Below are 64,009 nucleotides of genomic sequence, written 5' to 3'. Positions count from 1 at the left end.
CAAACATGTTCTAAAAGCTTGGATTTTACCAGAACTCAGAAAACTGCCTTTCCATGAGCTCAGCGAGCAGCAGAGGGCGCTGGGACAAACGGATTTCTTTTAAACTCCAGCCAACAATACGGATTTGCTGGGAGATGGATACTGAGAGAGACAGACTTTCATTTATAGAGATCCATGCTAGATTAAAAAGGCAGGGCAGGATTTAAAGCCCATTTCTGAAACAGGGCCTTGATTAGGGGCAGACAACATTAAAAGAAAAAAAAATAAATAATTCTGGAAAAGCACGTGAGATAAAGGTAGCATAACTTACTGAATTAAATTTTTTTTTTTCGAGTTCTCAACAAAGTAGACATCCTGTTATTGTAGGTTCTCTTCCTCCCAGGGCTATGAACAGATATTTCATTGGGATAATTAGGATATTCAACCTAGTCTGTATTCTCACTATTCTATAGTGAGTAATACTCATGGTATTGAGCATGGGGTATAGAAGATTTATTCTGATTTTAAGGTAGAGTTTGAAACACCGAAAGGCCAGTTAATCAAAAATCAATGTAAATAAGAACCTGCAACTTTATCCTTAAGGATGAAAGATTCATATCAGCCTCATTTGTAGCAGAGGAAATATTTGGGTGCTTGTAATTCCCAAATATGGACCTGGATCTCTTGGAGCAAGTGCAAAGTGGAACACAAAGATGCTCTGAGGATTGGAGCAGACAGGTTGAGAGAAGGCTCCAGGGAGACTTTAAAGCCCCTTCCAGTACCTAAAGGAGCTCCAGGAGAGCTGGAGAAGGACTCAAGACAAGGGACTGGAGGGACAGGACAAGACAGAATGGCTTTAAATTGAAAGAGAGGAGAATTAGAATGGATACTGGGAAGAAATCCTTCCCTGTAAGGGTAGGAAGGCCCTGGCACAGGTTGCCCAGAGAAGATGTGGCTACTCCTGGATTTCTGTAAATGTCCAAGACCAGGCTGGACGGGGCTTGGAGCAGCCTGGGATAGTGGAAGGTGTGGCAGGGCGGTTGGAACGGGACACCTTGCAGCTCCGTTCCGAGCCGGGCCGTTCTGCGGGCAGCGAGTCCCCATCAGAGGGCGCCGCCGCTCCGCTCAACGCGCTCCGAGCGCCGCGGCTTCCTCCGCCCTGGGCACGGCCACGGAGAAAGCCATCCTCAACAATAATGATAAAAATATATTCCTTTGCCGTCGTACCTGCCAGGCTGAGGCTGCAGCGCCCAGCTGAAAAAAACACCCGATGTTTTCCGCGGAAAATATTGGAAAAGCGCGGCGCAAACTGCCGGGAAAGGGCTGGTTTTCCCCCTTTGTTTTTTTTTTTACTTTTGAAAGTATGGGTTGTGGTGGTCAGTTTTAGGTATGTGTGCCGCCTTTTGGACTCGGGGTTCATTGCACGTGTTGTGAGGGATAAATCGTTGCAAGTGTTGCTGCGTGGAATTGGTGAATTAAACTGGAGGCAGCTGCCGGGGTGGGGGTGCAAAACAAGCGCAAAAATAAAATGTGGAGAACCTTACTTTTGCAAATGAACGCTTGTTCGTTTGTCATGTTTTGCAAATGGAAGACAAATGTAATAGTAGCGGGGTTTAAAAGTCAGAATTTGCTGTCTATACCAATGTGTTAGCAAGGAGACAGTGGACGTCAAGTCTATTTTAGGGTCTTCTTTTTTTCACTCCCCTCCTCTCCCCTCCCCCAGCTCGCAGAACGTATTTAATTCAGAGTGCCACGGAATGGTGAAGCATTAGCCGTCACGAAGCTCATTCACTCTGCCCTGTGCCAGCCTTCATGACTCAAAGACTTCCACAAAAGTGATGGCAAACTGTCCCTTTATGAGCTTGGTATTTTTCTAAGAGGGTCATTCAGATCTATAGGTGCGTAAGGGTGGCTCCGTGGGTATCTCCGCACACCCCCATGCAAACAGCTGACATCCTTTCTCCTTTTTCAGCATTTTTTCACCCTATTGCCTCAGTTGAAATGATCAGTCCAACCCACTCAAAGATGTGCCCTTTTTCTGCTCCTTCTCAGTGCAGCACTGGCTGTGCTGAGAACAAAACCTCCTATCTGCTTTAATAACTTCTAGCCAGACCGTTGTCCAGCTCCTGCTGTAATATCTGGCCGCTATTTGCTTCTTGCCTTTTGTGGGTTGAGGCTTCAGGAGAAGATGCACACTGCGAAATGGGGAGGGTGGTGTAGAGGCTGAGGGGGGAAAGGATGAATTTATGCTTTCTGCCTTAATTTGAGGCTAAAGCGAACAGAAAAAGCAAAGCCCACCCTTCCCACCAGCCAACCACACACCAGCAAATGTGTCTCCTGATGAAGTTCTCCTCGTTTCCGAGATTACATATATATATATATATATATAAAAGCATCTTTACCTGTAGGACCTTTGAAAGTACAAAGGACACTGTGCACTTTCCCATAGGATCCCGTGCAGAATAACAAAGATTTGTAGGAACCTTACAGGTAGAGCTTGAAATTTCCAGAGACAGGACCTTGAATTTAGAAACACCTTCTTTCTCTCTGTCTCTCTGTCTCTGTGCATCATTTTTTCCCCATCTTTTTTTCCCCTCCTGGTGCACCAGCCCACTGCAAAGCTCGATTGTTTCCTCTCAAAGGCAGAGATGGGCTCTGCTGCCTGTGTCGGCTCTTTGCCGCGCAACGTGTTAAAAAAATCGGACAATGCGAAGGAAGGTTTGCCTGGGGGGGAAAAAAAATAAAGGTTAAAACTGGTCTAACTCCTCCTCTCCCCTTCCAAACCGAGGGCTACCCGTGAAATGCGCACATCCAACTCTATTTTTAATCGTTTTCTGAAAGTAGTAAACGCTATTCAAATGTGTGCATAGAAGGGTTTGCAAAACTCCTGGTTTTTTCCATTTATTTTTTCCCATATTAAGTATTTCTAAGTTATAAAATATACAGTCCAAGCTTGAAGTCTAAGGCTTTCCAGTGGAAATCATTGATCTAAATTTGCTCCTTTTAGATTTGCTTGAACGTGCTTTGATGAGACGCTGTTTTGGTGTTTAACTGCATATGAGAGGATAATTTCTGGACATGTAAATAAAAGCATATTGCATGTGGGGAAAAGCACCATATCTTGTTGTAAATGATGAATCACTTAGTGCAGAGGCAACTTATCCTTTATTTTATCTTAAGGAGGATTGAAAAATATTAATTTCATTTCATCTATCTATCTATCTATCTATCTATCTATCTATCTATCTATCTATTAATGCATCCCTCCAACCATCTATTAAAATAGCAGATATGTTCACTGCATAATGTGTGTTTTTAATCCCTCTATACCAAGATATATATGTGTAAATGTATAACTAGATTCACATATATGCATTTAAATACACTCCCATATAAACTAACCAGGTTAGCATGCACATGTGCATATGTAACATGCAGTCTCCATGTGCCCACATGTGGAAGAATATATATAATTTACATATCTAAATGTGGCAACTAATATGTCTATACACGGGGAAAAGTTGCCTGTTCAGAGATATACATGTGTATGGGTGCCTGCATGTGTAAATCTGTGATGGTGCAGCTCTGTGTATGTATATATTTTATATGCCTGCACGTAAGTCTCTATATGTGTGTATATGTCTATATCTAGTCACATATATGTCTGTAGCTATATGTAACTATGTAACAGAGAATGTTTTTTACTATCCGATTGAGGTAGGCTTCTGCAGCCTATTGTTTCAGACAACAGATATAAGTTGCGATGGAAGAGGAACGTCGGATTTGGTGTCTGTCCCCCATTTCCAATTATAGATGGATCATTACAGACAGAGAAGTACTGAGAATCCAGACATCTGCTCTTCACATGAATGCACTCACCTCCTAGAGAACAGCCTGCCATCATGCTCTGGAAACTGGTTGAAAATGTCAAGTATGAAGATATCTACGAGGTGAGTATATAATATGCATATGAGTAAGAGAGTATATGTATATTTAAATATACATCTAGCATATAGATACAGGCATGGCTATATAATACATATATAGCTCTATATATGCATCCAGGCAGAAATAGAGATATACACTAGCACACAGGAATATAGAGATGGGAAACAGAAAGTAGATGCTTAAATGCTTATTTATTTGCATATTTGTATTCAGCATGCCAAGTCCTAAACTTTTTATTTTTTTTTTCACGGAAAAGCTGTTTGATGAGATTTAAAACATCAAAGAAATGATCTGGGGATTGGAATGAGGCAACTTAAAAGCAAGAGTTTGATTGTTTAGACCTCCAATTATATATAATTCGATTAAATATGGACAAACGTTGAGGAAAATTTTTAAAAGAGAGAAAAAAAGAAAAGAAACACAATCCGGTATTCAGGGACTGGATGCATTTCTTTCTTTTATTTTTTATTTTACAATTCCAAGCTCAGATCAACCCGAATATGGATTTTTTTTAATTATTGTTTTTTTTCTTGTTTTCACAACCGGATACTTTTTTTATGACTTTTTAATACCTCTACACCAACAGATAAGATGTGCGTGTGTACATATACTGGCATTAATTAAGCGGCACATGCATTCTTGTGCGTGTGTGAGTTCACGCACCCGAACCGGTGCAGTCAGAGGCAGCTCCGCATAGTCCGCGGACACGAAAAGTTGGGAGCTTTATCCAGACCTTATTTTCGAGGTCAAAAAGAAAACCAAGGGGAGAGGGGGAAAAAAAAAAATCACAGCTCAAACACTGTGAAACCTTTCTTAATTTTGCACGGTTTCCTGAGCCGGATCTTTCCCAAACGGGCTCCGCGAGCGTATTCCTTGTAAGTTAAACCGGCGTGCGGGATTTTCTCAGAAACGAGGGGGGAAGAAGAAAAAAAAAAAAAGAAAAAAACCTGAAAGGATAAGTGAGGATGGCGCTCCACAAAATACTTTAATTTTTTTCTGTTGTTTTTATTTTGTAATTGAGTGGGAGGCGTTTGCGCGGCGATCACGGGGGGATATTTTCAGAAGGGCGCAATCCGTCACCTCCAGCGCGGAGCTGCTCCGAGGGGAGGCGGCCGGGCAGGGACGGGGGACAGAGGACAAGGAAGGGACCGGGGACAGGACAAGGGCCGGGGATGTACTGAGCGCTGAGCAGGGACCGGGGACGGAGCAGGGATCGGCCGGGGACGTGGCAGGGTCTGGGAAGGGACTGGGGATCGAGCAGGGATCAGCGACGGAGCAGGGAGCGGGGACTGAACAGAGGCCGGGAAAGGACCGGGCACTGAGCAGGGACTGGAGACAGGGCAGGAACCGGACAGGAGCCGGGGTGGGACCGGGCGAGAACCGGGCAGGGGCTGGGTAGCAAGGAGAGAAGGGACACAGAGCGAGGGGTAGCTGCGGGGCAGGGGCCGGGGGTCGGGCAGCGGACTGGGAAGAGAACGGGCAGGGCTGGGGATCGGGAAGCGGCCGGAGCCCCCCGGGGAAGCGCCGTCGGGGCCGCCCCGTCCCCAGCCCCGCAGCCCCCCCATCCAGGAGAGCCTTGGCACTTACAGAGGGGAAACTCCCGGGAAAGGCGCAGAAAGAGACCGAGGGAAGGTACAGCTGCGGCTGCTCCCGGCCGGAGGAAGGACGGGATGGAGGGAAGCGGGGAGGGGACCCGCCGGCCGCACGGGAGAAATGTCTCACTCCTAAAAGCTGCCGTCAGGCTAACGATCATGGGCAAAAGCCAGCATTTGCAGAAGCAGCAGAGAATGAACGCTCACACGTGTGTGTGTGTGTGCGTGTGTGTGTGTGTGTGTGTGCGCGTGTCCCCGCGTGTCCCCAGCCCGCTAAGCCCTCGCTGCTTTTCCCTGCCCATCTCCCGGCACAGCCCGGCCATTGTCTCTGCCCGCAGCAGCAGGCGACAAAACATCTCCCGTGCCTGCTGCCGAGGGATGAGGGCTTTTTTTCCACCCTGCTTTTGATGGGGGGGTTTAAGGCGCTGGGGGTTTACGGACACCCACGTTTGTAGGTTGCCGTGGGAGAGAAGAGTTGGGGGAGCGTTGGGTGGGATTTGGCCGCGGGCAGGCTGTATCCTAACTTGGGGATGCGCTCCAGGGCATTTTGTAACGTGTAGCCCCGCCAAAAAAAAAAAAAATTGTCTTTTATTTATTTTTTTTTAAGACCTGAAACCCTCTAGATTTATGTTAAAAAATATTTCTCTCTCTTCTTCCCAATGCATAATTAACAACACCATGGTAGAGGAGTCTCAGCCACTTAAGCTGAATCTGTTCTTAAAACAAAAGTGTGTGTGTGTGTGCGTGTGCGTGCAGGGGGGGCAGCTCTGGGAAGTGTGAGTCTATTTAGGAAGGAACGTAAGTTGAACTTTAACAGAAATGGCAGACAGTCCAGTTGAACGGGTTCCTGCAACATCAAAAAGGTTTTATATCGCCCCTGGCTTTGCCTCAAAACTATAAATTTACTATCCTTTAAAATTCACTCCATGCATTTCACATTTGGGTGCAAATAGGGAGAGCTATATACGTATATATATATTTTTCATATCAGGTGGTAGAAAGATGATTCAGACCAAAAAAAAAAAAAAAAAAAAGTGGAGCCCAACAATGCAGATTCAAGTATTTATTTCGCTATTGTGAACAAATATTATCTGTAACACGCACCAGAAATGCTTAATCTTCACTGTAAATAGACATATGTTACAGTGACTGCACGTTTCTTCTTCCATTCCTTAAAAAAAAACTACCAAAAAAAAAAAGAAAATAAAAAAGAAAAGCCTCTTTTTCTCCATTATTTGCTTAAAAACCCCAACACCAAACTGCAAGAACAAAAGCACCAAAGGCAATCAATTCCTCATATTAGGAACGTATCATTAAATATATATTAAAACGAAAAGGAAATATACTTTTCTCCTCTTCTTCTTCTTCTTCTTCTTCTTCTTCTTCTTCTTCTTCTTCTGCACCTCAAGCATTGCTTCATCTCGCTTCCTTGCTCCAGCTCAGCAGTCTCTGCTTTCCGCATCTTCCTCCGCTCGAGTTAATTGAAGTTCTGCCTCTTCCTCGCGAAACTTTTTCCCCCCTCTCCCTCTCCCCAAACTCTGCCTCTGCCAGCCCCCCTCGTCTGATTACATCTAGTAATTCTCCACTGAATGAACGTCATTTACAATAGTAGGGGAGCTCTCGAGCTGGCTGCCAGCTTCACGCTCCATTTGGTCCTGCATTCTCCCTTTAAAGTAGTCGTGTAATATTAATAGTCATGAATATCAATTATTATGAGGCGGTGTAGAGAAGGAAAGGGAGGAAGGGGTAGCGGAGCAGTCTGAGCCTAGCCTTGGGTTGAAGAGGATTGTATTTTGGGAGCTCAAAGGCAAAAAAAAAAAAAAAAGAAAAAAGAAAAAAACCAACCAAAAAACCAAAACCAACAAAAACCAAAAAAAAAAAAAAAAAAAAAGAAAAAAAAAAGAGGAGAAAAACCCCGAGAGGGAGGGGTAAATCATATATGTAGATAGAGGTTTCCAGGCTCGGTTTTGGGGGCACTGGTCTTTTTTTTTTTCTTTTTCTTTTTTTTTTTTTTAAACCTTTTTTTTTTGATGGATAGACTTCGAAATATCTCAAGCTGTTCTCCTGTGTCCAACACGTCCCTTTGCAGATCTCCTTGATATTTTTCCCTCCAATTGTTAGTATTATCACCATTATTTTATTTTTAGCTATTACAAGACTTTTTTTATTTCCAGATGTTAGTCCACACCTATTCCGCCATGGTGAGTTTGGATCCATGTTGTACTAGAATTGCATGTTCTCTCTCTCTCTCTCTCGATCTGTTGTGTCTCTCTCTCCCTCTCTCTGTCTTTTTAAACGCCTTTGGCTTGGTAATTTAGCACAATAATTGGAGGAGGCTTGCAGCTGCTTCTCCCTTTTTGCATTGTGTGTTCCCGATTTGAGCTAGGGGAGTCTGGGGGGGAGAGCAGGGGGAAAAAGAACTTTTTTTCCTTGTTGTTTTTCTTTTTTTTTTTTTTTAAGCCATGTGTGCCATTGCTTGTGGGGGTTTGAACTACACTTTGTGGAATAGATATTTTTCTTGTTTACTTTAACCTCGCAGCTTCAGTGCGTTGGAGTTGGGCAAAACTCCTCTCCCACCTTTTTTCTGAAGCCTCTACACACTCCCCCCACCCCCTGTCCCCCCCACACACCCCAAAGACTTTTCATTACAATTAACCCCCACCCCGTTCTCCGGAATATAATATTGGAAAAGGAAACAAAAGACACTGGAAGTTGCTGCAGAAATCATAGCGCCTGGATGTTCAATACCGATGATTCATTTTTATTTTATTTTATTTTATTTTTAAATTATTTTTAAGGGGTAGACTCCCTTTAAGCAAAGATTCCCTGTGATTTTTATTTTGGCTTTTTGTTTTTTTTTTTTTTTTTCTTTTTTTTCTTTTTTTTTTTTTCATTTTCCCAAGTTCTTCTTCGCACAACTTCTCACTTTGGAGTCTTCCGAGAAGTGCAACTTTCTTTTTGGGCTTTTCCACATGAAAATGGGTTGGTGATTTTGAGTTACAGGACTTGAGCAGAGGGAATAAACAGATTTTGGGAAACTTCAGGCAGGAGAAGGGGTGGGTTGTCTGGATAGACGGGTGGTTTGGTGCTCTTAATTTTTAAATGTTTTCTTTTTTCCCCTTTGGTTTGATTTGAGGGGGCTGTGGATTGGGAATTATACTACTGGTCTGAAATTGCAGATCGTACGTGTATTTGGAGCACTAGTCCTACATTTTTAATTATGACATTTAGCAATTCTCCCTCACACCCCCTCCCCTTCCCCCTCCTTGATAGTTCCTGGGAATAGACACAACGTGGGTGCAAAACATTGGAACATTTCTAATAAGTGGAGGGAGAAGGGGGCACGTCTGAATCCCACTTTCCAGCTGTTTACATCCTATTTTATTTTATTTAACTCCGGGGTGGGTTTGTGCTCCTTTTGACATTTCGTGGAGGTTTTGTTGCTGTTTTTTTGTTTGGGCTTTTTTCTTTTTTTCTAAAAACGCTCCTCTTTTTTTTTGTTGTTGTTGTTTGTATGTCGTTCCGCTTGTAGGACCGGCATGATGGAGTGCCCAGCCACAGTTCCAGGCTGTCCCAGCTGGGATCCGTCTCGCAGGGACCCTACTCCAGCGCTCCTCCGCTCTCTCACACCCCATCCTCGGATTTCCAGCCGCCTTATTTCCCACCCCCCTACCAGCCTCTTCCTTACCACCAAAGCCAGGACCCTTACTCCCATGTCAATGACCCCTACTCCCTAAACCCCCTGCATCAGCCCCAGCAGCACCCCTGGGGACAGAGGCAGAGGCAAGAGGTGGGATCAGAAACCGGGTCACTGCTGCCACAGCCTCGGGCCGCCCTGCCCCAGCTCTCGGGACTGGACCCCAGGCGGGACTACCACTCAGTTCGGAGGCCAGATGTCCTCCTGCACTCAGCTCACCATGGCCTTGACTCCGGCATGGGGGACAGCCTTTCTCTGCACGGCATCGGACACCCAGGCATGGAGGAGGTGCAGGTAAGGCATCGCTTTCCTTTCTCCCGGGCAGTGCAGCTGGAGGCCCCGTCCCCGGGCTAGGAATGGTCACTGAGGGATTCCCAGCAATATTGCTGTGGGTTGACATTCTTTTTCCACACCGGTTTTGTGACTGTGGTACTCCCCCTCCCTCTTCCTTTATTTTTCTATTTTATTCTCTTTTAAAAATTTATTTCCTCTGCTTTATAAACCCTCCCCTACATGGCAAAGCAGCAAAGTGCAGGGGGAAGGCAGACATGCTGCTCTAAATATTCCACGTGTTTCAAAAGCTGGCAGAGTTCAAGCTTGGCTTTTCAAATTCCAGTTATTTCCCATGCAATCTCATCTTCCACTCCCCTCCGCCCTCCCCCTCCTCCCCCCCAGCCAATTTCCTGCCGTTCAGAGATTTTGATGAAACTGTCGAATTACTACATTTTTCATCCGGGAGGGAGGGAAATTATAAACAAAACCCAAATCAAAAGCAATAACTGGTGATCAGGAACAAGTCCCTTGCCCGTCCCCCAACCCCCTCATTTGTTAAGTGCGCTTGGTAAGGTAGCGCTGATTTTAAATAGTTTCATTCCCTCTTTTGGATAACAAAGGAGTTTCGCCGAGCTCAAAGCACAGTATTTCCCAGCTTTCTTCCATCCCACGCGAAACTCATCATCACGTGTTATTCCCTAAAAACAGAGGGACCCTTAACAGCTTCGCTGCTGGGGCGGTCTGCACCGTGCTGGAGCAGGGCATGGACAGCCCGTGGGGACCCCCGAGGCGGGGGTTGGAGCCTCCAGGGTCCAAGTCCTGCCTCAGGCTTTCCTAATTGAGATTTTGGGGTTCCCCTACTTGCGTTTTTATCTTTTTTTTTTCCCCAAAAAATTTTCTTTATCATATATCATATATCATATCTGTATATGCGTTTAGTCTTGGGATAGATAAAGGTATTGACCACTGAATGAAACAACGACTTAAAAGTTACAGAAAGGGAAAAAGAAAGGGGGAAAGAGGAGCTGGGAAGATTAAAAATAGCCGTGAAAAAGGATGCTGCTGAACATGAGAGGAATGAGCGCAGGGAAACGGAGCGGATGCATTGCTTTGGCTCGAGGCTTGTCTTAGGGCTGCCCGGGAAAATCCCCGAGCTTTGCTGGGGCGAAATGTTTTAGAAAAAGAAAGGTTTTGCTGTTTGGGTTTGCTCCTGCCTCCGAGCTCAGTGACCGTCAGGTCGCTGCTTTCTGCGGGTTTCCGAGGTGGCTTTGAGACCTGGGGCAGCCCCTGGGCGCCGGGGGTGCGATGCGCAGGTCTCGTCTCGCATTCCTGGCTCAGACAAAGTGGTTTGCAAGTCAAGGCGAGTTTTACCTCTGTGAATGCAGAAAGCAGATCGCTCTCCTCCTTTCTCTCTGCAGCCGATAGGCGTTAGGTACTGCGTGTGCCCGGGTATTTACACTTTCCCCAAAGAATAGCCGGCAATTGTTGTGCTTTTGTGAGAGAGTAAAACAGAGGAGAGGGAGGGAAAGAAAAGAGATAAAAAGAGAAGAGAAAGATAAAACGCAGAAAGGAGAGGGGAAAAGAAGAGATAGAGACGGAAAGCAGGGGAAAAGATAGGGAAAGAAGGAGAGAAAAACATAGAGAAGGGATAGAAGAAATAATAGGAAAAAGGGAGCTCAAATAAAGCAGTTTCCCAATAAAACATCCCTTCTGCGGGAAAGGGCACTGCACTGGCAGAAAGTGCCTCCCCCCGGTGCTCTGGGAGCATCGGGGCCACCCGCGACCTGCTGGCCGGGGCTGGCGGGGCCAGGGTGGATGCCATGGGGTGGGGACAGGATGGGACAGGCGAGGCTGGGACCTGCAGGGCTGGGGTTCTGCGTTTGGGGTACTGAGAGACCAGGAAATTAAACAGGCCCTTCATTTCTGAAAGTTTGTTCCCAGGTTGGGGGAGGAGGGGAAGAGGGAAAGGAGGGTATCCCAAGGAGAAACACGTGAAGGAAGAGGTGTCCAACTGCAAGTTAACGCAGGCAGGAGGGAAAGCAGCCCAAAACTCGCTGCTGCCACTCAGCATTTTCTATTCTTGTCCCTCCACTAGTGACAGATGAAGTTGGGCAGTTTTCCATCTTGATATTTAACATGGGTTTATTCTAGATTACAGGAGCCTTTTCTAGCAACAGGAATTTTTATTCAGGAGGTGTATACTCGTTATCCACCACCACTAGATATAATTTTGAGGAAGGGTTTCAAATACTGGGTTTTTTTTCCTTATTTCAATTGTCCAAAAAGTTGAACGGATATCTAGATGTACAGATGGATAAAGATGTTTCTCTTTGCTGTAGCTTATGCATGTCTGATCAAATATGTGCCATGAGAATGGGCTGGGCTGAGGAGAAGGAGACAGAGAAAGGAGAGTGCGTGACAGAAAGAAACAGTGGTTATTTTATAAACACCAAATCCAGTCCATGTGTGAGCCATTGTCCAGGGCTAGAATTAAGTGATTGTAACACGATAGCGCTCTGTTATTGTAAACAGGACACACTGTATTGCTATTGCTGCCCCTCTCGAGAGGAATTTTCAATCCGCGATTTACAACCTTCAGACAGGGAACAGAGAAGCCAACACCTACTTATTGAACAAAAAATTTGCATCATCTAATAGGGGCTCTGAAAAAAAAATCCACCGTAGCACTCCCAGATATTTTTCCCACCGGCTGGGTTAAAGTAGGATTACAGTAATAAAGGATTCGATGAAGGAAAAATTGAGGGGGAAAGTCAGACTCTTTGAAGGAAAATACAGAGCTCAGTTTTAAGGTTTTCACCCAGATGTATCCACAGAAGTTGAATAAGGTGGTTATAGGTAGCACTTAGGAAGCTTCACTCTATCAGATTATTGGAGGAGGGAAGGGAGGGGAATCTTCCTCTCCGGAATTTCCAAGTATATCTGGAAACTCATCACCTTTCCCCTCCCTGCACACACACCTCCGCTGCTCCTCCTCCTCCTCACTCACGCTGCTACTACGTACTAGCTAGAGACACGGAAAGTTAAGTTGCACCAAAACACCCAAGTCTCTTATAAAGTAACCCCTGGTATCACTTTTAACTAAAGAAGTCTAGTAATTAAAAGTCTGAGTTGTTTTTCCACGTTTCCGCATGCAGTCCTAATTAAATCTTTACGATCCTCTCTGTGACTATTAACTGCCAGCATGCTGAGCGAATATCCTGTACAAAAACCCAGCAGGAGGGCGTAATTAGATAGAAAATCAGACAGGAGTCTTCTCATTAACTACAACAACTAACCCACGTTGCTGATGGAGCGAGCTGAGTGCACGCACACGCATAAAGGGTGCGCGCAACCATCGACTCCAGAGATAAGGTGAGATAAGGAAGAAAGATGGGGAAAAAAAAGAAAGAAAAAGGGAAGGTGATGTTTCACGTTTGCCTCCGTTTCTGTGCCACTTCAGCAGGCTGCAGGATTTGCTCATCATCCCTCCTTGGGAGCTGCTCAGGGAAAGGAGGGAAGACTTTGTAATTTTATTTTGTGCCCTTTAGGTATGTAGCCTATTGATTATGAGAGAGAGAGAGACACAGCCATGCCCAAACACAGCACATAAGGCACCGCTCCGTGTGTGAGCTCGTTTGGGGGTGGATTCAAGGAAAATGAAGGGAAAGCTCTCATAGAAAATATTGTTCCATCGTATTTTGGGGAGATGCAATTTTCTCCAAAACCGCATTCCATCTGGAATGTCTCCGCTGAGCACAGAGACGGAGATAAGGGCCGGATCCGAATAAGCTCAGCTTCTCGGCATAACAAAGATAAAGTTAAAATCACGGTGAAGTAAATCATTGCTTTGCTGGAAAGGTGCTTTGCTTATCAAGGAAAAACGTGACAACTCCCCAAATGTACAATAACACTGAAAAGCCCAAACTCTTTAGTAATAGTAGTGAGAAAAATAAAATAGTAGAGCCAAGAAACCCAAAGGTCCCTCTTTACCTCAGAATTTCCCCTAAAACGGAACCTGTCAGAATTCTGCTATAAATTGTTCTTAGGACACCTCTTCTTTTTCGGACATGGCTTTACTGTGCTGAATGCAGATTCAGCAGTAATTTTGGTTTGTTTGGGGGGGTGGGGGGGGATTGTATGTCCCACTTTCGTTTTGAGAAATGAAACCCAACATTTGCTGTGTCCTCTGTGCCCGTCTTTGTTCTCTTCCCTGCTAAAGAAGTTAATGCCATAATAACAGGTGTGCTCCTCGGCAGGCTGGAAAGAAAGGGGGGAAAAAGGGGGAAACAAGGCTTTGAAATTCGGAGACTTTTTTTTTCCTAGGCAATCAATTTGATGGTTCATACTTTTGATGATGTGTATTCCTGCTCCTCCCTCCCCGTCTCCACTAATTCAGGACATGGAAGCAACCTCGGGAGCTGTAAATCTCTTTCTGCTCGTCCCTTGTATGATGTGGGCGTTGCACTGCGCTCCGAAAGGCTCAGGCTTTAATTAAAAGTCCATAATGTAAACTATGATATATAAAAAGTAAATGGCCCTTGAATTAGTAAGATGTAGCAGGGTTAAACAAGCAAACAAACAAACAAAAAAAAAAAAAAAAGAAAAAGGAGGAGGGGGAGGAAAGGGGAGGGAGCATTTAGGTTGTCCTTAATCGTGTTCATTTATGTCATGCAATAGATCTTGCAGATGTTGCCAAATTGCCACATTTTCAAAGGAAGAAATATAAAGCTTTATGGAATGCAAAGAAGTCTATGTGATATCTATGTTGTATAAGATAACAAAACCAGTATTGCACCCCATATGCTTCACACCTCTTTTTGTTTTATTAGAAGACTATATAATTTGTAAGAATTTAATTTCCTTGTCGATTGGGGGAAATAATAATAACAAAAACAACAATAATAATGATAATAATAATAATAACAACAATAAAAAAGTCCCTCCTCCCCTAGTGAATTAATAAAAATGGAAATAACAGGGACTCCAGTTTGGAATGACATGATTTATGTACGCGATTCTTTAATATCCAGTCAATTTGAATAGTGATGTTTTTATATCCACAGTCAGTTGAAGATGCCAATAACAGCGGTATGAACTTATTGGACCAGTCTGTCATTAAAAAAGGTATGGATTATTCCAACAAGCTAGACAAACTTTTACTGTGTAGCGATATCTTCATGATATATTTTGACTTTGGGGCAATGAATTTCTCCGGGAAGCAGGCACCCACGGCAGCACGATGAATAGTTGATTGGATCAGCAAGATAGAGTGAAGGGATAAGACATGAGAAAGGAAAAGTTTATATCCCCGCCTCCCCCGCCCTTCAAAGGGTTTAATTACACGAACGCTCTCTAATGGGGCACCCCGTGCTCCAGTGCAGTTTCCACCGCCCCCCTTCCCTCCCCTTCTCCCCCCGATGCTCTTCGGTGGGGACCCCTTGGCTTTTAATGGGGGAAAGGGTTGATTCCCTTCGGGGTTTAAATGCAATTCCCAGGCGAATCAAACGCGGAGAGGAGAGAGAGAGAGATGCCCATGGAAAGGCAGACTCAGCCCCCTTCCCGCTCCCTCCAAGATTCCCCCCTTCCCCCAAGATTCCCCCCTTCCCCGTGCCCATTTTTTACATCTTTCTACATATGCGCCCATGATTTAGTGCAACTGCAGAATCACCCCATACTGTTAAAGCGAATGTGATATTAACAAATGTTTGCAGTCTCTTGTACAGCTGTAAGCAAAATAATTAACTAATTAAACTAATTAAATGTAATTACAATAACTCATTTTGGGCGTATTGCAGCTGCTTAATTTTTTTACATTTCTCTGACAGTCACTCGAAGATGCTTGGCGATTAGTGTTGTGTTATGCTGATAGACATTAAACAGATCACGCGCTGCAAATGGAGGGAAAGCTATCTTTAATTATCTAAGGAGTTTCTATTTCTAGATTCAATTTTAAGTACCAGAGATGAGGTTTAAAAACGCTGTCCCTTATGCTTACTATCAACGGCACTTATCTCCAAGACCTTGTTATTTGTTAAATGCTCACAAATAGTTTAACAGCGACGATTTTCTAGGATGTAAAGCAAAATAACAGGGAGGGTGTTTATCCAAAATATGTTGAAGGCAGCATGAGGTCTCTCCGTGTATTTATTGTTTGTTTTGTTGTTGGTTGTTTGGGTTTTTTTCTTTTTTTTTTTCTTTTTTTTTTTTTTTAATTTAAATATCCGTGGTCTCTCTTTCACACACAAGATCAAGGTCTGGTTATTTGAGCGAGAACTAATGAAAACTTGAAGACCATTTGACAGCACCATTTATGACTATTGGTTGAAAGGTTGAAGGGTTTTGGATTTTTTTTTTTTTTTTTTTTTAAGAAATAGAAAGTTACTTAACTTTAAAAAGAAAGAAAAAAAAAGGTTGTATGTTTCTGCTGTTTTGGTTCAGTTTGAATGTTTGGGGTTTATACTCAAGGTCTGTAACCTGATGGTTTCTGGTTGTATTTTAACTTTTTTTTTTTCCTCACTCTCCTCCCTCTTCCCCACCCCCACTTGACACCTCATACACTCCCTCTTGGGTGCATTTGATTAATTGGCACTTGATTTGTGGTCGAGAGACTCCTTTTTAGGGTTGTTCCATTATGATCTTTCGCAGAATACACAATCCAAAATACTATTTTTTTTTAATATATGTATTTTTATTTTATTTTATTTTTCCTTTAACACCCAGCACGCCCGCGTCTCTCCCTCCTTCAGCTGACGAGGACAGCGGAGACATTCCATGTGCGTGCTGGGTGGTGCAATTAGACAGCGAGTGGCACTAGAATGTGAATGCCTGCAATTATTACGTATTAGGTAGAGGTTTTTATGTGCATTAGGCATATATTTAGGTGTGCTTCGTGTGTGTGGGCATTGCAGCGGCCCCAGACGGAGCAGCTGCTGCCTGGAGAGACCCAGTCCCATCTAGGTGGGATTACTTGTGCCTATTTGCAGCCAGAAGAGATACTCTGAGTTAACACATGATGAACAGGAGACACATGCTCTTTGGAAATAAGGTTACTAAGAAAGAGCCTGAAATGCATTTGCAACTCTTTAAAAGTCACTGTAAGCAACATTTTCTTCCTTAGAAGTAAGGCTGAGCTGCAATAAACTTTCCAGCATAAAGGAATATTGTAATTTTTTCCATTCCTTTTTTAAATTTTTTTTTTCTAACAGTGAGTTTTCTGGGTGCAGAGGAAGAGAAATGGTAATAAATAGCAGGTCACATTTTTGGCAGTCAATATTTAATCAGGACGAGGGAAGGAGCATTCAGTATCAATTTCTCTTTGTTCCCTGCAGTTTGTAGCTGTGAGGGTGTACTTTGAAACAAGAACAAGTTATTTAAACTCTGTGAGTCGTTCTTGCAGGCAGATGGCACAGATAGATACACAGACACACAGGTACTGACAGATTTTTGTGCAGTGGAACACTCCTGTGACTCATATTCTGTAGACGAGGGTTGCAGGGGGTCTGCTCCACCCAATCCTAGTTCAGTGCTTAAAATTCTTTCATTGCAAAGTGGTGGGAAAAGTAGGATGGGGACTTGAAGCCTAAACTTAATTATATCACCCAGACTGTGTCTGTTCCTTTATGGCCTCTGAGGCCTGCAGAGGGAATTATCTCTCTATTCAAAAGCTTTGCCAAAATATTAAGGAAATTATATAGGGATTCATACACGGCTATTGATTTATCTCACTATGCAAAAGGTTTGCCAAAATATTAAGGAAATTATATAGGGATTCATACACGGCTATTGATTTATCTCACGTATCGATCCCACACAACAGCTTACATATACCCAGGCTCTTGTTATGTTTGCTATCCCAGCTTACTTGACATTTCTGAAGTAATTTAGTTAAGAGGAAATGAGTTGTTCCCAGTAGAGAGAGCAAACGAGTGGAGTGAAGGTAGCCAGCGTGATAAATGGCTCTTTCATTTGGAGATCTCCAGAGCTCGTTTAAGGCTAATTTTCTGTATTAGCCCCCTTTGAGCTATTAATGCAATAGGCAGGGACCGTGGCCCCTTGTCTCTTAGCTGCCCCATTAGAGCGAGCATTAAGGTACCAAGCCTGAACTCCACCGTGGTGGTGGTGGCGCTGAAATAATGAAAGGTGCTTTTTAAACTCCCCTAATCTAAACTGGCAGAGGGTGGTTAATACGATTTGAAGGGGGCTGGTCAATGAACAATCAATAAACTAATAATGAGAAGGATGCGGTACATTAACAGTCTAAAAATCCAACGAGACATTAAAAAATCATCTTTAACTCCCACTTCCATTAAGATTTGGGTGGTGGAAGTGGGAGGGAGGGAGCCAGATAAATCATCAAGATGATAATAATCACCAAGAACATTAATATTAGATTCAACTCAGCTTTCAGAGCTTACCGGCTGCATGTTTTTAGGCCTTTGCCTCTATTTTTGCTGAAATGAAGAGAAGGTTTGCCATGTGTCAGGAATAAAAGATCGGGTCCCCTTGTCAAATGTTCATCTGAAATTTCCTTGGCACTCTCTGTGGTGAAATAAGTTGTCTTCCTGCAAAACCTTATATGGCCTGAGTCCCAAGTTAATTTTTTGTGACTCTGGGGCAGAGTCAGTGACCTTAAAATTATTCTGATGTATTTATTTACTTTCAGCTGTTTCTGACGATCGTCTGCACACTCACATCTGATTTAGCATGAAAGGCCATTTTAACTTGAAGACCTTAACTCATGGTCTTGCAAACACGCTCCGCTGTTCCTCCTATTTTAAGGAAACACATGAAAGAAGGTGTCTTAACCTTTTGTTTTTAGCTGTTAATAATCCAGCACGAGTTTCCTCCCCACCCCTCGGAACAGCTGATCAATGATTAACCGAGAACCACTCTGGCCTCAGCTTTTCAGGTGATGGATCTGGGGCTCAAGAGATGGTGCTTCAATGCCACTCGGTTTCGTGCTTATTCCCGGGTTACCCACTGAACCTGAGGATCCCCTTTAATTAAATGCAAAACAGCTTCGAGGGAATGCATTCCACCTTGAAATTCAGTCCCAGCTTTAGGTGAACGGGGACTGCGGTGGGGGAGAGAGGCAGGAGGAGAGGAGGGGACGAAGGGGACAGAAGGAAAAGAGAGATGAACGCGCACTTTTTGTGTTTGTTCCTTAAAATTAAGATAAGACCCCGGTCTCTTCAGTTTCAGCGTCTAAGACGCTGCTCCCGGACGTTTTAGGCTTGGCTACTGAGTCAGCCCGAATCACCACTTACAGCAAAGTCCTGTCCTTAGCATGGACAAAGAACTTCTTACTCATTTAAAGCCCAGGCAGAGTAAAAATTTTGGAGGTAGTTTGATAGTTTATTAGTAATTAAGTTACCCAGGACGTTTTTTTTAGTAAGAAATACGATAAATACTTCTTCTGGTTGATAATTTAACTGACTGTTCGACTACGATATTATTCAGCTGGGTTACTGCAATGATAGCCATAGTTTAAGCCCTTATTGAACAGCTGCTTGCAGGACATAAATCTATTATTTCTTTAGTTTTACTGTCGCCAAAACAGCTTTTTTTCACCCTATCTCCACTTGCGCGTTCACATTTGTGCGCATTTTCACACGTTTGGGGCGAGCAGCCCAAAAGAAATCCACCACCAAAAAAAAAAAAAAAAAAAGGAAAGAAAAAGCCTAAGACTTAATGTATGCACAGAAAATTGTAAACATGTAAAGAACTGAAAGCTTCACGCTGAGTTTCGCCATGCTCCATTTCCCCACCATTTCCTGCTGTCGTTCTAAAGCGATCTCACTCATCTAGAGATCCCGTTTGCAGGAACAGTATGCTTATAATTACTAACAAATCAAGCGGCTACTGTTGCTCTCCCGGTTTATTGATAAGCTGAAGAGAAATGGAAGGGGGAGAAATGACAAAGAGGCTGGATGTAACCACAGGAGGAGAGAAAGAAAAAAAAAAAGAGGGAAGAAAAAGAGATGAAGGGATGGAAAAGAAGGGGGGAAAGGAGACAAAGGAGGTAAATAAGGAAAAATAAAAGAAGGGAGAAAGCAGAGATTTTGAAATGGGCAATTATGTATTTGTGAGTGCTCACACACACGCAGCAAGCAGAGTTTGGGAGTGAAAGAAAATCGAACAGTTTCTGCTGGGGATGACAAGAACTAAATGGGATAAAGTGAAAGCAGGAGCGGTGGGGACGCTGCGTGGGTACGTGTGCGTTATCCTGTGTCATTTCAGCAGTTGTGGCAGTCCCTGACCAACTGGGGAAGTTGACATTGGCTAAAAATACACTCTGCATTCGGGTTTATTTACATACGCGCAGGGATTTGACACATGCAGCTGCACTCACGGACGTGGAGATCTCCTCACCCACAAAAGCTCCACGTTCTGTTATCTCTGCTGATGTCTGGGCTGTGTCTGAAAAGCTCCAGCCATGATAAACATATAGATATGATATAGATAGAGATAATTCATTCCATGGCAAACACTTTTTTGAGGCAGCATTAGGTAATTTACAGAAGATACAGAGCCTAGATAGAATAGATCTCTCTGAAGCTATGAAATTGCAATAGATATGCTTACACCGCCTGGCAAGCCTCTCAAATGGGTTCAGAGCTCTCAGGCTCCAGCTGATGGGTTTGTTCATACCATCCTTTTCAGGGAAACACTGCCAGGAAAAGAAGCCGAGGAGCTCTCAGCATAGCAGGGAAGGGAGCCAGCCTGCTTCCCAAAAGCAATTTGCGAGGGGGGAAAAAAACCACCGAGCACGTGAAAATCCATAATTCAAAGGTTAACTAATGTAATGAGTGCTCCAAAAGGCCAAAGCGAGCGGGGTGAGGTACATTTAAGCATTGCACGGGTCCTTCTCTCTTTAGTGAGTTTGGACTAAGATCAGATGTTCGTGGAATTGCTGCCTCTTGTTTAATTTCTCAGTTCACTGGACAGTGACCTGATAAACTGGTCACTAAATATAGCCACGGTAAAGGTGTACTCGAACCACAGAGCCCGTGTGTTTGTCTCAAGAAAAAAAATGTCAGTCGTGAAAAGCTGTCTGGGCACTGCTTTAATACAACTTTTTTTTTTTTTTTAATTTCTATTTTTTTCTACCTGATGCTTCACTCAGACAGATCATTGTGCATGAAATAAGAGATATATTTATGTATAATGAGGGGAAAAATACAAATACAATTTTTTGGTCTGCTGGCACTGCCTCTGATATACAGACGAGTCTTTTCCTATAGAATCAATGGCAAAAAAATTTCCTAATAATAGCAATGAAAGCAGGAGCAGGCCTCTAACTCTTTTATAACTATTTCTGAGCCATTCTCAAACTATTTGAAACGGCCTTTATGAGCTGCATAAAGTGCCTAACTAAAAATAATAGAGAAATAGGAATCCATTTCACTTTCCAATTCCCTGAAGTCAAGCCACTCAAAATAATTTGTTTATACTGGAGACTATACACAAGGCATACGAAGCAATATGTATATCTAAAATCGACATGCCTTTTGGTTTTTAGCTGTTATAGGGCTTTTATTGTGGGGGTCTGGTCTGGCAGTAGGAAATGATCTGCAATAAAAACAGTGAAACACGGTTGTGTCTATTCCATGCACTGAGGTTATAAAATTGGCAATTGCCCAGTAGTTAGCACTTGGTAATATATTAGGATACCCGATCTTATTGTTTAGCAGCTCCAGACGACTTAAATATCCGCTCAACCCTAATGGTTTGATTCTCCAGATATGTTGCAAATAAACAGGGCTTTTATGACTTAACTGACATGTATTATAACTACCTAAATAGCTGGCATATGTGCATAATAGAACCTTATTATTTGCCGAATTGGTTTTGCAATTGATTGAGTGGAAACGGGAGATTGTGGAGCAGTATCTGCTTGAAGAGGGTGTGTAATCAATTAGTCTTCTCCTCTGAAACATGCCCGCTGGACTGCCAGGGCTCTCCCACCAGCGAAAGTCCCAATTTCAGCGTATATTTTCTATAAGGAAACGCGTGTTGCCGCGGATCCGAGAGGAAGCTGCAGTAGCAGCTGTCAGCTCTTATTAACTCCTGCATAAAACATACCTTAAGTATGGTTTGTTATCAATTACTTGCAGAAATGAAACAACTGGGAAAATGCAGCGAGGCTCCCTATAAATTAAAGTGATTGGGTGATTGATTAGAGCACCTGCTGTAAATCATAACAGTTACACACAATTATGAGGGAGTTATTTAAGTTCATTTGTAAACAAAATTCATGTCACGGGGGAATTGCTCTCAGTTTTAGTTCAACCAATTTTTTGTTGTTTATTTCTGAGTGTGTCTGGTTGCTATTATAGGAATTTGTTCCTTATAATCCCTTGGTTACTCTTAAAATAGCCTCACTGGTTTCTCAGAGAAAAGAAATACTTATTTTTATCTTGGAGAGAACAACATGGTTTTATTTTGCTTAGTTTCACTTTGTCATTCTCCTTTTACTTTTCCCTATAACTACCTTTAAATATGTGTTGCAGTAACTAAATCAGTTTTATTTAGGGGCAGGAGAGTTCCTTCTAATTCACGGACAGCACAATATGATCAGAGTGGAGAGCACCATGGTTAGACCAGATATTTTTTTTCCTGGTGTTCATTTTTCTGAAGGAAAAGACTCATTTTATTTCATAAACCAGACTTAATAAAAACACAAAGCAATAACAGAGCTGTCTTCTCATTGCTGTATCCTCCAGCCTTGATACTTATTTAAGACAGCAACTCCCTTTGTGTAGTGAATTTATTCCTGGCTCAGCTTAGCAGTAATGGAAACATTAGCCAAAAAAAAGTAAATTTTCCTCTTTTTTTCCCCTCCAGAAAGGCGCTGTCCGTTGTACAAAAGGCATCGGGGGGCTCTGGGTGAGACACAGGCTCAAACCCGAAAGTTGCCAGGTGCTTGCCAATATGTATTTTATTTCCCAATGATCAAACCCTGCATAGAGGCTGTACTGTACCACCCTTCTCTCCATCCATCATTCATGGAGCACTTTCCTAGAGGTTGGGGGAGCAGCACCCTTTAGGTTGCTGGAGGTAGCCAGAGATTCAAAACTCCCTTTCATTTTGCTGTTCTGTGCATGTCAGAGAGACTGTGGTTATCCTGTGCTCCTTCGTGGCTTGATGGTTTCTCTCTCCCCTCCTCCCCTTTTCTTTCTCCAGTTCCGGTTCCTCCAAAATCTGTTACTTCTTTGATGATGAATAAAGATGGCTTCCTGGGTGGAATTTCAGTCAATACCGGAGAGGTGTTTTGCTCTGTACCTGGCCGCTTGTCTTTGCTTAGCTCAACTTCAAAGTATAAAGTAACTGTGGGAGAAGTTCAGAGACGCCTTTCCCCTCCAGAGTGTCTGAACGCATCCCTCCTAGGAGGAGTACTTAGAAGGTAAGAGGCTGGGGCAAGAGTGTGAATGTGTCTGGGCCTCCATGCATGCACCAGAAACCCTTGGTCAACAGTACAGATGATTCCAAATGTGCATTGATCCTACTGTCAAAGCCTGTGTGTATAATGCTGGTGATAAGGCAAAAATATGCTGTGTTCAAACACTGGGATGAATATATGGAGAGTATAGAAATTTTTGGCCTTGTTTAGCCACGAATGAAGGAACTGAGACAGAAATATTTTCTCCTTGTCCAAGCACACACTTTCTATCTTTTCTCCTCCTCACACTTCTCTCTCAGAAAGTGGACCAAAAAAATAAAATGTCCTGATGGGCGTGTTTCAGGCTGGACTGCAAGTATTTCAGGACCTGATGTATTTCTAGGGATTTCCTAGATAAACCCTTGCCCTATGTGGCAGTAACGATCAGGCAATTATGTCAATTATGACATGTGGTGTCATACAAGAAATTGGCAGGGATCTGATAAGCCAACTGTAAGGTAGGCAAGTACCTGACTAAAGAAAAGCCACCAACAGGTAGCTCTGAAAGCCAGAAACTTTGTGCTTCACACAGAGAAAGTTGCTGCAGCTCACAGCTGCAGGTCTCTAGGCCTTTGCTGCTTAATATTTGTGCAAATCACCCATTAATGTCCTGATGGGTTTTGATGAAGACCTCAAAATAGTTGGCAGTGCTGGTACTGGAGAAAGTGGGGAGCAAGGAATAACCCTGAGGTTCGGTTTCCACTCCATCTAACCAGTGTGAGACTGGGCTTTTAAGTAGAAGCAGCAAGAGTTTAAGCTCTGAGGCCATTAGCTGGAAAGGCTAGCAGGGAGAAAGGGCTTTTTCTTCTTGGCAGGGCCTGAGGGACTGTGAATTGTCAGCTCGGCTTGTCTGTGAGAAAGGTGAGCTCAGGCTCTGTCTCCAGTCACAACAGGGGAGAAGCCACGAGGTTACAATATGAGCTACCAGTTCACACACTCAGGCTGAGAGGGTACAGGATTTCATTTTCTGTGTGTGAGGTAGACACCAGACTGGAATACAAGCCATAACTTTTAGACAGGGAAAGATGCATGCAAACTGGCAATGAATAAATTTCAGATCATGTTTAAAAATTGCTGATTGTAGAGGAGGAAATGTCTTGAAAACTCCTAAAGCAGCAGCTGAGATATGTTTGCTCTAAGGTGCTTTATTTTAAAGCACCTTAGAGACAACATATCTCAGTTTGGGGTTACCCCCGCAAAAAAATTCTGTGGTGACGTCAAGGGCTCTGGTTCCGTGTCTGGAGATGAGGGGGAAAGTTCTGCTACATCTGGTGAGACCCAACTATCCACGTGAGAATCAGGGTCTCCTAAAATAGCTGCTGTTCCATGTGAATGTCTGTAATCATTGTTCAGCTGCCAGGGAGAGCAGCAGAGATTTTTACTTACAGATGCTAACCTGCCTGCTCCTTCTGTACAGCTACAAATGGAGCAGGGAGAACATCTGAGAGATGCTCTGTAGAAAATATAATTACCAAGGTAAAGAAGCATTATTATTGGACTTCAGCAGATTTCTGGACGTGGCCCAAGCCATAATTATTGGCTGCTGCTGGCTTCAGTTCCTATCTTGAATCTAAATTTTAAACAAGATTTTGGTTCAGAGCAGATGAGACGTAGAAAGCTGCTCTCTTGCAATTCTGCCATCCAGCCCTATTTACTTCGATATAAAATAGTGGGAAGCCAGTCTGGCTTCTCTGCAGTTCCTGATTTCCTTTCTCTAAGTGGGACTTCTAATTCTTAAACAAATTTTAAGTAAGAATTAGGAGAGAGTTGGGATAGACTTTGTTCTTAGGTGCCAAAACTCTCCCTAACTTCGCAGGTGGCAAGATTTCATCCCTGGGGGTTTACATATGTATGGGCGTTCGAACAATAGCTCTGAATTTCTCATTCACCCTTTTATTGCCCTTATCAGTAACCTCCGACAGATATTCCAATCTTCCCTCAGGCAATCCATTCCCTCTTTATAACGCACCCAGCCTCAGGTGAGCTCTTCCTCTCAGCATCGCCTCCTCGCACGAGAAAACACTCACAGGCTGGAAACAGCTTAATAAATATTTCCCTCTTTTTCAATTTATCCACAGGCGCACACACACTCCGAACTTTTCAGATTTTTTTTTTAATCCCCTTGTTTTATTCTGGCTCTTTCCTGGAATAACAGGGAATTTAATCCTCCTCCACCTTCCTGCCCATCCCTTTACTACATCTTAATACAAGCTGGTATCATACCCACTTGCTCTCTAGATCAGAATCTTTCTATTAATTATTGCTGTTTAGCGTTGTTTGATTTCCCTGGATAAAATCGGAGGTAAAGTGGGTTCATCCCCACTTCCACCTCTTGGGTGAAATTAAGAAAATCCCAGCAAACCCGAGCAGAAATCAACACCCCCAGAGTCCTTAACGCCGAGTGAAAACCCTCCCAGGCTTCGCTGACTGCACAGACTAAACGTTTCTTCCAGGAACACTGCGGGGTTAATCACGATGTTAATTTCTTTGCAATTCTAGAGCCAAATCGAAAAACGGGGGGAGATCTTTGCGAGAAAGGCTAGAAAAAATCGGTTTGAATTTACCAGCCGGCAGGCGTAAGGCCGCAAATGTCACTTTACTCACCTCCCTGGTGGAAGGTAAGTCGAGGGTCGCAGCTCCCTTCACACCTCTGCCATGAGCTCCTGTCTGACATTCACAAAAAAACCCCAACAACAACAACAAAAAACCCCCCAAAAATGAAACAACTCCTCCCAAACAAAAAAACCCCAAAACACAAAAAACCACCAACTTTCTCGATCAGGTGGGAAAACCTTGTAGAGGTTAAAATCAGGGTGGGTTAGGAGGAACGCCGTCACGGTTGAGGATCCCATTCCCAAAAATGAAGTCACTGGCTGGAGGATCGCTGATTCCTCTTGGTGGCCAGAGAGAGGGAGTGTGTCTGTGTGTGTACGTGTGGATATGTGCGTGTACATTTGTGTGCATCTGTAACTCTGCCGGGCAGTCCCATTCCTCATCCTATTAATTTCCAGTCTGTGATCTCCGACTCCAGGTCTGTTCCATCCTCCGGATAATTCGCTTTCTGAGCTGATTTATGGCCACTACAAGATGCTCAGTGAGGAAAAAATAATACAAAGTTACTTTCCCCCCTCCCTTATTTTTGGTAAGAAAGCAGAGCAATTTAAGGGTAGCAGAGCTCGGTTTCCCTTAAGGTGGATGGAGCTGTACAAAGAGACCAGCTACTCCTGAGGAAGGAGGGAGGGAAGGGCAGACTGAAGTTTCAAGTAATTTCAACTCAGCTAAAGACATTTTGGTGCCCAGCGTGTTTCTTTGATTTGTTGTTACTGTATCGACAAGGAAAAGTTAGAAACACTAATAAGTTTAAGGTTATGTGCGTGTTTGTGCTAAGAGAAGTTGGACTTTCTCCAAAAATAACCTAACCGGAATAGTATGGATGCAATTATGAATTATATATATCTGCATTACACACACACACCGAGAGGCGTGTAAATAATCCACTTATCTCTTCTGCCTATAAAACGAGCACAAATATTTGCGCTAGATATTAACTTTTTCACTCTTTGGATTGAGTTATGTGAGCGACAAGACCTTGCCGCTTGCAGAGCTGGAGGAAGGCTCCCAAAAAGACGGGGGCTGAGGGGTGGGAGCTCCTCCTCCACCCGCAGGTGGGTGATGCTGAGAGTGCAAGGCTCAGTGCGGGTTACGGATGTAGCTGTAGAAGGTGTGAAGCATTTCGGGGGGCACAGGTGCCCCTGAGCGCCCCGTTAGTGCAGCTTCACCCCCGAGGTGTGTGTGGAACACCTTGCGCTCTGCTCGCAGCAGCTCCAGCCCCTCCCCGACGCTGGTGTGAGCTTCCAAAGCCGGTGAGGTTGTGTAGTGATGCTAAAATCTGTGCCAAGTGTGCAGTAAGGTGTACGTTCCCCTCCTCTCCCATGATTCCCTTACAAATCAACAGTTTGCCTCCAGAGAGTTTCATCCTTTTAGAAGAAGCTGCACCTGGTGGAGTTTTATCTCCTTTTTTTTCTTTTTCTTTTTTTTTTTTCCCCCTTCCTTGCCAGCCGCCAGGTTTAGCATAGCTGCTCCTGCATCGCCAGGAACAGGAACGCTCCGGTCGGTCCCGGCCCGCGGTGCCCGAAGGCTGCCTGGGGGGACCGTGTCCAGCTCGGGAACCCCCCCTCCAGGCTCTGCCGGGTGCCCTCGCCTTCATTAACCGGTTTGATGATTAGCGAGAGCCATTGGAGAGCAGGAGATGACGTTGGAAAGCAGCTCCTGATGGTTAAAAATAACGCCGTCCTGGAGTTATTAGACATACCTGCTTGCTGGAAATCTTCCCCCTCGTCCCTCGGGCGATGCTTTAAAGGGTTTAACGTTTTATTCTAGAGGGGCTGAGCTATAATCTGGTGGAATCCCTCTAGAGTCTGAGGGGTTTTTGCCCCCCCTCCTCTTTTCCTCCATTCTGCAGCTACTGTCTTCTTCTTGTGGCATGAAGTACATCAGTAGGAGTTGGATGACACAAACCTCTGTAGGCAAGAAACCTGAAACCAGGCAGGCAGGAAAAGTGAATTAGAATTAGAGTCAGAATAATAATTATTTTGTTCACAGAAAGTGTTGCCATTAGCTGTATCTTTCTACCCGGCAGACAAGAGCTCTTATTGCAGGATGGTCAGTTAAAAATGCAGATTTTTAAATTGCCATCGGGCTAAATGCAGTTATCTCCATAATTTTACAGATGTGTCGATAACTGTGATAATGATGCAAGTGCCCTGTGTGTGAATAAATTGCTTCTATAACGTCTCACAAAGAATTAATATTAATATTAATAATATATCCACATCTGTAAAATTTTGGACAATGATCTGAGTATTGAAACAAGAATGTTTCTCTGCTCTTTAGAGAAGTTTGGGTCCTTAGTTTTCAAGGATTTGACCGGTTTCCTCTTGCATTTTTCCTTGGTCCAGTTAATTTTAAAGTTTTGTGTGTGTGTGTGTGGTGGGTGTGTGTGTGAGCTCTTCCCCCAGCTCTGCGCAAGCAGCTGATGGGTGCAGACCCACACCAGTGCAAAGACAAATCTCATCAGCTCAAAAATCCGTCCCATAGACTTCTGTCCCCAAAGTAGGGCTGGTGGGGGGAAAACACACAACTGGAACCTGTCCCTGAGGTGGAAGGGATGATGAGAGGTTTCCAAGGCTCAGAGGGGCTGCTGTCCCCCCGGGGAGCCGTGGGCTCCGCCCGGTGTCCCGGCGGGTCGGAGCCAGCCCAGCCCGGGGCCGGCGGTGCCCGGAGGTGTAAATTCCCGTCTCGTTCCCTCCAGGTGAGGCCGTTCATTTAGCTCGGGATTTTGGGTACATCTGTGAAACGGAGTTCCCAGCCAAAGCTGTTTCTGAGTACCTGAACAGACAGCACACGGATCCCAGCGACCTCCACTCCAGGAAAAACATGCTGCTTGCCACAAAGTAAGTGCCCAGTTAACTCATGTCCTTCTGCCCTTCTCGGGGAAAATCCGCCCTGCCCTCAAACCCTTCCTCTGAGCCTGTTTGGAAAGCAGACGGAATTTCCAGGCTCTAAATTCCAACAGCCCCGCGGGGAGGAAGGATGCTCAAATCGCCCAAAGGACCTCTGCACCCCTGTGCAGTGGGGATCCTGCCAACAGACCCTGCCCCTATAGAGATTACAGGTGGTGCTCCCCTAGCTGTTGTACATCACTTTCAAGCCGTCCCCAGTTAAATAATTTTTATGTAAAGTGGACCAAAAATTTATAATTTGCTTTCACAGTATGTTTCTCTGTCCCTGCTGCTTGCACACACCTGTCTGTCTGCTACCAAATTGCAATGCCTTTCCCATATGATTTAATTAAAAACATATATTAAAAATTTAAAAATAAAAAAGGAAAAAAGAAGAAGAAATAAAAGCCCACCACCACGCACTGCTAATGATTCTCGATTTGCCTCCCCCAACCCTTGGGACTTCCTCGGTGGGTGTTCTGTATGTGATGATTTACACCAGGCTGTGCCTCCCAGGCTACTCACTGGGTGCTTCATGGTTTGCTCGGGTACTTGGCAGTGGGCGCTGAGTGTTCACACATCTTTGCCTGTCAGGAATGAAAAGGGGGCAAAAAAAAAAAAAGGAAATAAAAGAAAATCCCACCAGCCCAAACAGCTCTCGTTTATTTCATGCTCTGGGACGTGGCTTGCCTCCGATGACAGTGTAATTTAAAGAAATATATGGAGGGTTGAAAAATCATTTGCTCAAATTTGTCCAGATGTTTCTTAGACGTGATTGGAATTTGATTGCCCTTTTCCGCAGGGTCAGAAGATATTAATGTCCCAGAACTTTAATTGCTCGCAGACCCTGCTTTGCTCTTTGAAGATGTAAAATGTTGGACTCATTACTGTTTGTTCTCCAAATTCAAAGTTTCCTCTCTTGCACTTTCTTAATGGATAATACACATAGAAGTAGACCTTTATCTTTCCTCACCCTCTGAAACCTTTAACCCACTGGGAATTTCAGAGAATTTCAGAGGATGAGAGCTGAATGTCTTTTTTAAGGGCTTTTTTTTTTTTTTTCTTTTAATTCTGGTCTATTTTATCTCCAGTCCCTGGGTAGGCACCTGTCTTAAAAAAACCTGATTCCTTTGGGTATCCTTAAAGAAGCTATTCCTGTGGGAACCCCTCCAGCCTCCAGGGTTTCTGCATTGCCCAGGCACCTGTTGACTTGAAGGTCTTTTGGACCAGAGTAATTCAAAATAAAATGTTTGTGTGTGAATTCATTAGAAAAATCAAATCAGGTTTTTCAAAGGTGCAGACAAACAGCCAAGAGCCAGATGTCAACTCTGATGTGGTAATTGGGGTGTCATGCCCCCAAATAAAATGGGAAGTTCTTGCTTGGCTTCCCATGCCGTGAATAAGCCAGCATGGAGTCCCAAAATCCTGATTTTTCTCAGTAAGGTGGCCCAGCCTGAGCAGTCTCAGAGGCTCTGTTTTATCCCTTCCCTTCACCAGGTCCCTGTGCCCCCCAATAGCTCTCAGTGCATGGCTGTGCTTTCCTTCAGGAAGAGTATTTCTGGGAGCTGCCTTGAGCCAGGGTCAGGCCTCCAGGAGGATGGCTGCTTGGCAGATCCAGGGCACGTTTCCCTTTCAGCCTGGTGGTTTCTGAAGCCATCAGGCAGGGCTGGGTTCCCACAGTGCTTCAGAACCACCCCTGTGGCTGCTGGAGAGATTTTAATCTCCAGAACTGGTGTAATCCCCTGAAGAGCATCATTCTGAGCAGGGAGCTGCTGGCTCGCCCTGGCTGGTCCCCAAGAACCACTTGGGGAAAGGATGGTGGCAAAAGGGTCCCATTTAGTGTTTTGGGATCAATTTTAGCCTGAACCTGCCCCCTGGTTGTCACAGAATTGTTGGATGAGCCTAACAACAGCTTTTCTCTCCCTCTCTTTGCCTTTCTCTCTTCCCTGCAGGCAACTTTGTAAAGAATTTACAGATCTCTTGGCCCAGGACAGAACGCCCATTGGGAACAGCCGGCCCACCCCTATTTTGGAACCGGGCATTCAGAGCTGCTTGACTCACTTCAGCCTCATCACCCACGGCTTTGGGGCCCCCGCTATCTGCGCTGCCCTCACTGCCCTCCAAAACTACCTGACTGAAGCTCTCAAAGGCATGGACAAGATGTTCTTGAACAACAACACTGCTAACAGGCACACATCTGGCGAAGGACCAGGTAGTAAAACTGGAGACAAGGAAGAGAAACACAGAAAATGAGAGAGAGAGAGAAAGAGAGAGAGAGAGAGAGGAAAAAATTAGAATGAAAGAAAGGAAAAGAAAAAAAAAGTTAAATAAATAAAAGGAGAAGAGAGAGAGATAATCTTTTAAAACAAAACCATCTTAATTTTAGCTTTAAAAATACTGGATTGGGCTTTGGAAGAATTCTATTAGGTAGGACAAAATAATAATAATAATAAAATAAAACTAATAATAATAAAAGAAAGACAATAATTTAAGATCAGAGGAGCACAATGGCGCAAGACCAGTGGTTCAGAGTCTCTTGCCAGGAACATGTGAAGACAACCAACAGGATTTTTTTCCCCACTTCTGTTCTTTCACATTTTTTAAATAATGATTGGGGGGGAGGGGAATATAATAATTAATAATAATAATAATAATAAAAGAAAGAAATGAATAACTTATTGGAAGAAATCGGAGAAACATTTTTGGTGTCAGTGCTTTGATTTCTTGAGCTGCATGGTCTGTCTTGCTGTTATTTTTCTTTTTTTTTTTCTTTTATGCTTTTTGTTTCGAACAACGTCCTGTCTCCACCTAGACTAAAACAACCTTCCAGAGTGTTCCTTTCTGAGCAGCCCCATGGCCTCATTCCCCTCAGCTCTTCCCACCTCATCTCACCACCCTGGTTCTGTCTAGACTAGGAAAGGAGGGGATCTCCCAGACCCCTCACCAAGCCATCAACTCCAGCTGCGTTCACAGCAGCGAGAACTTAACTTTAGGTGCCACCAGAAGGGACGCTCGGGGTCGCCGTGGCTCAGTTGAATCTGCCAGCTCTGTTTTTTAAGGACTGTTTTGTGGGTTTTTTTCCTGGTCTAGACAGACTCTCTGTTTAGATTGGCAGCGTTTACAGGTGTGTCTGGGTGCGTGTGTGCCTCTGCGTGTGCATCTGTGTATGTGCACACCCCACTCCCTAGGGGGGCGCGGGTATCCCCTGTGTGTTTGTGGATATATATGTATATATGTGCATATATACATATATATATACATATAGAAAATATGTGTGCCTAGCCACGCATATCAATGCATGCAAACATACCTTTGTAATTTAGTAATTTTGTCTTTGATGGTGAAATGCCTTGTCTATAATGGGTTGCAAAATTTTGGAAGTAAGGTCTGGTACAATGTCAGAGCTATCTGATTTCTTAATTTTCTGAGATCTCCTCTTTTTCTCTAGGGAGTTTTATATTCCTAACTATGCCAATGTTTCAGTCCTTAATTTCCTTGACTAGTGTGTGTGAGAGAGCTCTTCCCCCATTTTTAAAGAACTGTTAACAACAACAAAAAATGAGTGATATGAGTATGTAATTCTTTCTCAGGAGTATGCACTATTTTATTTTCTTCTGTTTCCTAAAGCTTTGCCCGCTTGGCTTATGAGCTTCTTCAAAGAGGACTAGAGATCCCTACACAATATATCAGGTACAGAGAAAAAAAATCCACAATTCTGATATTCTGATACTTTTTATTTTTTGCTTTTTTTGCTTTTTCAAATCAAAGCCAGTTGTTACTGAATTCTGTAGGTGCACTTCTTTAAAGAAGCTCAAAGGGAATAATTTGAAAGATAAAAATATGAGTTGAAATTGAGGTGTACTGTTGCAAAGAGAATAAGAGCTGTGTTGAATGTTACGGCACTTGCTTGGCACTAGGGTTTTGTACCCAGGGAGGAAAGAGTTGCCACGTGAGCTGGCTCCTCGTGATGGGAGTGGGGAGGGTTTGCCAGGGAATATCCTGATTTCTGAGCTCAGTCTGAGGAAATCTGTTTCTCTTAGAAAGCTTTTTTTTTTTTTTAATGTCTTGTGACTCTTGCTTTGGAACAAGTCGGTGTGGTGAGGGGGGCAAAAACTTCTTAACTCCAATGTTTTTCTTGGTGGTTTGGTGTCTGACAGGATGTCTTATGCATATGATTTGGGTGGTGGGGGTGAAGGGGAAGTCTTATTTCTTTCCTCTCTCTTTTTTTTTTCATTTTCCACATACATTTCTCTGTGTTCTGTGGTAAAAATAACGCTGAAGTGTAAGGATATGAATTTCAGTTTGGATTCTGCCGTGTCGGGTAATTGCATGTGTTTCTCAGTGGGGTAGGGCTCTTGCACTAACACAACTTTTTACTGATGTCAGAACTGGGTGTGGGTAAATCTCCTGGAGTCTCTGGCAAAATTCCAGTGGGGTCAGGCCTCCCCATAGGATCCCTGTGAAAGCTGCAGGACTCAGTCCCACCATCCCAAGCAGGCACACCTGAACTCAAAACAAGAGAGAGAGAGAGATATATAAACCTTAGCCTTCCTTTCATTTTGAGACCTTCCAAAGGTGATAGTGAGGGAGAAACCATTCTGCAGAGCTCTCAACATCCCTTGATGAACTGTCCTCAAAACAAAAGAGCAAACGATCCTCTTGTGCCCTTTAGTGCCCTTGGCTCTCTGAGACATGGTTACAGCTGAGGGCCTGCTCTGCTTTTCAAATCTTCACGCAGACAAATCTTCAAGCAGTTCTCTGCTTGTGATTTGGGCATGCATGGCAATAGAAATCCAGGGATCATCCAGCCCCTCCCAAGCTGCTCCTCACTCATGTACCTTTGGTTCTTCTGGGGCACTGGGGGCTCTCCTATGGGGAAACTGAGGCAGGCAGCTTTCTCCATGGATTATTGGGATGAGTTGGAGGCAGTTATAGACCCTGGCAAGTCCCTGCCAGTGGGTTTGGTTGTCGCAGGGATTGTCATATCCCTATGGATGTCACCAGAGGAGGTGTGGTGGTCAAACCATGGGTCCCCCACCAGCAGGCTGGGGACCTTCAGGTTGAAAATCAACATCCAGGCAACCTCCAGGCCTCTAAATCTTACCCTTTGCCAACCACCCCAAAGTTCATCAGGAGCAATCCAGGCTCCAGTGTAGGGCATGGCCCAGCAGTGATGCAAGGGAAAGGGAAAGAGGGGATCTGGGGAGGAACAAATGGCCCCACGTGGAAGCACAGTTCCCTTCTCTTCCCGATGGGAATATCCTGTTTATTGGAGCAGAGCACCAAGTGTTGGATGTTGCCTTGCCTTCCCCCTGCAAATAGGATTTGTGAGGAGCTTGTGGGTTCAGCCCTTCAGTATCACCCAGCCCAGTGGGGCCTTTGGGTGTGGGGAGACCCCAAATTAGCTCTCAGTCTTCCACATCCCCAGCTGTATGTGCAGGGACATGGGAACCTGTCCCTGCTGCCCCAGAGCTTCCAGCTGGAGGCTTTGAGGCCATGTTGGGAATGGTCTTTCCTTTTTTTTTGGGGAAATGTAGGGGATTCTCCTTTTAACTGCAGAGGACAGTGTCCCACCACCACTGTGGGTTAATGGGGAGAGGGAACCCTTGGAACTTCTTGGGGAAAGGTGTGAGGGCCTGATCCTGCTGCTGCTGCTGAAATCTTCCCTAGACACAGGTTTGGTCACCTGGACCACGACCTAAACCTTGAGCAGGTTGAGGGAAGAGTTTCAGTCTGTCCCTTGTGCCTTCTGCCTGGAGGAGACAAGCTACAGATGCCAGACTGTGCAGTGCTCAGGCAAAATAAGGCCAAATTCCCACTGATTGCAGTGGGATGTTCTCCCCTCATTTGCTCCCCAAAATGTGGAGACAAAATTTATGAGGTTTATGACTTAAAATGCAATCAGGCAGGAAACAGGAGAGGAGCACATCTCTCTGTCCTTCCCCCCAACCTAGTGCTGGTCCCACAGGGAATTATCCCTTGCTTGGTGGCTCCTATCAGTGCTCAGTACAGAGATCCCCCCAAACTAAACTCAGCCTCCCTCTGGAAGGTATTTTCCTTCTCCCCTCCACTTTCCCAGCCCGACTACTTCTGTTGGCAGGGAACCTCAGACGTTTATCTGATAATTGAGTTATTAAAAGATTTGGTTTCCTCGGAATCATGAATCAATAAACAGGAGGATTAACAAGGCAGCTTTGCTTTGTAACTCAAGGGAAAAGTTTGAGGAGAGACCATGAAAAGTTTGTTTTCAAACCAAACAGGTGGGTTGCTGTAAATTTTATTTCATTCTTAGTCTCGCTTTTTTTTTTTTTTTTTTTTTTTTTTTTTTTTTTTTTTTTTTTTTTTTTTTTTTTTTTTTTTTTTTTTTTTTTTTTTTTTTTTTTTTTTTTTTTTTTTTTTTTTTTTTTTTTTTTTTTTTTTTTTTAATAGCAATTCTTTATATGCCATTGGAAAGACCTTTACTTTCATATGCTCCCTGACTTTTTTTTTTCCTGGTTGTTATTCACACACGATGTGATGGAAACAAGAAGCCAATTTCATGGGAATCCTTTTACAACCCGATGGTTTCTTTAAAATCGGGTTGTGTCTTGTCCCACCTAATAGAAATTCTCTGTGAGAAGCTGTTTAAAGTCCCTTTGCATCCCAGACCAATCTCTCCCCAAATCCCCAAATTTGCATTTGGGGCTGGGAGGGAGCGAGGGAAGGATGGTTTTAAGACCTTTAGCTGTGCCCGAAGGGCTTATTCCCTTCTCCTGCTCCTCTCTTTCTGACCGGTTTATCACACAGACCTGTCCGGCTCTGTTTTAATACATTTCTCGGAGAATTTGGTGCTTGTTTCAGCTGCCGTAGGCATTTACCAGATCGACCCAGACAACCTCCCCCTCCCCTCCGGCTTCCCTGTGTGAGAGAGACCGTAGGCTTTTTACAAATAGTATATTTTCTTACACAAAGGGAAAAAAAGTAAAAGAAAACATCCCCAAACACACTGGCAAATGCCTGAACATTTTGAGAGAGACGAAACACTGTGTGCCAGCAAGAAATAAAGGAAAAAAAAAAGACCCAAACAAACGCAAAGCTATGAAAAAGCAAATGAGAAACTGGAAAGACAAAAGAAAAAAATAATAAAATTTCTCCTTTTATGCCCCAAACGATCCCTTTCACCTCCTCTTCTTGAAAAATCTGACCGTGCAGTGAAAAATATCAGTTTATCGACTCTTCCTGAGAAGAAGTGCGGAGAGGCATTCAGTATTGAGTTTGTATATATTTATTTATGCTTAATTTAACGGGAATGTGTAAATATGGCGAGCAAGTAGTTTTTGGGTTATTTATCTGTGACTCTATACCTCTGTGAATGGGTGGGGGAATTTAAAAACGAAAAGTATAAAAAAAAAACAAACAAAAAAGAAAGAAAAAATAAAACCAACAAAAAAAAAAATCCCGCTTGACTAGATAGTATCCTATCTGAATCTTTTCTGTTCTTTATAGACAAGCTGTTATGGTAATGGGTAGAAATTGGTTTCTTGTCCAGTGATGACCTGATTTACATAAATAATAAGAATAAGAATAAAAAAAAAAGAGATTGTTGTGTTTTGTTGTATTTTCCTCTTCAGTTTTTTTGAATGTTGGTGCTGCTTTGATTCTGCAGACGGATTTACTTATAACGCCAAGAAGTCTTTATTTTCCCAGTCTAGGCTTTGGGGAAATTCAGGACATGTCTCTACATTAAAAAAAAAAAAAAAAAAAAAAAAAAAAAGACAATAAATAATGCTTCTCAGAAATGTTGGTATTTTATTTCTGTCTGACTCAAAAGTGTCCATATTTTTCCCACTCTTACCTCTTCATTCTAAGCAGACTTAAAATAAACCTCATGTCATGTTAACGTGAGCTTTTGTTTCATTTTGCTTTAACCAGATGAATTCGGAGTAAATATTTTTCTTTCTAAAGTATGAGCCATTAAAGGAAAATTTTATGTAAGCCTGCAACTCAGCAAACTTTTTTTTTCCCCTCCCACCGCTGTGCCATTGTAACTGTACATTTCGCTTATGCATACCTGGATGTCTGTAAATTGGTGTATATTTATATAGAGAGAGATCGGGAGTGATGTTTGTATTCACAGCGTGGGTTTATTTTCTACCTTTGGGTGTACATTTGCAGCGCCAGCAATTAGCAAAAGGAAATATTCAAACGAAAACTTCTTTCTCCCCCTTCCCCCTTCCCTTCCCCTCCGTTCCCAAATCGGATTTATTTAGGTTTGTAATCGCCGCAGAGCCGAGGGGGGATCCGGATCCCCAGGGCGAACCCGGAGCCACTCCGGAGTGACTCTGGGTTTACCCTGCGGCTGGGAAAAGGAGGAGAGGGAGCAGATTAGGGCCTCAGGTTTTTTTAATTAATTGTTTTTTGACTGATCTTATAGAAAACACTTTTTTTTTTTTTAAATTTATTTTTTTTTCCTGGAAAGGATTGTCAGTTTAACCCTCCGCACAGTCACCCTGAAAACAAACACACACGTGTGCTCGAACGGAGCCCTGAGGGTGGGAAACCGGTTTAAAGGCTCGCTTTTACTGCGGTGAACTATTTCAGTTAAATACCGGGTCTGAAGGCTCGTCTGGGTTGGGGTTTATCTGTTGGTTTTCAGAGAGCGGCCGGTGGTTGGAGAGGGCAGACAGAGAGGTGCAGGAGCCCTGACAGGCGGTGGATAGGTTTTTGCAACTTAATATTTCTCTCGGAGGGGATGGGGGAATAGCAAAAATTAAACCCATCCCCACCTCCATCTCCCAAACTACCTCCCTTCTCCCTCTCCTTCCAGCTTGGACTACGGGAGCCGGCTCAGCTGATCGCCCATGGTGTCCAAAATAAATCATCATCTTCATCATAATAAAAATAAAAAAAAAAAAAACAAAACCAAACAACATTGCAAACGACGACCCCAAAGTGTGTTCTATGGGAAAGCTTTCGAGGCTCGGCTGCCTCGGCTTCAGCCAGGCTTGGACCCAGCCGTGACCTACTTTCTCTCCGTGGTGTGATGGCAAAAACGCCCGGAGCAAGTTTGTGGGGCCCGGGATGGAGGAGGCGGGCGGGCGGGTGGATGGAGGGACGGGGACAGCAGCGCCCGGGGTCCGAGCACGGGGGAAACCGGGTGGGGGAGAAAGAGCAAAGGGAATCCCCCCGCTTTCCCTTTCCTAATTTTTACCTGGACTTTGCAGGGCGGGGAGCGGGGACCCCCAAACCTCCCCTCCTCAGTCCCTCCGAGCCAGCTGCGGGCAGGTGGGGGGGGTAAGGATGCCGGTGGGCTGGGAATGCCGGCGGCACTGGAGCCGATTCCCTAAAGCCGGGCTGCATGCCACGCTTTTTTAGTTTGTTTTGTTTGCTTTTGTTTCAATCGCAACGATGGTATTATTTTTAGTAGGGCACATGTTTTGCATGAAACCTTCCAAAAGAGCCCTCGCCGTTCCCAGCGGAGTCTGGGGGAGGTTGTTTGGAGGGAGAGCGGGGGGATTGGGAAGTTTCTCTGTTGTTCGGGAACTGTGCAACAGTTATGTAAAAAGGGGTTAAAAAACCCCAAAAAAACAACACAAAAAACCCCCCAAAAAAAAAAATCCAAAACAAAAACCTCAAACCAAAACAAAAACAAATGCACTGAGAAAAGCTCTCCCATAGCTCAGCAGAAGCCCCCGCTTGTGAAAACCAAGGGTTCCTTTAAAACGGGACCCGACGGAACGAGGAAGGGCTCACCCCGAGTTTCCCAGGCTCCCGGTGACTGTGTCAAGGTTGCAAATTCAAAGCACATCTCTGTGTCTGTTTATAACAAAGTGCATTTGGCTGCTTCGGGCGGCAGTGGTGTGTCCTGCCTCCTCCCGGGCCGTGCAGCCAGCTCGGACACTGGAACACTGGGCTCTGGAAACGTGGTGTCAGGAAATCAGGAATACTCCTGCTGACCTCGCTATATTTTGCCAGAGATCTTCAACAAGACAAGATCAGATTGATGTCTCTTTTTCTCTCTTTCTCTCTTTCTTTCTTTCTCTCTTTCTCCCTCTCTTTCTCTCTCTTCCTACCTATCCATCTATGCCCTGATCTTCCTCCTGGCATCTTCCCCAGCTAAGGATAAACCCAGGAATAGCCAGAGTAACCCCAGCAAGCCCGGCCATACACCAGCTCAGCACCACCTCCCCTCCCCAGGGCGCTGGGTTCTCATCTGCTTTCCCAGCCATGACCAGCAGGGATCTTCCCTCTCTCCTGCCTTGTCCCGTTCTCTTCCTTTAAACTCCAGGTAGTTTTAGTTTCCATTACAAAACTTCAACGTGATTTATATAGTTATAAACATCAGTTTTTTTCTTTCATCCCTTTGGGGTGAACTCCTTTGTTTCCTTTGGCTTTTTTTTTTTTCCCTGCCTTTTCCCTCCCTACCTGCACGGTATGGCCCACATTTATACGAGACCTCATAAATAACATCTGGTGTCCCTATGATGGAACTAGTCAAATGTCTTAAATAATCCCCAGGACCAATATATCCACCGAATTCCTTCGTTTTCTCTGTCTGTCTCGTAAACAGGCATCCACACATATTTTTCCCCTGCAGCTGGAAGCGTATCTGTGTCTGTGCACAGCTGTACCAGGACTTTGTGTTACATTTTGTGTCACAACTTCGCGTAGCTCCAGAGTCGGTTCCGCTACCGGCTTTTAGGAGTTAAGGGAAAAACAAAAATGCGCCTTGTCTTCGCCTTCGGAATTTAACCCTTGCAGGAGAGCCCAGCCGGTGCAAGGGGCCGGTCCTCCCCGGAGCTCTCCCCTCAGGGCTGGGCTCTGCTGCTTTCCGCACATCCCGCTGTCCCAGCGGAGGAAGGGCTGCCCCGATCACCCTTCCAGCAAAATCTCCCCTCTGCCTGAGAACGCATCCTGGGGCAGGGAGGGGTAAATCTCTGGGGGTTTACGAGTTAAGAGTGTCTCTATACTCTCTGCTTTATATGAAGAAGAAAAAAACCCAGAATCTCACGCAACTACGAAATGACCGCAATTACTTGGAGCCTCCTCCAAACAACATTTTTTTTTTTTTTAAAGTGTGTGTGTGTGTGTTTGCGCATGTATTTCTCACCCGAATTTTCAGAATCTTTTTACCCTCTCTGGCCCTGAATGGAGCAAACGTATAAAAATTCCCCAATCAAAATAACCCCCAAACCACCCAAATCTAACATTTGCAAAGTGTTTTTTAATACAAAGGCGAACACTGGACCTCCACGGTTCACCAGCGTGGGGGAGTGCTGTGGGGGTCATTATTAGTCCTGTTAAGTACACAGCCAAATCTCATGTATCTCCTGACAGCGTGAGAGGAGGATTTTTCCTCAGGTCCAGAGGAACACTTCCTTTAAAACAAAAACCTCTGTCTCCTTCCAGGTGATAAATCCGTGCACACTGAGATTTACTAAGAGCATTCTCTACGATTGCAACTATATCCATAGTTTTACTCGTTTAAAACACCAATGTGAATGAAATGCATGTGGGCATTTATTTTCCTTGTAAAAATCCGTTCAAAGTACGAGGGAAGATTTTTTTGCCTCATGAAATCAGCACTGACAATAGTTTATCTTCGTGCACAAAGCATCACCTGGCAGTCTTTTTGCTCATGCGAAACTCCCAGCAACTTAATCGAAAGCTGCAGTTTTGTCAAAAAGCTGTGACCAACGATTGGGGTGAGATTAGCTCCGGACACCCCTAAACTCTGTTTTATTCCAGTGCAGAGTGGAACCTGTTTTGGTTGAGCAAAAGGGAGCCTGATTCCAGCTCTGTATAGAAAATCACAGTATAATAACTGGTAACGATGGGAAAAGGGCGGGGGGTGGTGGTGGAAGAAATGCAAACGGGGCTAGAAAACATTTTTTTTTGGGTAGATGGTTTTCACGGAAATAGTCTGGAGTAAAAAAAAAAAAGCATTTTGAATTGGAGAGGAGGAAGGAACGCAGCGAAATAGTAGAAAACGAAAAGTTCCGGATTTTGATATTAAGATGAGAGGGTGAATGTGAGAGGTGGTTCCTCTCGAGAAATGAAGTAAACACCGGCTCTAACCTGCCCCAGAGCCGCCTGCTCATCCCTGCGCTCACACAACGCCGGTGAATGGAGACTGAGAGTCTGAAGGAGGCTGTGGTTAAACCCCTCCAATCCTGATTTCCCGAGGCTTTGCCATCGCAGCCGGAGCCTGGAGGCTTTTCCTTGCGCCCGGCAGCTGCCGGGGGAGGACGGGGCGATGGCCGAGGCAGAGCAGGGACCTCCTTCTCCTTACGCTTCACGGGTTTCTCTAAACTTTAACTTAGGAGTGACACGAGACCAGCGAAAGTAGCTGAGCCCTGACCTGAAAACTCGAATATTGGAAAGAGATGGGTTTTCCACTCCCTTCTTTTATTTTAGTATGTGCATACAGTTTTCCCTCACCCTCCTTGCGCTGGCTGAGTAGTTTGGGCTTGTTTGGAAAGTTTGGGAAGAATAAACATTAAAAAAAAAAAAAAAAAAGGCAAGTTGGTTACAGAGAGTTTCCCGTCTGGATAAAAGGTGATAATTGCAGTGGTTTTCTCGCTGATGTGGAGCAATACCAGCACCCCAAATAAACACGCTGGGCTGGGGTACAGTGCCGCGTGTGCGAGTCAAGGAGGGCTTTTTCTCCTTCTCCAGCGGTAAAAATCGTGCCTGTGCGTTTGTGCACGGACATGTGCTTGTGTAACTGACCCCCGGGAAATATTTCACAGCTACTTATTTCTTCCGATGCAGAAAATGAAGGGTACGGGGTTATTAAAATGAAGGGTTCAGGATTGTTTCCTCCTTTCCGCACTTGCCTTTTCCATCTCTCTGTCTCTGTGCCCCATCCCGTGCAGGCAGAGCCTTTCACAGGCTCTTTTATTTGCCCAAAACACCTGACACACGGCTCCGGAAGGCTCTTTCTGCAGTCTGGGCTCCAAGCCCTGCCGGGAGGGATGGCCCCGCTCTGAAACACGCTCGGACGGGGCTGATGGAAAGCGAGAATTAACAAAGATGGGGAAAGGGGGAAATTTGGGCTAACCCCAGTGATATTGGTTATCCTGACTAGGAAATAATAATAATAATGATGATGATGATGCCACCACATATATAATAATAATAATAAAAAAAGCCAGGAGAAGAAGGAGGAAGACCTAAGAGAGATCCTTTTCCCAGCCTCATCACCACCTCCTTCAGCCCTGCACCTCTCTCCCCTTTCTGGGGGGGGGTCTGCACAACCCCAAAGCGGCCCCTTCTCCCCTCCATGCGGGATGATAAGGAGATTGCTCTGCCCGCTCTGCTTCCCCGACTTCCCCCCTTCCCCTCGCCCCCTTCCCAACATCCTGTCAAGCAATAGGCTGTAAAATAGTTATCCAGCCCAGCACGCAGGCAAGTGCCGTTTGAGAGTAATTTCTGCCCCGAGCACTTGGCCGGGGGCAAAGCAAGCGTGCTCTCTAACTGATCAACCTGGATATTTTATTATTCATTAATTTACTGTTTAACCAAATCCCACTCATTATCAGAGGCAACGCTTGGCAGAGCCCAGCGAACAGTAGCAGTTGGTGTCAGGCGTGGAGAATTGGCCCATTTGATCCTGGGCTGTTTTATTATTCAACACCACTGACTGAGAAAAAGGCCCATGAATAATAAAGAGCCAAAGCGTGTTTGAACTGAGAAGCATGACACAGCCTTACAAAACAGCAGTTAGGAAATTAAAGGCGAGGTGGCCCAGGCTTTGCATTTTTTATTCTCACTGTGGGCACAGGCATTGGGATTCCACATTTTTGTTGCTCCTGTGTTTATTGTTGTCGCTGTTACTATTTTCCCACAAGCTGTTTGAGAGGTGTGAACTCAAAATGTGGATTGGGATCTTTTTTATTGCAAAGTTGCTCTCTCTGCTCTATCCTGATAGTAGTTTTTGTTTTAATAATGGCATATGTTGTGCTGCATGATTTTTCTCCCTTCCTTTATTCCATAGAAAATGAGCCTGCTACAAATATCAGACATGGATCATTTTGGGTGTAAATCCACAAAAACCCTCTCAAGAGAAAGTTAACTGAGCACTGGGATGCCAGTAGTGCCACAGAAACTCTGCTGAGGTCCCGATGGACCCTCAGGGCTGGGTCTAGTCTTTGAGGATCAAGCCTCCAGAAAAATTCTACTCTGAAGGCATTTTTCATATTTTGATGAAAAATCAAAATAGGCAGTGATGGATCATCAGCTGAAAAGCAGAATGTACCTCCTAGAGAGTGACGATTAATTTTTTTAAAATATTCCCAGCAAAGAATTGAATTGTAATCCTCACTGTCACCATAAAGCTTTTCATTCTTTGGAGCTCAGATCTTTGCCACTTGACCTTAACCTTGCCTTAAGTATGGCAGAAACTCACAGGTGTTATGTCAGTTACATCAGGATTGGATTTTCCAAAATGCTTTCATTTCTGTAGAATGAGTGAGAGTCATGACATTTAGCATGGCTTTAAAATAATGGTGGTTAAAAGACAGGGTCCTGAAAAACAATAAGCAGCAAGCAGCCAACAGCAGCTTGGAAAAATGTTGATCAAAATATCTCTGACTTATAAAAGTCATACAAGAACATTGCAGCAAGACAACTTATCTGGATCCATAATAACCACAGGAGTAATAATAACCTGGAGTATTCACAGCAGCCAAACCTGAATCTCACCCTCTTCAAACACAGGAACTTTGCAAGGCATTTGGTCAAAATATTCTTTCTGTCTTGTTATTGTAATCTTTGTTGATTATGACAATGCTGTGGTGAAATACTTTCTAATTTTTCTGTGCTGTATTACAAGTTCTATCTTTAAAATTATTAGGTTGTGGCAAAAATCCGGCTTTTAATCTTTCCAGGAGTACACGGCAAAATGCATTTAACCCTCCATATTTTTGTAATCTACTTCTGTTGGTTTTGCCAAGAATTATGTCAGGAGCAGTCATGGTATTTTAGTCCCTGCATGGAATGCTGGGCAGAGCACACAGTGGAGGGTGTGGAATGGGGATGCCATCCCTGTGACACTGACACAGGTGTGTCCCCCCTCTGTGGTTTTCATCTCTTCAGGCTTGGACAGTCCTGAAGATGTTTGGATAATGAAAAGAGATTGCTCCCTCTTTTTGTGTCTCTCCTCACCTTCTCTCTCCTCTGCTCTCCTGCCCCTCTGGGACACACAGAATTGGGATTTCTGATGGGTGGTAGATGTGCAGGGAATGATAATCATAATGCCAAGTGCAAGTTATCTGCACATGTTAGTTCTGGTCAGGATCAACAAAGACCTCCTAAATGATTTAGAGTTACTTAATGTGGATCAATTGTTTATTTAATAAAAAATGGCCAGTTCAACCCCACACCACATGTCTTGTTTTATTTTGTGGCCTGGCTTCCTGCAAAGGCATTTTTGAACAGGCCATGTGTATTCTATTGTGGTGGCAGGCACTTATCCATAGACTCTGTCTCGTCCTGAAGGGTTTTTTAGGTTTGGATGGTTTGGGTTATGTTATTTTTCTTTTCTTGTTCTTCTTTTTCCTTTCTCCCACCACCTGCCACTACTTCTAGGAGTGAATTTTGTTGGGATCTTGTCCTGATTAATAAAAACCTCCAATCCAAGTCTCTGTCAGAAATATACAATTGGAAATTTGGCTTCTTAGTCAGAGTTTTTCCTTATCTTCCTAAATCAAAACCTGCTTTAGAAATTACCTCAGATTCTCAGAGCTTCCTCTTAAGTCTGGTTCAGACTGACTGTGGGTTTTAAATACTGAAAAAAATAATGTGATGTCTGTGCAATGTGGGTGCACATGGATTGCTACAGATAAGCTTTCTGTCTTTATGCCTCTGAAGTGTCTGAACACAACATTTTCTTCTATCCTCTTTTCTTACTGATCTTTTATTAATATTCATGGCTGTGGTTAGTGTTCCTGGAATTGAATGCACCTGGTGAAACCAGTGCCATTGCCTCCCAGATTTCCTGTTAACATTTGTGTGGGCTTCACACACCTCTGAGGTGTGTCTTGTCTTCATGAAGATGTGATAAGCTTAAGAGTGAGGTCATAGAGGCAAGGAATCAAGGAATGGTTTGGGTTGGAAGCATCCTTGAAGGTTATTCCAACTCCCCTGCCATGGGCAGGGAATGTTCCACCAGACCACATTACTGGGACCCCCATCCAACCTGGTCTTGGACTCCTCTGGGTCGGTGATCACTGAAAAACTTTTTTGCTGAATTTGGGAGAAGAAGGATTTCACCTGCTCATCAGCAGCTGATCAGGAAGGCCATGCAACCATGCAGAGAGGATTATTTTTATGGACCACCTCAGGTGCCTGCAGTCTGCTTGGTGGGTTCTTGCTCACAAGGTTCCCTGTGTCAGGGAACATCAGGAATTTGCTTTCGTAACATTCCCATGGATGCAACAGGGGATTGAGGAGGTGACTGTATTCCTCCATAAGAAACTCCCTCACTGTCCCCAGATGAAAGATACAGCCTGAATTTACAGTGCTGGTACTGCCTTTTGTTTCAAGTACACAGTGTTTTGCATAATGCTGCCTTGATTTAAAGTCCTGCCCAGAAACTAAAATAAAAACCACCACAGCATACACTCTTCAGGAAGTATAAAATAAGGATTCAAGGTGATTTTCTGAGAGGGCAACAGTCCACAAAGCAGCAAGTCTTTCTGTTCCTCAGTAGGAAGTGGGTGCTTTTTGTGCCATGGAAAGGAAAACAACAAAAAAAAAAACCCACTCCACTGTCAGAATGAAAGAAGAAACCTGGTGCTTCCATGTGTGCATGGATGTGACGAGCAGACGTGCATCCCAGGGAGGGCTGCTGAGCATAAGTGGATGTGAATGCCAGTGGAGGATTACAGGTGCAGAACTGCAGTTTTAATCACATCTGATGATAATTGACTGTGGGGGGAGGTGGGCAGCCCTGGTGGTGTAACTGGATGGGGAGTGTGAGGGTGTGATTGTAATTAAGTGTGGGTGTAACACTCTGGACATAACTGAATGTGAGTGCCAGGAGTTGGGCCCGTAACCCAATGTGAAAGTGTCTGAGTGAGTACATGTTAGTGCAGGCAGGAGGGCATGATTGAAGCTGAAGGTCAGTGTGTGTGTGTGATGGGGCTGGGGTGTGAGCAGAGGACTCAGTGCCCAGAACAAGGGCTACAAAACCGGTGGATGCAATTAATGAACCCAGTAGTGAACAGTGCTGGGCTAGTCTACAAAACATTGACTTCTTGCTCAAATAAAATACTGCATGTATTTTTTTCCCCTCTTCTTCCATAATTTTTAATGTACAGTTTAACCTGTAAGTTTACTGCAGGAAAATTTGCACAAACAAGGAATTTTCAATGACTGTTAGAGGATATTTGTGTCAGAGGTACTTGAATTTTTTTTTGTGTGTGTGTGTAACATGTGTTTCTAAGAGCTGCATTAATCCAATCAAGGCAAAGAGCTAACACACCATAAACTATATGTAAAATCAAAACTAATTAGCACAGCTTGATTTTCATGTATCAAACACATACAATCAACAGCTCATAGACCTGAGAATGAGATGCCTCCAAGAAATTATTTGGAGTGTTAATTCAGATAATGACTAAACTGCAGCCTTGAAGACCATGTGTGAATAAAAAAAAAAAAAAAAAGGTGCATTAATTCAATCCTTCTTTTCCCCTCCAAACTAGTTGTGCAGCTCCAGTTGTTTGTGTGCCAGAATGATTTAAAGTGATGTTACCAGCAACACACTCTTTGGCTTTTACCAATATATGAAAGTTTCCTATTATTTTCACCTTCCTTTTAACAGCTTCTCATCGAGACAGGCACACACTTCTCTTCTCATGCCTTAGGGCTTCTTGACACTTCAGAATTTACCAGAATAGCTATTCCAGAATTCTGGAATAAAATGGACTACATGGGGGCTTTAATTAAGCAACTACTTGGGAACCATTATTCCGAAATAGTAAATTTCCAGGAGTAGAAAACCTTTAGAGAAACAGTGTGGTTGAGTGAGAGACATGGCATGGGAATGAAGAAAAAATGTTGTATTTTCTCAGCTCCACCTGAACAGCTGCTTTAACCCACATTTTTAATGTTCATAAATGGGGATAGAGAGCCATATTCTGGTTGTTTGCTAAGGGCAAATCTAGATTAACTTGACTAGAATCTCTCTAGATTTTACTTGACTATAAGGAGACACCTGTAAATATTGCAAAGGTTGTCTCCACATGGATAGAAAGAACTTCCAGTGGGTGCATTGTGTCACCCTGACCTGAGTACCTGGATTGGCTGGAAGAGCATAATTTCTACATCTTTGTTTCTCAGTGGACCTTACAGACACCCAGAGGACTCAAAGAAGATATTATGAATTGCCTTTTCTGCTTAGTGATGCCCTCAATGAACTAAGAGGCTGTATCTCATAAGTTGTTAAATTAGGCAGAGATAAGTGGCAAAAAGATTATTTTTATGACTTAATTTATGCTGAGAAGAATTTTGAGGTCTTCAGACAAAGAATTGCACTTCCCTAGCAGTCTTGTCACCAGTGCAGAATTTTCTCCTTCCTTGTGCTGTGATTTTCTGTGCAAGAGGATTTAACCTGTTTGACCTAGGTGGATTCAGCTTTTGAGGCCCAATAAGTAAGACATGAGCTCAAGTTTCCCAGCATCTTTAGTCACACGTTGCTCTGACATCTTGCAGGTGCTTGGCATTGCTCTGCTGCCACAGGAGGGGCACACAATGTCTACCAGCAGCAGAGAGTCTTCGGATGTGGTCTCCACATTTAACACTTGTCACTGTTTGTAATACAAAGACAGGTCTAGGGGGGCACAGTAGCTGTCCAAAGGGAATTCAGACTCCCCTGTTTCCTCACTCCTGGTTTCACTTAATTGCAGCATGAAGGGGTGAGATTCTTTTTTCCTAAAGTAGGCTGGCGTTTTATGGGGCTTTATTGAGTGACAGGTGCCTGAAATCTTTAAAGTGGAGCAGGACACTAACACTAAATCTCCTTTTTTTTCTGGGAAAAAACAACTCTTAGTTTAGGTACACTTTGAATAGAAGTGGTTGTGGACTGGAAGTGACACCATCTCTCATCTTTTAGGAGAGATAATGGTTTTAAATCCATTCCCCCTTGTCCTGTCACTATCTGCCCATGTGAAAAGTCTCTCACTCTCTCTTACAAGCCCTGTTCAAGTACTGGGAGGCTGCAGTGAGGTCATCCCAAAGCCTCCTCTTCTCCAGGCTGAACAATCCCAGCTCTCCCAGTCTGTCTCCATCCTTTTGATAGTTCTCTGATTTGTGATTAATATTCTTCTCTGGTGTAGAAGCAAGCTCTTGGATTATATTCCCAGCCCTCTCTGAGGTACGAAAGTCTGAGGACGTGGATTCAGGTCTGAGCTGTGGGCGTTGAGTCACTGAGCATGGTGTCTGCTCCAATACCCACCCGTCACTGCCACAGCCTTTGGTGACATCAGTGGCCCAAGACTGGGGCCTTCAAGTGCAAATTTTAAGGAATGAATCAGTGCACACTCCCATAAAGGTTCCTGTTGGAAATGACTTGATTAAAAATAACACACTTAGGAGAGGTGTTTCAGCTCCAGCCAGACCTCATTAACAGAATCACTCTTGATGTTCTCCTTGGCAGGCCTGGCTTTAGGTCTGCTTCAAACTTGTTTATGAGGTTGTTTGAGGTTTGTGCAGCACACAAGATCTCCAGTTGGAAAGTGTCACTGCATGAGGCTGTAATCCTTGCTGTGGTCAATGTGTTGAGAGTTTTATATTTCCTGACCGCAGGATCTTTCCATAAAGTGGAGGGGGGGAGTGAGATTATTGTGATTAGCCAGCTGGTTTATTAAAACTTCTGGAAGCCATGGTGAAGCTTTAATGAGATTATTGCGTCCATAAACTGCAAAGTTTCTTCTGCTCTTTCTTATTATGGGGAAAAGAGAGGAACTGGCCAGGCCTTTCTCAGGCCATGTGAAAGGTTGTTAGAGAATGTAACTCTGAGTGTGAATGGTGGCAGCGAGAGAGGGAGAGGCTTTCCTGATGCACTCACCAGCTGAAAATTGGTGAGGTGTTTTTTCCTTTCCCCATGGTCTCTGGGGGTGTAAAGTGCAGCAGGAGCTTCTGGCAGCCACACCAGAAATGGGGACAGGAGTCCCTCCCTCCCTCAAATCTCCCTGGTTAACCTGCAGGCTGAAACGTGAGCAAGTTTTCCAAGGGCTGGCCATGATCCATGGTTTGAAACCATATATTGCATTTATAGACCTTGTTTTGGCAGGGTCCTGAGGCACCTACATAACAGTCTGGGTGACTTCAGCCTGGTCTGGCTGTGTCCCCAGCCAGAGGCACACCAGGCTCCCTTTTCACCTTGTGGGATCGATGGAGCAGCAGTTTTCACGTGGTAACGGCAACATTTAGCATTTGTGTAGAGCAACATCTTTTTGGCCTGCTTTTAAACATCAACTCACTCATTGCTCTGCCAGCTAGCAGAATGACATGATGCAGCGCACAAGGAAGAGTTGAAGTCTGACCTGGATTTGAGGAAAAGCACCAGTAAGGTCAGCTGTAAGGAATACTTGGCCTTTCTGTCTCGATTCTTCTTTCTTTCTACTAACTTAAAATTAAACATGAAAAAATTACAGGCTGTTCTAGTAATTTCTGAATCTTCTCACTTTGTCAATTATGTTATTTTAGATCTTAATTTTCTCAGTTTTCATTGTTCTACCCTCTTTTTTTTTTAATCCGCTTTATTTTTTATTTGCTTCCACATTCTATTTTTTTTTAACGTAGGGTGGCATTTAGCCAACTGTCATTTTGCTTGAAAATGTGTGGGAGGAACATCAGAAAAGCTTCACAAGAAAGAAGAAAAATATGCCAGGTTTTGTCCATTCTGGTGAGCCTTCCTGGACTTCAGAAAAAGAAGAAAAAAAATATTCAAACAGTGGGAAGCTCAAATATTTGTAACATAAGGAGTTATGAGTCCATCCTCCACAGCAGACAGCTTGGAGCTATCAGACCCCACTTCCTTGGCATCTGGCCCAAATGGCACAATCGAGTCATATCAGTATCCATATGGGGCAGATTATTCTTCATTTGGGTGACTTTGATGCAAAAATAGACAATATCACACCTTCTGGTGTCAGGCTGCAGCACACAATGCTTCCATATCCACCTCTTTGCAATCACACCAGTAAATGTATTTTTTGGGAGCAAATCAGGAGGGGAAATGGTGAGACCCTTCAGCAGATACCCTCTGTACATCCCAAGGTGCTACAGGTCCAAGGAGCCATGCTAATAATTTTAAAACCATGACAAAACATTTCTAAAAGAAACAAGTGTGTGGTCTGCTTTATAATGAGTGTAATAAAAATTACTGGAACCAATTTATCCTTAATAAATGCAGGGCCAGAGGAGAATCCTATATTTTAGTTGTTGCTCTAGCAAATATTTACATGTTTTTTAGGCATTGGCTCAGCGATTTCTGTTTATTTATAACATAAATGAAGGGGAAAGGATGTAGTTAAATGAATAAGCCATATAAATACAGGCATTATAAAGGCACAGGGTTGGCTATTAAAGCACTCAGGGAAGTAGTTATGAAGTCTAATTTAGCTTTTATGTCAATCAGGACATCAAAATTATAATTGATTCAGTAGAAAAGGGGCCTGGTCTTAATTTTTTCAGTGCTGTCCACTGGACAGTAGTTGATTCACATTTTTGGCCTTTTGATGCAACACAGAATATTCCTTTTGAGATAGGCTAGAATCAATGTGACACAGGACCTCCTTCAAGGATGTGATTTTATTAGCCTTGTGTAAATAACTTTCCTTGTAGTACATATAAGGGAAGAAAAAGCAAATTTTGGAAGCGTCCAAGTCAAATTCTGATGATAACCACACAGGGCCAATTTATTAGTAGGTAGAAATACCATCCATGTGGAAGGGCTGGAAACACCCACTCAGCTTTCCTGAAATTGAGGAAAGCTGATGGGCAGGAGCACTTTATCCTCCCTGCTTTGACAAATTTGTACTGAACATGACCTTCAGCACCTTCACCCATTTCAGGAATAAACCTACTTAGTCCTACACTGTGCAGTACCCAAGAAACTGCAGACTTTCCCTACTTTTTATCAAACTACATCCAGAGATCCAGCTTATTTCAAGGGGACTGAGACATGAAGGGATTGACTGTCAGCAGTGGTGACATGGCACTACTACATCAGGGATCTCATACAGAAACAGTTGATAATTTGGATTGCTCTTTTCAGCTGACCTTGAGCTGACACAGAAGGGTAAATTTGCTCATCTTTTCACACAGAATCTTTGTGCAATGCTGGGATCCACATACCTGAATGTATGTGATTTAGGAATGTCGCTTCAAGACATTATCCATGGCACTATAGGATGGTTTGATTTGGAAGAGACCTTAAAGCTCATCTCATTCCACCCCCCTGCCATGGGCAGGGACACCTCCCATCATTCCAGGTTACTCTAGGCCCCATTCAGCCTGGCCTTGGACACTTCCAGGGATCCAGGGGCAGCCACAGCTTCTCTGGGCCACAGCCTCACCACTCTCACAGCAAAGAATTTCTCCCTGTATTTTATCTAACCCTGCCCTCTGCCAGTGGGAAACAATTCCTTATGTCCTGTCACTCCAGGCCCTTGTCTGAAGTCCCTCTCCAGCTCTCTTGGAGCCTCTTTAGGCACTGGAAGATACTCTAAGTTCACCCCAGACACCTTATAAGTGGTCTACAAGAGGTTTTCAGTGGAGCTGTTTGCATGGCACAGAGAATAGAAAACATCCTGTGCTTCTGGCAGCTCTGCTTGTAACCTACTGTAGATACAGCCAAGTTTTGAGACTCATTCCTGAGCCTGGGAAGTGGTGAGGGGACCTTTTTAGACTTATTAGATAATCCCTTACACTTTTGTTTGGCCAAAACTCCATTAATCACAAGGAACCCTGTGATTGCTGTTGTGTACTCAGGGACAGGGTCTGATCTTAAGGCGAGGAAAAACATAACCAAATTTTCACTTGCAAAAAATGCTGCAGACGTTAGATTCTTAGAATATCCTGAGTTAGAAGGTACTCTCAAGGTTTATCAAGTTCAACTCCTAAGGTTTGTTTTTTGGAGAGTTACCACAGGACATATCTGGTTCATAAATGATAAATATATCATGAAGATTGAAAAGTTCTGCCTCCATCCCCTCCTCACCATGGCCTCCAGTATTCACCTGTACAACACTTGAGCAGTCTGTGTCCTACAAACAGAAGTGGCCTGTGGCAGAGCAGCAAATTAGTGGGTTGGAAACCTTCAAGAATAAGGCATGAGGCAGGAATAATCTTGAACCACTAAGTCCAATCTGCTGGTGCAGGAGCAAGGAGTCTGAGGGGTTTTCAAAGGAAGTTTCCCAGCAGGAGTTGCAGATACCCAGAGTTCTATTTCACCTCACTGTGTTCTGGGCCCACGTGACTCTGGGGGTTCCTATTATTGCAGATTCTGAGGGTCAGGTGATGATAAAAAAAAGAGGTTTTTTTCCCCCATGCACTTATCCAGGGAAGTTCTGCATGTGGATGCTAATTCCCTGCCAAAGACAATTATATTCTCTCCAAATTCTCAGTGCATTTTTGGTGGGCAAATAAAGCCAGTGCCTCAGATTGCCCATAACATTTCATTGTTTTATTAAATCACCATGGCAGCAGCAGTTGTCTCACAACAGAAAACTTCTCCACAAGGAAAAGGTGTTTGGATCAATGTGTCCAGGGTGTGTGTACCCTCCAGGCAAAGGAATCATTGGTCACACTGTGGGACTGCCTGGTTTTGTCCAGGAGTGTAGATCTGCATATAATACATGTTAAAGCCCAAAAGCTCCATCCCTTCCTCCATCTCTAACAGCACAGAATTATTCCACAAGTTTCTATTTTTGCTAATTGGCTGCAGCTCTGTAATTATGAGATAACCGCTCCAAATGAAATATTTGGGATTGGGTTTGAAATATTGTCTCTTCCTGCCTGCCTGGGGGATTTATGCAAATACAGAAAAAAAAAAAAAACCAAACCTCTACCCTAAGTCAAAAGATTCTGTGGTCTTATCCACCTCTTCCAGGACTTTATGAGCAGGAAGGAAGGTTAGGGCAGTTTTTCATTTCCTATGTGAATGTCAGAACTTGGAACAATAATGGGGTCTGGAATTGCTCTTAATAAAAAGTATGTTGGAATTATCAGTAGAATGGAAGGGAAATGCACCAGGTAAGATAGGAGATATAAAAATAATTTTCCTGTTACAAAGTAGTTTTCTCCCTTTAAATGGCATGAAGGGCTAATCTCTTTAGTATCCAAGTAAGCTATTTATCTGGTAATTTATTTTCTTGAAAAAAAAAAAAATCCTCCATCTGATATTATTAAACAGAATGTGTATGTATATGTATTTTTTTTTTTTTTTTGGAGGGTTGTTTTGGTTTGGTTTTGTCTTTGTATGGGTTTTGTTGTTGTTTTGGTTTTGTTTTTCTTTCTGGCTTCAAATGATGATAAAAGTTGATTATTTTAACTGTGCATCTGACAGTCACTGTCCATAGGTCAGAAGCACAAGCTATAGACAGAACATTAATAAGACTCAACAGACAAGAAGTTAATTTTAAGTGTCAACTTTAAAAGCTTCAGCTGACTTTAGTTTGGAAGAAGAGATGAGAGTGGTTCCAAATTTTATATGACTTAAGTATCCCAGAACAAGCCAACTACAGCACCTGAGGGAAGGTGGTTTAAAAATAACTCTCAAGCTTATACAATTAATAATAATTTTGTAAGGCTTTTATTTCCAGCAGTTTGCCCTGGTCTGAGCAACCTGTACAAGTGGAAGGTGTTGCTGCCCATGGCTGGGCATTTGGAACTGGGTGAGCTTTAATGACACTAGCAACTAAAACCATTCCATGATTCCTAATGATAATTAATACGAAAAGTATTCCACTGCCTGGAATTCAGTGCAGAAATTTGGAGACTTTCTCAGAATTTCCTGTTCATATGTAATCAAATGCCATAAAATGCATGCATGTTGCATTTGAAATACAGTTAATTAACCCATAGAGTGTGTATATACATATATATGCACATATACATGTGTTTAAAGAGGGGAAGAGGAGAATGACAGTTAATAATTGTCGGGGAAAAAGAGATACACTTGAAACCACAACTTGCTTCTGGGAAGCATAAATATGAAAAAGACTTGTTACTGCAACAGCACTCATGATGAGATTTTTAAAGGAATCCTGATTATGTGGGGGCGGAGATGAGTCTCATGGAATGTCACACGTCTAGACGTCAGGTTCCAAATCCAAGCTGGTTGCCTAAGCTGTTGATCATCTCCCAGTAGTCAATGGAAGCAGGCAAGATCCTCCAGAGAGATGCTCATCTCACTTATAGTGGGATGGATTAGGCCCTTTCTAGAGGTTTGTGTCTCTCTCCACTGGCTGCAAGAGGAACTGATGAAACATACAGATGAATGTCTGAGTTTCTGATGGTTAAAACTGGGTGAGGTAAATTCACTCTTCCTGTGGTGAACGCCTCCAATATGAATAAATTTCTGCAGGCTTTGATATTCATTACTTTAGATTGCTAATCTAAATATTAAGAAGTCAAAGGCTTTGACCTGCCCAGGCTTGGGTACACCTGAAGTTTTTAAGCATTATTGATGTTGCTACAGTTTCGTCCATCATCTGTCTTTTTGCTTCCATTATTAGGCAAAATCTTGGAGAAGGAGACCACATTCCCACCACTTGGATAACACCTAAATCTTATTGCCTGCCTTTTGGCACTGCCAGATGAGGCCAAGCAAGCAAATACATAAAGTGTCACTCAGAGACAAAGGGAAGTGGGTTTCAGTTGGAGGTAAAGGCACTTCGGTGTTGTTTTCAGCATACAGGTGCCTGTGGCTCTCAAAACATTAAATATCCTGCTATGGGAAGCAGCTAACACTGCCAGTGGAGAAGAGAGAGGGTGTCAGCTCTCATTCATGTTTAATTTTAATCAGAAACCCAAAAAGTTGAAGTTGAGAGGATAAATGTAGGTTATTTTGTCCTACCCCTGACCCTGCACTCACAGCTGTAGCCAAGTTCATGAAGTTCCTCCCACCTGCCTGTAGCTGCCCACCTCTCATTTATCCCTAAATTGTACCTGGGGCTCTGTGCTCCTGCTGAGTCAGTTGCTGTTGTGCCGGATCCATGGAGTCAGGTGTCCAAGCCAGGCTTGCACAGGCTGTTCCTGCCTCTGCCAGAGTGAGTTCAGCTAAAACCTCGTGGTCCTGAAGAACACATGGTTTGCCTTGCCCGGAAGGCATCTTCCACATCAAAATCTATTCTGTACCAGGAGATTTTGGGGAAAGGAGGAAAATGAAGGAAATAGGGACTTATCCTTCATTCCTAACATGAGGCACAGGCTGTTCTGCAGGGAGGAATGCAAATTTTATAGGACCAGGGGAAAAAGAGGCAAAATTGCTTTGCAGCTGGCTTGTGTGCTGGGATGGAAGACTCCAGTTCCTGTCATCCTGTATGCACTGTTAACTAAAAAGTCACAGAGGAAAACATGCACATAGTCCCTGGAGAGCTCTTTGTCAGTCCTGATGGTGCCATTGACTCATCAGGGAGCTGAAATGTCATCATTTGGGTTACTCCATCAAGTGAGTACCTGCTGCTTTCTGTGGTGCCTCTTTTGGGTGTTTGCAATAAATGAACTGGATAAGATTCTAAGATGTCACTCCAAGTACAGAGGAGCATAGGCTCCATCAGCCCTTTACAGACCCTGAGCTAAGTGCTTCATCCTTTTTAATAACCCAATAATTAGGACACTTCAAAAAGATCCACCTAAACTTTATCTATTAGTGTTCAGAAGTAGCTAAACCAAAATCAGAAATGTGCCAGTGGTATGACATCAATGCAAGCAAGGTCAGAAAGAACCACAAAATCTGATTTTAAGCTCCACTAAGCCTTTATGATAATTCTCATGCAAATCATCCAGTATACTTCACTGCTATTGGGTATTTGCTGAAGCTGTAATATTTGCGCTGTGTTCCTCCCAGGTCCTAGATTTTCTGGCTGTGCACACACGCTCACTGTTAATGAAAGCAAATGGCTACAGGGGATTCCATGTCTTAAATTTAATAATGGGTAAGAGTTAAAGTAAACAGTGACTTTGCACTGGTGCAAAGGCTCTGGTATGGACATGCCAACGGTGAGCTGAGCTCAGCATAGACATGAGCATTATCTGGTCAGTTCCTGTAAAGGCAGAGAAGGGAAAACACATTTTCCCCTCACCCTTTTCTCTTCCTCCCCTCAACCTCACCCTTACTGCACCTGTAAAGTCTCAGGCTGCTTTTCCCCTTTCATTTTTCTTTTTTCCCTTTTCAACTCCCCAGCTGCTGCTGAAAAGGGAATTTCCAAAGCATCCAGGATCCCAAGAGCAGCGTGCTAGGAATAAATAGCACAAAGACAAGTCATTCCATGGCAAATGCCACTCAGTAGGAAGCAGGAAAGCTGAAGCAGTAAGTATGCCAGTAATTCTAATCAATATGCCCTCTTTGCATGTCAGGCTACAAATGCAGAACAAACTTGGTTAAAATGCACGTCCTGGGACATTTTAACATCTGGAACTTTTTATGTATTCATGAAGATTGTGAGTCAGTTTCAAAAAGCTGTTTAAACAAGTGTGTTGATACACATAAGGTTTACTGTATATATAGAAAAAAAGCAGCATTGTTAACATGTTTTTTTGTATCCCTGCCAACCTCCTGCCAACTGGGAATGGAGTGTAGGTTGTTGGCATGGATTCCTAAATCTCTCATTGGAATGGAAACTTCCCAGTGCTGGTTCAAAGGTTAGCTGGTTTGATTTAAGCCAAACAGCTTTAGAATACAAGGATTTATTTTTTCATCAAAACGAGCGTTTATGTTGGTAATTCTCACATTTGGTTTTGGTTGTTACTGGAGATGCTTATTTGGGTTTGAAACAAGTGGTCTGGCTGACTTGGTACCAAAAGAGCTTGATTTAATTTGGGTAAGACTTGCATTATAGCAGTAGCTGATTGTTTTTGAAGGGATTAAGCTCTCTTCATGCTGGTTGTATATAGCTTAGACTCCTAGTTCTGTTTAATCAACAAGCAACCTGCTTTAAGATGGAGTGAATCACTGTCTGGAGGTTCCTACTTCTTTGGTATTGAATCCATACACAGAAGATGGAAGACTGGCTTGGTCCAAGTGCTTAACACTGACTTTAGGGTTGCCTTTAATAGGTATTAGTGAGATGAGCTTCACATGTCCCTCAGAGATAGAAATACCTCAAATCTATTGAGAAATCTCCAGTTGTTTAGGAAATGAAATTTGTTTCCAAATCTCTTTTGGCTTTAATAAATGGGAATGAAATATCTATTTATTTTAAGACAATGTGCTTGGTAGTGTGAAGCTGCTCTTCGTTTCATGAATCCCTCCACCAGCAGTTTTAGATATTCACAGGTAATTGGTCAAAAGGGTTGGGATGAAAAACTGCAGCCTGAGCCCTGTGGTGCACAATGAAAGTGTCTTCCTGGGGGCAAAGCAGGAATCAAAATGTTTTCTTTTTCCCCCCACTTATTCACCAACCATAAAGGAGTCCACACTTTAGGGAACCCATCAAGCGGTTTTCTATCCAAAAGAATGAGTTTGAGCTATATTTAATTAATCAATCACTATAAAGCATTCTGAGATTTTGCAAGAATTCAAGGTAAAAATGCTAATACTTAGGTATATGGCAACCATAAAGATAATGCACACATAGAAAGAAATAATATTTTATGAATGTGTTTACAGTATCCTCACTTAATACCCATTTGGTTTGATCACTCTTAAAAACCCTTGAGTCAAAATGTTATGTTGTGTTAGCTCCTTGTAGACCCATAAAACTTTCAATATAACTCATTCACTCTTTTTTTTTTCTTAAAAAAAATAGTTTTCCATGAACAAATATCTTATTGTACATATCCTGTCAGAAGATGCTTGCGGCCGGGTTTTTGGTCAGAGTTAAGGTGTTAAATTATGCCTCAGTGCTTTTTTCAGATGTAATTTAGGTGTTTATAGTTTCAAAGCCTAAATTTAGGGAGGTTGTTATGGATTCCCTTAGTATGCAGCAGGGAAGACAGGTAATTCTGAGATCAATAGACCTAAAATATGCATTTAACATAGCTGAGATGAAAGACTTGCTGAAAGAGTCTATTTTTCTTAGTTGGGAAACTTGCAGTTTTAATTGCAAGTAACCACTATACCTTTAGGTGTGTTAGCATGACTAAAGTCATCACGACTTTAAACACACTCAGGTAAGATGAATCCCAGCTATGGCTTCTATTTTTTAAAATGAGACAATACAATGGATTTCTCTATTTGACCATGTTTGAGTCACAATAGTAACTTAAGTGTCTCACCACAGAAGCTGAACAATCTTCAGTGTAGTTAACTTCACAACTGGGTGCCAATAAGTCAATTGAGTTCCATGGAAATTAAAATGTAGTAAGAATTTTGACCCAACATCCAATTTGATACCACAAAGACAGACAATGGTACAGGAGAGGGATGGATTTCAGTCTGTTCTTAACTCGAGACACATTCCCATCCCTGAGGGTGTTCAAGGCCAGGCTGGATGGGGCTTTGAGTTTGAAGGGAGCTTAAAGATGATGGTGTTTCAAGTCCCTGATGTGGGCAGGGTGCCTTCACTAGACTGGGTTTAACTTATCCTCAGTTGGGCAATTAAAATCAAGATACACTGATGACTTGGGTTAGTGACTCACATGTTGGTCCTCATCCCTGTGAGATGGTCCAGGATATTTCCAATGACTATGGAGCTGTTGGATATGCCACAAAAGATATTCTAAACAGAGCTCTTTTGGAGTGGAAGCTGGATACACCTGTTTCTTGAAGTCTTTGGTTTGAATTTTGCAAAAAACCTTGAAATTTCTGTGAGAAGATCATCTCTTCAGAGATGTCTTCAACATCTGCTTCTCATCCCATCACAAACGCTGCCCATCTTTGGGATGCTTTGGCATTTCCACTTCCAGTCTCAGCTTGCAACCAGCAGTAAAAGAACAGAGGAACTTGATGAAGTCTGTTTTGAGTTTAGGTGTAAAAATGACGGAGGATCATCTGCTTTCTATCTTGTATGAATTGCTGGCTAGTCCTTCTCAGTCAAGATGTTCAAGTGAGGATTATTACATTTTTAAGGAGATTGTGTAGGGGCCTAGAATAGGGGCTGGGTTAACAGAACCAGGAGATCCTTCTCTCTCTGTCTCCTCTATAAATCTCTCATTATCAAAATAATGTCTTGTTTGTGGTCTTGGATGGCTCTGCCTTGAATGAGTCATATTTCTTTTGATACAGATGATTCATATCACTTCTTGAACAGGCCAGGCTTGATCTGCAGAAAAGCTTTAGCAATAGAAAAGCTATAGCAAATAGGCTCTGCACATGCTCGAAGTTTCTGATAATCAGCCTTTATTTAATTAAGCTTCATATCTGTCTCGTGAGGTAATAATTATTATTCTACAAGTTATACTTGATTATAGAAAAGAAAGAACCCACAGATACTGAGATGGATGAAAGTGATGGGAGGTGTTATAGTAAAGATCTGGATTAAGAAGTGTCTCCCTTACTATTGCTCCTAAACAGACAAAGCCTAATGCAAATTGTAGATAAAAATTCAACACAGCCAACAAGTGTCTGTCTGCTCTCAGGCTGCATGGCCATGGTTTCTTAGGCTGCTTCCTGAAAAGGATAATAATCCCTCTCTTCCTGTGCCAGTGAACAGGATTGTCCGGCACTTAAAGTGTCAGGAAAGGGATGTTTTTCAATTTAGACTTTGTGGTTTCTGAACTCTTGCAGCACACAGCTAAGATCAAGCATGGTTTCTGCATGTGGAGGAGCTACCAATGGTGCAGCTTAACAGGATTCAGCCTCCAAAAGCTGTAAATATGTTTGGGGTGAAAGAAGTTGTGAATGAAACCCAGATGAAGGAATGTGTAGTTAAGGAGTGATTTGAGACAGTTTGCCAATTATGACCCTCTTTGGTTCTCCTTCAGCAACATGATCTCCAGAGCTGAACCTGACAAGTAAAGTTGTGTACCTCTTTGTCTTTCACTCTGGACCTGAAATCAAACAATGAATACAGTTTTACCTTAAAAACCACCAAAAAACCAAAAAAAACCCGAAACAACCAAACCCAAAAATACCAACCCCCCCCCCACCAAATAAAAAAAAACCCAGGGCGAAAAAAACCCCTACAAAACTAACCACATATTAATTGTATCCCAATTAATCACAATTCATAATTAATCATTTATTAATTGTGTAAAAACAGTCAAAATCATAAGTACCCATGAAAGTTCTGTCCCTTCCCACATTAGAAAATAATGTATTTTTGTTTTCTTCTCCAACTGTTTATTTTACAGCATTAAAACAAAAATAAATTAGCCTGAAAAGTCTAACACCATTGGATTTCTTAACAATTGCTCTGATATACCTGCAGATATGATTCAACATTAGATTTAACCCTACTCATTATGACGCTTCCAAAGATCAAAGTAGAAAATAAATAATTTTAAAATAAGAACGTAAATAAGACACCTAAGTGATGTTTGAAAATGTCACAGAAAGAGAAAAGAGCTTACTGAAAACCAAGCTGCCCTGTCTATTCAGACACCCAAGCTGATTTGCACCTATGGTTATTTTCCTGAAAGAACTTAGAAAAGATGCCTAATCTTCCCATTCCAGCATTTCCATATCTGTCTAAGTGGGCACTTGAAAAGAAATGAATTATGAGATGACACATCAGATCATTTCTATCAAATATAATAATGCTAAGTAAATCAAAAAATGCTAAAAGAGTGGAATTAAAAATTCACAAACCCTTATTTCACACAGAACTTCTCTTCCAAAATGCTACATTTAATGCAGTGCACTATTATCTTACAGAAACATAGAATTGCTTATGGTGGAAAAGACTTCTAAGGTCATTGAGCCCAAGCCTTCCCCCAGCACTGCCAAATTCACCACATGTTCCCAAGTGCCACATCTACATATTTTAAAGGGTTTAAAGCCCTTCCAGGGATGGTGAATCCACAACTACCCTGGACAGCCTATTCTAGACCTTGAATAGTTTTCCTACTGCTGTTGGCTTTAAGTGGGAACCATTCAGAGAGAGTGACCTCAGGTAGAACCCCAAACTGGATCTTGCAAAAACTTTATATACATATAAACAGGAAGTTGGTGCTTAGTTTGGAGGTCATTGAAATTCATTTTTCTGTAGAACTGTGACCACCTGCTTGATCACATGGGCTAAATTTGCTTTCCCAATGCAGTCCCTTGCTTACCAACAGGCACATCACAGTCATTGGACTCCCTCACGTTGTCAATATAGAGTCATACCAATTCCAGTGAAATAGATTAAAGCCCTTTTTCTTCTAGTTGTAGGTTCACGGAAATATCTCAGAAGGAGCTGGCAGACTGGAAATTTGCAGAGATATTGTGTCTGTTTGCATGGATAAGCAGAGATTAATTTTCCAGGTCACCATCCTTTCGCAAAACATACAATTCATGTTGGAAAGGAAAAGAAAAAACCAACAAAAATCCCCAAAAATACAAACTTAAAACTTCAGAGAATCTTGAAACAAAACCTCATCATTTTGTCAAGAAAAGGAAGTCCTAATATCAATCTATAAGTTAAATATCTAGAGAGAGATACAGCCATAATTAATTCAGTGATAATGAGGCAATCAATACATTGACACTTTCTGATTAGACAAGGATGGTTGCTGGATCACCATTTATCTCCCAGTTCCCCAATAGTCAATGCCTTTAATGAAAAGTCTACTTTGACTCTTTCCCACTTGATGTTTCAGCTTGTTTGAACTATTAGCTCCAATTTTTGTCAGGCTGGAATGCTACAGAGCAGGCTGCTAGGATACTGCAAGATTCATGGGTTTTGGATATTATACCACAGTAAAACAGCTGGAGGGGAGGGGAGAACCGGTATGGTGAGTAATGGCAAATGCATCCATCACAACAAAGAAACTTCTATCATCCCCACTGGCAAAACTGTGAGTTACTGAACTATCAAGGATCTGAGGCTGAGGTTTTTGAATGATAGCTATATATACTTTCCCCTTAGAGGAGTGATCTTGGTTTGGACAGATGATATTTGTTGCTATCAATGATGACAATGAACATCTGTGCTCAGTGGTAGCTGCTTGTAATTTCTTTGCCAAACATATCCACTCACAGGACAAATAGATGCATTTTGAAATTAGCAATAAATAGGACCAAAAATCCATGCAAGGTGTAGTACTGTCCAGCCATCTTTGAAGGAAATAGTTTTTTTCTACTGACCTGGTGGCATCACTGAGTCTATGTATGCCATCTCCTACATTTTATTATAAAGATTTTTAGCAGTGATGTACAATATTCCCATGGGGCAAAAGAACTACCAAGGTATGAGCTCAGTTTGTCACAGAATAGTTGCCTTTCTTCAAAACTGTATCAGTGCTTGTACAAAAAGCACCAGGAAAGAAACTGTGGGACAGTTGATGTTAATGGTGAAAGTCTCTTTGACTTCAAAAAAGACAAGAGTTCACTCCCTGAGCACTGATCCAAGGCCGTCTCCAATTTTGGTATGCATTTGTGAACAGTTTTTGCAATAGTGAATAGAATTGAAGCACCTAAACTTAGTCAATTTGGTGTTTAAATTTGGTGTTTAATTACCTTAGGGTGCAGTATGAGTTGAAATTTTGAACCAGCTTTGGTTCCCAACCCTACATCTTGATTTAATAATTTTGTTTTCATCATTACATAGCTTAATAGGTCTGGGGAAGGTTATCATAAATGATCATGTTATATAGCTTTCAGATGTATGTGTGAAGTCAGATTGGATAATTGTAAGGATTTTTTTTTTATTGTCTTATCCACCTCTTTGTTTAAGGCTGTAATTCATAACCATCCTTTTTTTTTCTTCCTGTCCCAGTTCCTTAAATATAAACTAAAACGTCTGCAGAATGAGGGAAAGACAGAAACGTGACAGAAACATAAGGCAAGCAGCAGTGAGAACATCTCAGAACCAAGAAAAAATATTTAAGGAGGACATACACCACAGAGGGTGCCAAGAGACTCATTCATGCTTCAACACCAGCGTCAGGTGAGCAGTTAAAACATACCACCCAAAGTGCAGCTGTAATTACGAGAAGTGAACTAATAATGGGTAAGTATATAAAAACAAAGACTGGGAAGAGACAGTCAAAATGAACTGGGGAATGAGGCCACTTAAAGCATCGACGTTAAACTCAAAGATAGAAACGGCACAGGCCCCTATGAAGTGATTTAACTTTGTGAGGGACAACTGGCCTTTCGTTCTCACCACTCAGAAACCTTGAAATCTTTTCCCTCTGGGCTTTTGCAGTGAGAATAGTCTTCGACTCTTAAGTCTTAAATACCTGAATCATTTGTATTTAAAATGCCTTAACATTATATCATGGGTTTGAAGTAGCCACGGTCTGTATCCAACATGAGCATCCAGTGATGCAGGGGAAGGATGATTGCCCTCTAAGTGGGGTCAAAGTTGATGCCTAGAATTATTTAGATTTCATGCACCGTTGGTTCTGGACTTTGCTCCTTGTTCTTCACTAGTTTCAGATGCATAAGATGAATAGGAACATATTTAGCCACTTGTGGGTCTCTAATCTATGAGAACATAATGATTTAAAATAGTGATGGGTTGATTTAGATTATTGATAAGTCTGAAGGATTAAGGCCTACTCACAGTGTAAAAGGAGAGAAATTTTTGCAGTGTTGAATTTCTCCTCCATTGCAAGTTTACTCTCACCAGCTGCATCAGGAGCTAGTGTCCCTTCATTGCCATCATCTTTAGGTGGTAGAGGGAGTGGTGAACTAAGGAATTCTAGTGTGGGATTCCCTTTCTGAATAATTTATATAAATTTATTCTAGATAACTATATCCCAAAACAAGCTTTACTGAGTCATCTGAATCCATGATGCTGCTGATTTGCTGGCTACATCCCAGTGAGGTTATTAGCTACTGAGCAACCTGCTTTAGTGGAACGTGTTCCTGTCCATGGCAGGGGAGTGGAACTAGATGGTCTTTAAGGTCTCTCCCAAGCCCAACCAGCCTTAGGTCCTATAATGTGACACAGGACATATAAGAGACCTGGACTCTTTTGATTAAATATCCTACATTATCACAAGTGCACTAAACACCTATGGCTGAGCACTTGAATCCTGCTCTTAGTTGACACAGTCAGTGGAGCTTGGAGGACAATTCATCTTCTTTTAAGCCAGATATCTAAGCAATATCTATTCTAGGAAATAAAACACTGCCAAGACTCAAGGGTGGAAATGGTTTTGGCTGAATAGGCACAGCCACAGACAGAAGTCTTCTAAACAGAGGTTGAATCTGCCCATCTCATTTTGGAGGCTGGAAGAGTTTAAATCATGCTCTGGCTAAACTGTATCTGTTGGCAAAATTACCCTGGCACAACTTTACTGACTGTACTGTTTATATCTCCACTGGTGA

The 64,009-nt window shown here is 43.1% G+C and overlaps 1 protein-coding gene and 1 long non-coding RNA gene across 3 annotated transcripts in view; one reads left to right on the top strand and one right to left on the bottom strand.

Annotated features, from left to right (window-relative positions):
- Positions 1–3,710: 3,710 nt before the first annotated feature.
- TFAP2B (transcription factor AP-2 beta) lies at positions 3,711–34,857 on the top strand. Of its 2 annotated transcripts, XM_064411643.1 has the most exons (8): positions 3,711–3,929; positions 7,694–7,720; positions 9,052–9,510; positions 14,553–14,613; positions 22,675–22,894; positions 25,430–25,548; positions 28,242–28,383; positions 30,384–34,857. In XM_064411643.1, exons 1-8 carry the CDS (start codon positions 3,849–3,851, stop codon positions 30,682–30,684), a joined length of 1,410 nt encoding a protein of 469 aa, XP_064267713.1. In that variant the 5' UTR covers positions 3,711–3,848; the 3' UTR covers positions 30,685–34,857. The 2 variants fall into 2 exon arrangements, with proteins under 2 accessions (XP_064267713.1, XP_064267712.1); XM_064411642.1 differs by lacking the exon at positions 7,694–7,720.
- Positions 34,858–59,147: 24,290 nt separating this feature from the next.
- The window catches only part of LOC135297864 (uncharacterized), a 5,135-nt gene continuing 273 nt past the window's right edge, over positions 59,148–64,009 (bottom strand). The window contains exons 2-3 of the long non-coding RNA XR_010359786.1: positions 60,802–60,959; positions 59,148–59,577 (exon numbers count right to left, since the gene is read on the bottom strand). This is a non-coding gene — a long non-coding RNA (uncharacterized LOC135297864). The remainder of the gene's footprint in view (positions 59,578–60,801; positions 60,960–64,009) is intronic.

Source organism: Passer domesticus, chromosome 3 (assembly GCF_036417665.1).
Source record: "Passer domesticus isolate bPasDom1 chromosome 3, bPasDom1.hap1, whole genome shotgun sequence".
NCBI lineage: Eukaryota > Metazoa > Chordata > Aves > Passeriformes > Passeridae > Passer > Passer domesticus.
Note: the sequence above shows the minus strand (reverse complement) of the source record. Positions and strands in the feature narration are given on the sequence as shown.

Bases quoted from the DNA above. Each gene is read 5' to 3' on its own strand.
- TFAP2B (XM_064411643.1), top strand. From the start codon at position 3,849: ATGCACTCACCTCCTAGAGAACAGCCTGCCATCATGCTCTGGAAACTG. The intron at 3,930-7,693 runs GTGAGTATATAA...TTTTATTTCCAG, and splicing joins AGTATGAAGATATCTACGAG to ATGTTAGTCCACACCTATTC. The intron at 28,384-30,383 runs GTAAGTGCCCAG...TCTTCCCTGCAG, and splicing joins AACATGCTGCTTGCCACAAA to GCAACTTTGTAAAGAATTTA.